The following is a 63,290-nucleotide window of genomic DNA, read 5'->3' on the forward strand; positions in this document are numbered from 1 at the left end:
CATTGCCTTCACCACTCAAGATGGCAGCCTGGACAGCAGCACCATAAGCAACGGCTTCATCTGGGTTAATACTCTTGCAAAGCTCCTTCCCATTAAAGAAATCTTGCAATAGCTGTTGCACCTTGGGAATCCTGGTGGAACCACCGACAAGAACAACATCATGTACAGTGCTCTTGTCCATCTTAGCATCCCTTAGACATTTCTCCACAGGCTCCATACATTTTCTGAAAAGATCCATATTAAGCTCCTCAAATCTGGCACGTGTAATGGTTGAGTAGAAATCAATACCCTCATACAGAGAATCAATTTCAATAGTTGTCTGAGCAGTAGAGGAAAGAGTCCTCTTTGCCCTCTCACAAGCAGTTCTCAGCCTCCTAAGAGCTCTTGGGTTTCCGCTGATGTCCTTCTTGTTCTTCCTCTTAAATTCCTGAACAAAGTGGTTCACCATTCTGTTGTCAAAATCCTCACCTCCAAGGTGGGTGTCTCCAGCCGTGGCCTTGACCTCAAAGATTCCTTCTTCAATTGTGAGCAATGACACATCAAATGTACCACCACCCAAATCAAAAATTAACACGTTCTTCTCACCAACACTAGTTGCCTTCTTATCAAGACCATAAGCAATGGCAGCAGCAGTGGGCTCATTGATGATACGCATGACATTAAGACCGGCAATAACACCAGCATCCTTTGTGGCCTGCCTCTGAGAGTCGTTGAAGTAGGCAGGAACAGTGACAACTGCATTCTTCACAGTTATGCCAAGATAAGCCTCAGCAATCTCACGCATTTTTATAAGGACCATGGAAGAGATCTCCTCTGCAGCAAATTGTTTCTCCTCACCCTTGTAATTGACAACAATCATTGGCTTATCACCAGGTCCTGGAATAACCTTGAAAGGCCAGAGCTTGATGTCACTTTGAACCGATGCATCAGTAAATCTCCTACCAATCAAACGCTTAGCATCTGCAAAATATTAATGCTGGTTAAGAAATAGAACTCCAAAATACAGCCAAACAAAAATAAGCTTATTATATATAGTCCGAGATTAACAGACAGAACCAATTACGAATGTTTAACATTATTAAATAGTTGCTCTTGGTGTGTTACACAACTAGAAAAATAACAACTGAAAACTAGGAGCAAATCTGCAAAAATCTTGCTCTACTTTGTTTCATCAAATTGAAGGAACTACATTGTACGTATTCTCATTTGATTCATCGAACCATACCAACTATATCAGAGATGCAATCCAATATATTAATAAAACAGGCATACTTTCAAGTTACAAAACGCAATTTATTACCCGCTACATTACCAAAATAGCTTACTTTAACATATATCCTTCTATGAGAGGCCAACAAACCGTGAATAATAAAAAGTCATAAAACAACTAAAATCAATTCCTTTTCCTTTCACTCATAGACAGTATAGGACTACATATCAGAGGCATAATTCACACCCCAAAGAGATCTGAAGGCCAGATCAAAATCTAGATCTCATCCTGAACGAGATCTAAACTTGCAGCCTTAGGAATTCGAATTCGAATCCAAATCCTTGGATTTGAATGCAAAAATCATCAAACCAAAATATAAACAACATATCATGATATTTCAAAAACTAAATATTAAAAAAAAAAAAAAAAAAAAAAAAGCAAATTCTTAGTCTTCCTTAAAGTCAAAAGATTAAAGAAACGTACCGAAGACGGTGTTAATGGGGTTCATGGCAACCTGATTCTTGGCAGCATCGCCAATCAAACGCTCTGTATCGGTAAAGGCAACATAAGACGGCGTCGTTCTGTTCCCTTGATCATTGGCTATGATTTCTACTCTATCATGTTGCCAAACGCCGACACACGAATAGGTTGTGCCTAGATCGATTCCGATCGCCGGTCCCTCTCCTTTTCCGGCCATTATCACAAATCAGAAAATGAGGAATTTATTTGAAAGAATGGAGGCTGAGAAATAAAAATAAGGCAAAGCAAAATTAGGGCTTCCCTGATATTGCCTAGACTGAGAGGCTAAGTAAAGAATCAGGGGTATGCTTATATAGGAGTTTTGGTTCTAGAATGTTCTCTACGGTGGCCCTAAAGTAATTTGTTGAAGTCTGTTTATTTGTCCAACTAGATTGGGGATGTGACAGAATGAATCTGAACCCTAGTCCTAGTTGATTTTAAATTCTCTTACATATTAGCGGGACATTGACCTTTTCTTTGTTGGGCCGAGCCGATTTCTGGCAGACTGAAATCGGTTTGAAATTGTTGAAGCTTTGGTCTAAGCCCGGCCCAATATATTACTCGAGCAAGTTAGTTTAAAAAAAATGAACATTTGTAAATCCAATACCCTTAAAAATTAGGTCTCATCATGATCATGTTCATGTTCATGTCATGTTGGGACGTCTAGATTCATAAACACCCTTTTTTAATTAATTTGATTCCGACTAAACTCAAATTCAACACTAAGACTGTAATTGACTCAAGTCGAGTTCTATTGAATTTGAATCCAAATTTTGCCAATTCAAAGTTGAGCTCGATTAGTTTATTGAACAAGTTCAATAGTTAGATTCAATCTCAATTCATTAAACTTATTGTATAAGTTTTTAATCTGAAACTCGAGTGGTTAATGAGATCGACTTGAATCTTTCGCTGCCTCACTCTGTTACTCAACACTTCTTTTAATTCTAAACGATGATTCATAAAACATGAAGTATAGGGTTTTGGAAATGGTTGAGGTTTGAAGGTAAAAACTTGTAAATATTTTTAAAAATTCATATGTATTCTTCACATAAATTAAAATAATGAGGCATACAAATGTTTTAGAAATTTTGTATTTGTCATTTATCAAATAATAAAAGAATTTTTTCCTCAAAAATCATATTTTATTTTTATTTTTAAACTGAATTGTCTTTTTGTTTTTTTTTTTTTCATTCAATCTTCTTCGAGAACTTTTTTTTTTTTTTTTAATGTCAAGTATCTTTGATTTTACACGTGAATTATAAATAAGTCACTTTCCTCAATATATTTAAAGGTGGATCTTAAACACTAAATTTTTTTTGTTAAGGAAACTGTAAACCGCATTAAGATTATGCTAAACACAATAATAATACTTAGAGTGACAGGACCCCAGAATATATGTGAGTCGTAACAACATGAGCCACACGATTCGCTTACCTCTTAATAAAAGAAGCAGAGCAGTTACCTCTGTATTTAGAAATTATTTCCAAGAATCAATATTGGATAACTACCATCAACATTAACCTCAATTTTACTCCATAGGAAAATGGATCCATTTTTATGGCAATTATATATAAGAAAAATAATAAAAAAACAAAATCCAGGTTCAACTTTAATTATCGAAATTAAGTTCCAGCTATTGAAAACCATCCCAGAGTCCTAGAAAACAAGTCATGACTCAAAACATTCAACAATCAAAAACGAACATGACAAAGTAAAATGAGCACATCACATGTCTTGTCCAAAACAGCAATTTTACCACTAAGCATGAAGTGATTGGTTGACATGCCTGAAAATGGAGACCTTGAAGACCGCATTTTCGTCATCAATCAACTCAAAGACACAAATATCTCCTACTTTCAGAGAATTTCCCCTCGCAAATTGACGCCATCCACCACAAAACAGGCCTCTGTTTGCGTTATAATGGCGATAGATATTTAAGTTCACATGCCACAAATTGTTTTCCACCTGCAACTTTGCTTCCACTGCCTTCTGTTGGATTTTGCTTACAAAGTTGTGCGGTACATGCTGCAAAAAGTTTAATAATCTTTAATACCATCAAAATACACCAAGCTATAACAATTAATTCAAAAAAACAAATAATATTTTGATTTTTAAAATGTATTTTTAGTGGTTTTAAGCGGAAAAATTTGTCAAAATAAGTATTTAATTTGCAATAATTGATATATTCAAAGGAGAGTTATGCACTATGAGTCCAACCCAGTATTACATAAAACGGGAAGCACCATGATACGCAGTACAAGTACAGAATGGGGTACAACACCTAGCAAATTTGCGATGTGAGATGCACTATATGGGTACACAGTATGATAAAAAATGAAGTGCCCATGTCTTATTATATAAACATGTGATTGTCTAGTTGTAAAATTGTGAAACGTTATACAAAGAGAAATCATAGTTTAATATATAATTTAAGTGTTTTTATGTTTTCCTTCTTTCAACTGTTTCTACAAGGGTGATATCGCATTTTTTTTATCTCTTTTCCATCTATTTTCTAACAAGTGATATTAGAGTATCTAAAGCTAACATGTGGTATCAAGGTCTAATTGGTGCAAAATTTGATAGTGCCCTAATAGGCAAAGAAAGATCCTAGAAGCCGAATTTTTATTGAAATCCAAAAAAAAAAAAAAAAAAAAAAAAAAATCTTTAAGAGGACCATCATGTCCAAAAACTTAGAAGTTCAAGGGACTGACATGTCATTAAACTGCATAAACTCTAAAGGACCGACATATGTCCAAAAACTGAAAATATATTTTCTAAAGGACCTGCATGTTCAAAAATTGTAAAACACTTCTTTGGAGGGACCAACATGTCAAAAAATGAAAAATTCAAGGGACTGCATGTCATTAGACTGTATAGAAAAACTGCATAAAAATATTTTCTATGGACCAACAAGTCATTAAACTATAAATTATTTTCCAAGAAGTTTTTTTTTTTTTTTTTTTTCATGAAGATTAAGAGAGCTGATGTTCTAAAACAAGAAGAAAATAGCTTCGAAGGTGCCTTATTTTAGAATGAAGAAATCATTGATTGGATCACAGTTGAAAGAAATATTGCAATTTAAGGGGGAGTGTTGGAAATAATAAATTGAAATATTAAAGTGTGATTAAATTTGGAGTTTTCCAAGTATTAAATGTGTGAGTATTTTATAAATTATCTATTTAAGTATATGATAGGCTAGAATTTATTGTTATCTTTCGGTTTCACATGTCTTATTATATAAATTAGTTATGAGCTTGTGCGATGCGTGTAGATCGTGAAATATTATTTTTAACAAAAAATTTTAGGAAGGATCTTAGGTACTTTTTCTTTGTTGTCATTTAAATGTCTCCTTAGGTAATTTGATTGAATGATGAAATGTAGAATCTAATTTCTATATATTTCAAATTTATGAAATATTTTTTATTATAGATTTGATTGACATGTAAATGAATTTTAAAATTTTTAATACAATAAAATTTATAATATTTTTAGTACAATGCAGGTTATAAAACATGGGTTCTATATTTGAAATCTTATAATTAAAATTAAGAATTAAAACATATGTGATAAGAAGAAAAGAAACTAAAATAAAAGCAAATATAAAGCATAAAGTTGTAAATGATGATTCTAAACAACAAAACTTTTATATTGAAAAGGAAAAACCATAGAAATTCCTTGATTGTAGATTGCGTTTTCAATTCCTCACTATTGCTTTTGATGTCATCAATACAATAGCTCAAGATTTTATTTAATTTCACTGTTTAATAGCAAGTACTTAACATATACATATGCAAAATCATAAAAATAAGATTAAAATGAAAAAAATAATGCTAAGTCATCACTTTAAATATCTAATTTTATGTCATGTCAGCTTCCATACTTCTGTTTTTATATATTTATATAGATAGATGTGTGATTATCTGCTTGTAAAATTGTGACCCATTATACAAAGAAAACCATAGTTTAATATATAATTTAAGTATTTTTATGTTTTTCTTCTTTCAACTATTTCTACAAGAGTGATATCATATTTTCTATCTAATGTTAAGGTATCACAGTTTTTACCTATTTTCTAACAAGTAATATCAGAGCTTCTAAAGCTAACATAAATGCATGAGAAGTAATATGATTGAAAGTATAATTCAAAACTTATATTCTATTAAATAGGATAATTATTTAACCATTTAATAAATTTAGAAACCTATGAGGGGCTTAGTAAGGGGATCCTCTTTCCCCCTACATGTACCTTATTTGTGCAGAGAGTCGTCTTTCTCTTCTTTTCTTTGATGTTGAAAGAAGGGGTTTAATTCATGGCGTCGGAGCGTAGCAGATGTCCTAGAACCTTTCACCTTTTATTTGTGGATGACTCACTTGTCTTTTTTCTAGAAAATGTTTTTGAAGCCTCCCGAATTAAGTCCATCCTTCATGAGTATGAAAAAGCCTCGGGTCAGTCAATGAATTTTGAGAAATCGAATATCTTTTTTAGCCCAATGTGAATTAGCCCAATGTGAATAATGAGCTGAAGCAAAATATCTCGAGTGTCATTGATGTTTATAATCCTCTATGTTGGAGGTAGCTATCTAGGATTGCCTTCTCTTGTTGGAAAAACTAAGAAGCAAATATTTGGATTTAGTAAAGATAGATTCAGGAAAATAGTTAATGGGTGAATAATAGATTATTGTCTGCAGCATGCAGGGAGGTTCTTCCTAAATTGGTGGCTCAGGATGTTCCTTCTTTTGTATGAGTGTTTTCCTTATCTATTTGTGATGAACTACTTAAGAGGTTATGAATAAGTTTCGATAGGATGGTAAGAGGGACGGGAGAAAGGTATTAATGGGCTCACTTGGAATTTGATGTGTAGTCTTAAAAAAGATAAAGGAATGGGGTTTAGGGACCTTTATTACTTTAATGTTGCTATGCTAGGTAAGCAAGGGTGGAGGTTACTAGTCTGACACTAACACTCTCTTTTATAGAATTTTAAAGCTAAATATTTCTCAGAGGGGGATTTTTTAAAGGCTTTTTTAAGAAGAAATCCGAGTTTCTTATAGAGGAGTGTGTTGTTTTCTAGTGAGGTGTTGAAGCAATTGGTTAGGTGGAGGGTAAGGAATGAAGAGAGCATTAAGGTTGCTAGTGATCCTTAGGTATCAAAACACAATTCTTTCTTTGTGTATGGTTGTGTATCTTTTATTGATCCTAATATGTATATCAACCTTCTTTTTGAAGTTGGGGGTAGAAAGTGGAATATTAATGAGTTTATGGAATCATTTAGTACGAGAGATATAACGACTATTATTGGGATACGCATTAATTCTTTTGATAGAGGGGACATGCTTATATGGAATTTTAATAAGAAAAGGAGTACATACACTGAAATTGGATATGTTATGCTAGTTTGAAGGTTATGGGAGGGAGCTTATAACATTAAATGGTAATATTTGGAGTAGAGTGTGTAATCTTGATCTACCTCCGAAAGTTATTGATATCAAGTGGCGTGCTAATTGAAATTTGCTTCCCACAAAGGAAAGACGCGGAGAGGATTAAATATTAATGGGAGATGTCTTTTTTGCAGCGAGATGGAGGATATTGATCATATCTTTGTCCATTGTGATAGGTCGATGGTGTATGGAGGTTAGGAGGTTTTGGTGCACCAAATGCTAATATTTCTTACTCAGATTTCTTTTTACAGGTATTTGATTCACGAGGGAAAGATGCTACTGAGTTTCTAGTTGTTATGGCCTGGAAAATTTGGTCTCTAACAAACCAAATGTTATCAGACCAACATTGGAGTTCAACTGCTGATATATATGCTATTGCAATGAAATATTTGACGGAATGGAGGTAAGTGGACTAGCCAATGGTGCCACTTCCACGTAAATTTAGGAGATACCTATTAATTCTTTTGACAGAGGAGACATGCTTATATGGAATTTTGATAAAAAAAAGGAGTATATAAGGTGAAATGGGATATTATGCTAGTTTGAAGGTTTTGGGGAGGGAGCCTATAAAATTAAATGGTAATACTTGGAGTAGAGTGAAATCTTGATCTTCCTCCGAAAGTTATTGATTTCATGTGGCGTGCTAGTCGAAATTTCCTTCCCACAAAGGAAAGACTTAATTGAAGAGGATTAAATATTGATGAAGATGTCTTTTTTATAGCAAGATGGAGGATATTGATCATATCTTAGTCTATTGTGATAGGTTGGTGGGTGCATGAAGGTTAGGAGGTTTTGGTGCACCAAATGCTAATATTTCTTATTCAGATTTCTTTTTGCAGGTATTTAATTCACGAGGGAAAGATGTCGCTGGTTTCTAGTTGTTATGGCCTGAAAAATTTGGTCCCTAAGAAACCAAATGTTATACGACCAACATTGGAGTTCAATTACTAATATATATGCTACTGCAACGAAATACTTGATGGAATGGGGGCAAGTGGACTAGCCCAACGGTGCCTCTTCCATGTCAACTTCTGTGCTTCAACGCCATGCATATGCACCTATGTCAGTTAGTCCACAAGATTTCAAATGGCTGTGTTTGGTTGTTGGCTCAGGTTTCCCAGCTTTAGAATTCATAGGTATGGCTTCGTTATAGAGACAACGATTGTCGATATCAGCGAACTATTTCGAGTTGCCAAGAAGACAATGATACTCTTGCAATAGTGGAAAGCTATAGCACTTCGCTCCTGTCTTCTTTATGCGTAAGAATTTTTACCTTTTAATGGGCGTCTTTTTTCAGATTGTTAAAACCTTGTTAATCTCTTAGGTCTCAAGCCGTAGACAATTTTGAATTTGGTTTAATTGTTCTCGATTGTACGAGAATATTAGAGTATAACCATGACATTAATATCAGGTGTGTTCCGAGACAAGTAAACATAGGTGCTCATACTCTTGCTAGAGCATCTATATAACATGTTCGTCTCCAAATTTGGGATAATATCCCATGCATCTTGTTTGTTTGAATTTTTTTCCATTGATTTAATGCATTATGATTTCATTTTAAAAAAATTAAAAACCTATTAAATATGCTAAATGACTAATTACTATCATTAGAAGATTTAAAAGTTTAAGATTATGAGGTATTTAATTAAAATTTTGACTCAAGTATTATATAAGAAACAACTCGCTCGATTCACTAATTTTGGTGTTTCAATGTGTGTGTATATATATTTATATATCACATTGGGGTACGACGTTTCAGAAACATGGTAGGAGGGGATAAGCCACATTTTAAGTAACACTAGTCCAACTAGTCGTGAGCCTGATATGATTGCTTCTGACAAAAAAATTTAACGAAGGATCTCAAGTGTTTTTTTTTTTTTTTATCATTTAAATAATCCCCTTGGATCATTTGATTGAATGATGAAAGAGGAAATCTAATTTGTGTCTCATTCTAAATTTATGAAATTTTTTTTTTTTTTTTATATTTGAATGGCATGTCACATGAATTTTAGAATTTTAAATACAACAACATTTATTGTATTTTTAATGCAATGGGTTCTACATTTGAAATCTTATAATTTAAATTAAAAATTAAAACACATGATAGGAAGAAAGGAAATCATGAGGATTTTAAACCTTTATATTGAAAAGGAAAAACCTTTAAAATAGAGCATGAGGATTTTAAACAACAAAACTTTTATATTGAAAAGGGAAAACTATAAAAATTCCTAGATTGTAAATTGCCTTTTCAATTCCTCACTATTGATTTTGATGTCATTAATAAAATTACTCAAGGTTTTATTTAACATCAATAGCAATTATTTAACATAATACATATGCATAATAATAAATAAAAAAAGATTAATTAAATTAAAAATGCAAAACAATACCAAGTTAAGTCATCACTTCAAATATTTATTTATATAGATAGATATAGATTTATATAGATTTATATAGAACTAACACTAGATTCTTACCGCATTGGAACGCCCTAGGACGCTTGCCGAAATGACCAGTTTGAAGAATGGATAAGGAGAGGAGAACTCTGTAATAGCTTCAACAGTAATGGGGGAATCTGAAGCTGGAGATTCTTGAGTATTCTCCCTGCTAGTACTATTCTCACCCACCGATTGCTCCTTGTTACCTGCAAAATTTCTGCAGAGTTAGTTCTGTTTTCTGAATCATTTATTTGCAGTAACAGATTGATTAAGTTTGGATTCACCTTCTTCAACATGTCTCGTAACAGTAACTTTCAATTCAATATTGTCGCGATTAATCAGTTCAAAGGCACAAACATCACCAACTTCCAGGTGATTTTCTTTTACAAATTTCCTCCAACCATTGCATAGTCTAGCTAATGGTATTCCATTCCACGCAAGATTGCAGTACTCGGCAGACCAATTTTTACCATCCGAAGTGCTCAGGGTGGCCACTCCGCGCTCCTGTTTGAAATATTTCTTGGCAAAGGTTGATGGTACAGCCTAGGCAAAAAATTAGAAGTTATATTAAAACACGAAATATGATTTTAACAGTCTAATAATGTAAAATTAACGTGTACCAATCTATTTCCAAGATATGTTGGCTGCACTGCAACAATGAAGTAAGGGTTTTCAGATTTAAAATTGATTTTTGCTTTCTGAAGTACATTAGCCTTTTCTTCAGCTCTCAGAGGCTGTTTTCTCGCCATAACCCCATCTTCCCTTTGTGGCCCAATAAACAAGCCTGCATTTCTCTTTTCAGCTGCAAATCAAGTCCTCTAGTTATATAAAAAGCAAAAAAACCCAAACAGGGATCTGCATTATTTTGTAAGGCAAAAATCACACACATATATATGTAGTACCTTTATCATTGCTTGTGGAATGATGAACTTTCATCTTCTTACTAGGCTGAGAGAAAGACAATGGAGATTTCTTTCTTGTTTTTTGAGATGTTGAAAGGTCATACAATATTTCGGCAGAGACATCAATGTGAGTTTCTTCTTCACTCTTTGGCACTTGAAGTTCTTTCTCAGGATTATTGTATGGATAGTCAATCTCTGAAGCACTCTTGTCAAGTATAATGACATTGAAATGGGAATTTTTCTTATCATATTGAAACACTAGCATGTACCCAGTGGCTAAAGCGTAGAAATCCGCAAATTCTTGCCATCCATTTTTAAACCAAATCTCATCATCAGATTTGATTAGCTCTATACTCCATTTTTTACCACTAGGCACCTCAAGAACTGTAGAACTTGGCAAATTATCTCCATACTTCCTTGCAAATTTCTTAGGAATGCTCTGGTACATATAAATACAATCAAGAAATTAAAAAAAAAAAAAAAAGCGTTTGCTAGAGATCAAACCGACAAATCAAGTTACCCTGTTACTGTAAATTTTAGAATTAGGAATTAACTTGCAATTCTTGAAAAAGGAACAGATTTTTCTGTTTGGTTAATGAGAAATCTAATATTGTTATATTTTAATAACTCAAATATATTGAAATGAAGTGATTCAAGCATTAATATACTCAAGAAACTTATTATATTATTAAAAAAGTTCATTTAAAAAAAAAAAAAATACGCACCATTTTCAAGCAACCAAACATGTCTCCAAGAGATACGGAACTATTAGTACGTAAGAAGAACAGATAAAAAAAAAAAAAAAAAAAAAAAAACACTTACAAGCTTCCCATCACGAACCGAATCTTCCAGAATTATCTTGAAAAAATGGGGTTTGTCTGCTTCAAACATCAAGCTTATGTTGTCTCTTTTCTGCAAAGAAGCCATTGTTGAAGAGTAAAATAATTTGGTTCTGTTGCTTTGGTTCTGCTGCAAATTAGTCACAGAGCAATAATTTGCCTCTATCAAGTAGTTAATTATTACAACAATGTAGTATTTGTATAATCTTCAATGTAATTACAAAAGAGAAAATTTTTTATTGCGAGAAATTGACAAAATTACCCCTTTTTTTATTTTGAGCAAAGTATAATTTCTTATTTTTCCTTTATTTCCATTAAAATTTTGTTAATATTAAAATTAATAATATTACCTTCTAAAATTAAATAGTTATTCATTCCTAGTAATATTTTGTTGGCTCCTATCTGTCTATAATCTATCCGTCCATCCATCTATCTACATAACTATCTATTTATAAGATATCTAAAAATGTAAATTGAATTATTATTCTTAGTTAATTTAGGAATACACAGATTACTTTTTGTATTTTAATTTTATTAGTTAAAAATAATTTTAATTTTATTGGTTGGAAAAAAAAATATCATTCCTTAAAATTGAAGTACCTTACTTGAATAGACTACTAATAAATAGAAATTTTATTTTATTTTAGTAATTTAATATTAAAAGTATTAATATTTTATTGTGACAATAAAAGATCTAATATTTAAACTCAATTAAGAGTCTTAACGTTAAAAATAAAAAAATATAATGATTTTTAATTTTACATATTAATTAATATACTAATTCATTTTAATATAATTATATAAACAATAAAGCTTTTACTTATAATATTTTGAGAATATACATAATATGTAGCGCATTAATTATACAAAAATATTAATAAAAACAAAGTAATATTTTTATAAAAGTTATGAATGTCATATAGTTTTTTTTTTTTGAACAGGCACATAAATATCTAATTAATATACTTCCTATTGTGCACCTAATATGCTTTCCATACAAAAAATTTTTGATTATACTTGTCTAAATGGAGTCCGTGATTCCTTTTACGAAACAAACTAATGTAAATATTTTAAAAAATAGTTCATACTTTATCTTTCTTTTTAGTATATAGTTAAAAATACGCTAGTTACCAACTTATCATAATTACTTTCCAAATCGTTCATTAATAAACATTACTTCCACCAGATATTATTACCATAATAACAAAAATTTTGGAGTTCCAAGTAACTTTGTTTAATTTGTAAAAATTTGAATTATCATATTAATTTTAATTTATTTGATATTTGAATTCAAATTTTAGTTTTCTTTCTTCATCAAGACAATTACCAAAACATGTCTGCAAAATCTGCAATTTTCAAGTACTTTTTTTTTCCAATTTTTACTAAATTTCAATTATTATATCCTACTATTTTTATCTATTTCATCTTTGAATTAAAATTTTAACGATTAATTAAGTTGAAAAATTAATTAGATATTACTAAATATGAATTTAATAATGATGATAAATTTGGTTAAGGTTTGAATCCAATAACCTTTAACTTTCGGTAATCATTTAATAGATATTCAAAAGTTGTACCTTGATTTGAAATTATATTTTGGTCCGGTTTAAAAATGCCGCATTTAGTTAATATATATAATTACAAAATCAATTTTTTGATATTAAAAACCATCCAAGCTTATAATAAATAAAAAATAAAAACAATAAAAAAGAACATGTCAAAATAAAATAACCACGTCCCCTGTTCAAGACAGAAATGTTACCACAAAACCAGAAATAATTACTGGACATTCCTAAAAATGGAGACCTTCATAACCACAGCTTGATTGTCAATCAGCTCAAACACACAAACATCTCCCACTTGCACAGAATTCTCTCTCGCAAATTGACACCATCCAGCAGATAACACGCCTCTGTGTTTCATTTTATTTGCATAGAGATTCAACTTCACATCCCACCGTCTATTTCCCACCTGCAATTTTGCTTTCTCTTTGCTTTGTTGCATCTCGCTTAAGAAATCGTGCGGTACATGCTGCAAAAAGCAAAATCTTGAGCACCATCAACGTTCACCAAGTCTTAAATGTATTTTTAATGGTTTTTAACGTGAAATATATTGAAAATGAGTAATCAATTTGCATTAATTGGTAATTTTCTTTCGGTACATTGTAGATCTTTGAGGGAGATAAGAGTCACTATATGCAGTATAATAATAACGCTAGACTCTTACCACATTGGCCCGTCCTAGATGGCTTGCTGTAATTACAGCTTTGAAGAATGGATGAATTGATGTGAACTCTTTAGCAGCTTTAATAGCAACACAAAGATTTGAACATGAAGGGTACTCTTGGATAAACTTCTCCCTGCTATTACTTTTTTCACCGACCGGTTGCTTCTTGTTTCCTGGAAAAGTTCTGCAGAGTTAATTCTTTTTTCTTTCTGAATAATTTATCTGCAGCAACAGATTGATTAAATTTGAGTTCACCTTGATCATGTCTAAAAATAGTAATTTTGAATGTAATTTTGGTTTGATTAATGAGTTCAAAGGCACAAACATCACCAACTTCCAAGTGATTTTCTTGTGCAAATTTCTTCCAACCATTAAGCAGTTTAGCTGATGTTCTTCCCTTGTGCACTATGTAGTAGAACTCCGCAGACCAAGTTTTACCCTCAAAAGTACTCAGGGCAGCCGCACCACGCTTCTGTTTGAAATATTTCCTGCTAAAGGCATTTGGTATAGCCTACGGAAAAAATAAAAAGCCAAAAAGTTAGATAAAATAATAGTCTAATACAGTAAAATGTTTACTGAATGTTTACCAGTTTCTTTCCAGGATGAACATATGATGGCTGCATTGCAATAATGAAGAAAGGATTTTCTGATTTAAAATTTATATTTGCTCTCTGAAGTGAATTCGCCTTTTCTTCAGCTGTCAATGATTGTTTTCTCACCATAACCCCATCTAATCTTTGTTCCTCATTTCCCTCTGTAGCTGCAAAATCAAGTGCTCTAATTTTTGTAAGAAGCAAAATATATATATATATATATATATATATATATATATATATATATATATATGTTGTTAGGGAAAAATTACATATATATACCTTTATCATTTCTTGTGGAATTGTCAACTTTCATCTTCTTATGAGGCTGAGAGAAAGGCAATGGAGATTTCTGTCTTGCTTTCCGGGAAGTTGAAAAGCCATCAAAGATTTCAGCAGATACATCAGTTTGAGTTTCTTCTGCACTCTTAGGCTCTTGAAATTCTTTCTCAAGATTATTGTATGGATAGTCAATCTCTGAAGCACTCTTGTCAAATATAATCACATTGAAATGGCAATTTTTCTTATCATATTGAAAAACCAAGAAAGATCCATGAGCTAAAGAGTAGTATTCCACGAATTCTTGCCACCCATTTTTGAACCAAACCTCACCATCACATTTGATTAGCTCAACTCTCCATTTTGCACCAGTAGGCACCTTAAGGAATATAGAACTCGGCAATTTATCTCCATACTTGATTGCAAATTTCTTAGGAATGCCCTGATAATACATGTAAATAAAATCAAGAAAAATATCCAAAATAAAAAATTTGCAAGGAATTAATTAAACCAGCAGCAAATTAAATCATTGATGAAGAATTATTCGAAAGAACCAAACATGTCGAAAGAGTGTTGGTACGTAAAGATAGACAAAAAAAGAAAAAAAAAAAAAAAAAAAAGAACACTTACAAGCTTCCCACCACGAATGGAATCTTGAAGAATTATCTTGAAAAAATGGGGTTTGTCTGCTTCAAGCATCAAATTTACATCCTCTCTTTTCGGCAAAGAAGCCATTGATGAAGAGTTATATTTACTTGATAAAGAGTTTATATGAGTACTGACTGTTGGTTCGCTGGCTTTTATTGGATCATGATATGAACTTGCATAATGAAAAGGCATAATTAAGTCAATAATTATTAGAGTTTTGGTTAACTCAATAGCCACAGCTTTGGTTCTGCTGCAATTTGTTGTACAGAGCAATAATCTGCATCTATCTATTCCTCATTAATTATTCCTACATAATCTGACAAGTCTCAAAAATAGCAAAGCTATTCAAATATTTCCTCCATCCTCAGTTCTGTAAATATATCTTAATGCTTTCATAATAGTGAAAAGCATAAAGTTGAAAAAGAAGATAAGTTTTCTAAAATGACAAACAAAATAGGAAAAAAAAAGAAAATTTAACGTTACACTTAAAAATGGTCAGAGGGAGTAGTTAATAATAAAAATATACCTTTGTCCATATATATATATATATATATATATATATATATTTCTAATTGTACTTAATAGTATATCATGTAACAACTTCCATGTTAAATGTTAAAAGGACTTGCCTACGTTGGTTATCATGGTCACCGACAATTGTGGAAAAATGTCAGAAGGCATTATTGATCAACTGTTGGAAATGCATTGCCACTTTCTGGTTTTGGTTACATGCAAAAAACAGAAATTATGAATATTGGCTTGTACCACTTCAGAAAAAGAAAAAAAAAAAAAAGAAAAAAAGAGGTGCAAGTCTCATTATATTACATCAGTGAAAATCAAATTGTAACTTCATTAATATTCACAATTATAAAATTATCTCTGCTAAACCATCCAAAACTACAAAAGACAGAAAGATTCCTCCTTTCCTTTCTGCACTTAAAACAGCAACATGAATGGTTAATGTACATGTCTAACAATCTTGACCTTTATCAGCATAGTTTCACCGTCAATCAGCTCAAATATGCAAACATTTCCCTCCTGTAGATAATTTTCCTTCGCAAATAACCACCATCCCGCAGACAACTTGCCTTGACAGTGAGGCTGATCATAGTTGATTACTTTCACTAACCATCGTTTGTTTTCCACCTCTAACGTTAGATTCCCTGTGAATTTTCGCTGCCTGCATTCTGCCATAAACTCAACAGGTACATACTGGACAAGGAAGAAATTTGAAAACCATTAGAAATCCTACTTTATCTAATTTCTTGTCAACACTGAAGACAATATAATTGAAATTAACTAGCCAGTGAATGCGCATTTGAATTATAGATTCTCGATTCGATTTATGGCCTGAATCTAACAAAATTGCGTGCAAGATTAACAAATAATTACATTATATCATTTCATTTGCACATTACAAGTACACTTAGTTCTAATGCTACTTAGCAGAGTTCATTCTTTTTTTTTTTCCCCCCTGAAATATCATTTCTCGAAAGTTATTCAAGGCCCTACCACACAGCGTTGGTCTAGATGGCCTGGTCGAATAATAGTTTTGAAGGATGGATTTTTCGAGATAATTTCTTTCTCGTGTCTCACTTTGCTCTTACCTGCATTATATAAAGTAAAAGCAGAGTCAGTTCTATATTTCTGAAGAATGTTGACCAATAGAAGTTAAAATTAATCAAAAAGCACAGATTTACATTTACCAAGAATTGAGTTCTTATTGTCATCTTTTACTTCTCGGAGAATGACAACCTTAAACGTAATTTCAAAGCGATTAATTAGTTCAAAGACACAAACATCACCAACTTCCAATTCATTATCTTGTGAGAATTCCCTCCAACCTTCAAAAATTTTTGATCCCAGCTTCCCATGTTTCGCGTACTTGGCAGACCAAACCCTTCCATTCACATCATTGAGAATAACATCTCCACGCCCAGTCTTTAAATATTTCCGAGCAAATGATGCTTTTATAGACTAGACAAACATTAAAAAACATATGAGATAGTTTAGAAGATCAAACAAGAAATGTGATTTTCATAATCTAGTAGAGTTTCAAATTTCAATTGAATGCTTACAACACGAGTTCCATTATGAACATATGATGGTCGCAATTCAACCATGAAATATGGTTTTGTAGATTTAAACTCAGCCTTAGCTCTTTGAAGAGCATTATTAACTTTTCGATTCATTGCCAAAGGTTCTGTCCTTGCAGAGACCTCATTAGCTTTTTGTTTTTCACCGGACATTCTTCTGGTGCATTTCTTTGCTGCAAATATTAAGAAACAAACAAGTAAACAATCAACAAAATTATATATTTCAAGCCCTTATATTTTCAATGCCCTTTTTGCATACCCTCAGGAAAGGAAATACTACGCAAAGTATAAATTTGTTTTACCTTCAAATTGTAGAGCGGAATTCTCTAACTTCATCTTCTTAGAAGGCCGATAAAATGGATTAGGTGATTCCTCTACATCCAAGACTTCAACAGAGTCATCAGTTTTGCTTTTCTCAACTTTTGGTTCTTTAAGTTCTTTCTCGATACTGTTTTCCTTATTATCAGTAAAAGCATCATCTTTTGATTTTGCAACCTTTGACTTTTGAAGTTCTTTCTCAAGATTATTTTCCTTGTCATGATCACCATCAGTAACACTAAATGGATAGTCAATTTCTAAAGCGCTCTTATCACATATGAATATATTGAAATGACAAGTCTTTTCATATTCAAAAACTAGAAAGTACCCATAAGCTATAGAGTAGTACTCAACAAATTCTTGCCAACCCTTTTGTAAACAAATCGTACCATCACAATTGACCATCTCTATTTGCCATGTTGCTCCACTAGGCACCTTAAAAACTAGTGGACTAGATAGACTATTTCCATACTCTTTCACAAACTTCCTCGGAAAGCCCTGGTGTAAAAAATTTTTGAGTGAGTCCTCCTAACAAGAAATTGTCCGAAATAAAAATAACCCAGACAGAGTCTACATCTATCTGCTATTTTCTTTTTTGGTTCATTATTCGAACTTGGGACCTCTTAATATTCTAAACTTTTACAACTACTAAAGACAATATATGCTAATTAAATTTAAATGAATACACATGTGGACAAGAGTGAACATTTTCATACCTACCTAATATGAAAACAATTAATTTAATAAAATTTTGAGGAATTGATTATAAGGATTTAATTGAACATTTTCATTCCTACTAAATATCGAAACAATTAATTTAATAAAATTTTGAGAAATTGATTACAAAGCTTTAATTTTCTCTTTCAAAAATGATACATCATTTTTTCCCTTCAAGTTTAACCATATAAACACAGCCATTTCTGCTGTGCCAAATAATTGTAGCAGGAAAGGGTCATGACTTCACGAACTTGAATCAAACTTCAATTACTTAACTAGAAATATGTGCAATAAAGGCGTTGGAGTAACATATAACAAATTAAAAAGAAAAATAAAAAAAAAACAAAACTTACGAGTTTCCCATCACGAATAGTATCGTCAAGAATTATCTTGAAAAAATGAGGCTTATTAACTTTAAACATCGAGCGTCCTGTGTCTCTATCATGGGAAGAAGCCATTATTGAACATTACCAGCTCTCCGTTGACTACAGATCCCTCTTGAGCATTGAGCACAACATTTTCGTTTATTTCATGGCAATCAGGTAGGCATGTGTTTACTATAGCTCCTGAAGCAACAGGTCGGGTACCTTCTAAGAGCGCCCTACCTGTTTCCAAACGCATTTATATATAAGATATCCAAACCCATCACAAAATCCATTTATAATTACCCTTGCATTACGCAAACCAGTTCCAAACCCAATTATCATCAACCATATACTACCGCAACCCATACAAATACCCTTTTAAAACAAAAAAAAAAAAAAACATAAGAAGACCATAAAATTCAACCTAAATCCATACAACACAATGAAACAAATATCTAAATGAAAAAATTACAGTTAGCAAAATCAATTAAAACACAACCAAACTAAAGTACAATATCTGCAGAATATATAGATAACACTAAGTTCCACGCAAAAATAGTAACAAAATTCTCATTTAGAGGATTCTTCATCATATCATTTATCATCATCAAGCATGGAAGATGATTACATTTCCTAATGCAATCTTTTTGGATACTAATAAACTTGAATTTCCACTAAAAGCTCTATCACCTCACTTAAGGAATCTAATTTCCAATAGTTCATTAATATTCTTGATCTTCATTTATGGTTATGGATTTTCATGAATGAAATTGCTCCTGCAGATTCTATCACTGCCCTTCTTTGACTATAAAAAACCTAAAATATTGAATGTTCCAGCATATTGTCATGACTTAGGAGCTATATGACACTCCCTCTATCCAGAAAAATAAGTCATTTTAAGGTAGTTATTTTGTCCACAAACATGAGTTGTTTTGAGAATATTAAAAGAATAATTAATAAAGTTTTTCCAATTTTACCTTTACTTGTATTGAATATCTGTACATCTCTAAAGGATAATTTAGTCAAATTAAGAAATATTTTATTATAATTTAAAGGATTAATTACTTCTTTAATCACCGTTCAACGCCCTTAAACTACTTATATTTGTGGGCGGAGGAAATATACCACGGTCAAATTGGCATCTTGATATTACACATATATAGCATTACCATACCTTGAAAAGGACTGGTAGAAAACCAATAGAATATATAACATACGTAAATTTTTTTTAATTCAACCACAATTTATAAAAAAATAAAAAAAATCTCTACTTGAATTCTTGAAAAGTGAGCACACATGGAAGAAACTGAAATCTCACTCATCTAGCAATTTACTATTCCCTAAACAGCAAAATCTCCATATAATATCGAATTCATGGAAAAAAAAATTCTAAACAAAATGCCGAAAATAACTTATATTAGAGAGAGAGAGAGAGAGAGAGAGAGAGAGAGAAACCATACTGCTCGTCTTCAACGCGAGCTTGAGGCAAGAGGAATAATAAACTTCAATCTAGGAATCACAGTCAACAGATCGGATAAGCCACAAAGTCGTGACGTCAGAATCAATTTTTGAATACAGGGCGAGAGCCAAAATAGGGAAATCAGCTTTGTTTGAAAAAACCTACATCAAAACGAGGTTTTTGATAACGCATTGCCTTTTTGTTTTTTGAAAAGGAATTTTTTCTTTTTTAATTGTCAAACAACTTTGCTAAATTACGAATCTGATAATGTTTTTTTCAAAGGAAATTACTATTTTGATAATTGATAATAACAAATAATCGGCTCTGTACTAAATTAATTAAGTTTAAAAGTTTAAATTGCACAATTAATTAGGTGTGTCAAAAATAAATACTCCAAATGATATTATTTCTTTTTTACCAAATAAATAAATTCACATAAGAACTTTATTACTTAATTTTTTGTTACCTTAACCTTAAAGAAGAACTTTTTATATTCTAAAAATTAAAAATTATGATAATATCATAAGCATTTTTGCAGTATGGTTAAATACTAATTTAATATTAAAACTATTGCGAATTAAACAATAATTTTTACATTTTCAATTATTTAATATATATTTAATTTTATAAATTAAAGTATTTAATAAAATGATTTTATCAATTGAATGATTAATAAGAATTAATTTATAAATTAAAATGTTTAATAGATTCAATAAAAATTTAAGTACTATTATGTGAAAACAACAAAATTCATCCTTTCAAACAAAAAACAACTATAACGTTCAAAGATAAATTTATATTTTTAGCCTTTTTTTTTTTTATTCAAAAGCCTGCAAAAACCACCTCCACCTCCCAGTCGCTGATGCTCTTGCGCAAAAACGATGCGCTTATTAATTTGGTGTGTGACGATTTTCCATATTTTGAAGGAATGTGTCACCCAACAAGTTTGGAAACTTTCACCTTCACGATTAATTACTACTGAGTATCAGGTCCTGAGCTTTATGGAATGGTTTGAAGTTGTTCTGCACAATTTTCAAGCAAAGCAGGTCGAGCTCTTTTCAATGCTGGCCTGGGCTATATGGCACTCTCGTAACCTGGTGAAGTTTCAGCAGAAGCGATTAGGAGGGGACGAGATAACTCAAATGGCTCTCACTTGCTTAGTTGATTTCCAACAAGCAAATGCTTCACAGGAATTGGGTAGTGTGGTAGGGACGGAGCAGCGCTGACATCTTCCGCCTAGGGGCTGGGTGAAACTGAATGTGGATGCGTCGGTGAGGACCCCCAGGGCTGTGGATTTGGCTTTGTAGTTTGAAATGAGCAAGGTGAGGTCATGGGTGCTGGTACTCCATTCTGTGGTCTGGTCCTTTCCCTTGAAGAGGCTGAAGCTGAGGCAGCGAATTTTGGGCTTTCTAAATTGCTGGAGATGAGTTTTTCCTCGGCATCTTTGCCTCTTCTTGTTCAGGGTCCTCTGAACTGACTCATCTTTAGCAAAAGAAAAAGCGAAGGAGGAATGATCTACGAATGCCGGGCATATCCTGGAGTACGATTCTGTCATTTTGGTTCGTCATATTACCTCTAAGCTATTCTCTAACTCTGAGTTTGGGACTCATTTATTGAATATTGATTCCATGGTTAGCTTCTATGCTAATTTCAAATGTGTTCATGTTAGTGGAGTTAATAACAGAGTAGCACATGAGCTCTTTAGACTAGCTTTTAGATCTCTTGATGATTCCATATGGTTTGAGGAGGTGCCTCATTCCATTGAGTCTTTTGTCCTTGGTATTAAACCTATTAAGCAACGCCATCGCTCATTGGTTCAAAATCAAACTTTATTAATAAATAATCCATTTTGATTCCGTATACAACTTTAATTTTGTACATATGGTAATCTTTTTTTTATTTTTTTAAATTAGAAAACAACCTTTTTTTATTAATAATTCAAGATAATATTCATATAAAATTCTCATAATAGAGAGTACTCTAAATTTAAACGAGTGTAATACATTTACATTGATTCAATAGACTATTAATTTAATTAATTTTTATTTTGTTTGGATGATGAATTATGAACGTTTAATGATATTTTTGCAGCAAAAATTTTATATGATAATTAAACAAATAAATTCCTCTTAACATCATTTTACTATTAAATACACATGTTATAATAGAACTTTACTATTTAGCCAATAATTAATTTTTAAGATAAATTATCTTCATAATTTTTTTTTAATGATTACTTGAAAACAAAAATACATAAATTATCTTTAACTACACCAAGAGTTGATATTTTTCACCTTAAACCCCATTAACAAACAATCAAGAATAGAGAAAGAAGTCAAACTAGTTGACATAAAACAAAAATTATAATCACAAACTAGCTATACACTTCTAAGTTTGAGTTTAGACATCTCTATAAAGTTAGGGTTTCATTTAGCTAAAAACATATTTACGAGAAAGAGCAATCACAAATTCTACGATAAGATTAATCTCAAACTTGTGAAAAAAGACAAAAAAATTCTGATAAGACTAATCTGAAACTTGTAAAAAAAAGACAAAAATAAAATAGAGACACTTTTAGTCACCCATTTAATTTTTATACGTAATGGGCTCAAATTTGCAAACATTCATACCTTTTGTAACGTACCCAACATCACCAACTGGTGTTTTTCTATCTGTATCTTTGTTATGTCTAAAAATGGTAACTTTCAATTTAGTTTTAGCAGCATTAACCAATTCAAAGACACAAACATCACCAACTTCCAATTCATTGTCTTCTGAGAACTTCCTCCAACCATTATCAATGCTTGCTTTTTTTCCTCTTCTTACGTGCCTAGCAGACCAAACTCTTCCATTCCCGTCTTCCAAGATGACCTTTCCTTGCATTTTCTCGAAATATTTCCTAGCAAACGTTGCTGATATTGTCTGCACAAACAATAAAATAAATGATTTTTAAAATCCAATAAGGTTATGCATAAATCTAGCATGTTATGTATGAACACTATATATAGTCTCTATAATAATGAAGTTATCTCCAGAACTATAAGATTGCAAGTTTAAATCTTAATCAGAGCCTAATTAGTGGAGTTGCAAAATTTGATGATACGAATGCTTACAATTTTAGATCTACCACGAACATATGATGGCTGCATTGCGACCATGAAAAAAGGATTTCTAGATTTAAACTTAGTCTTAGCTCTACGAAGAGCACTGGCTTTTCCTTTAGCTGTTAATGATTGTATCTTTGGAGGCACAACATTCTCCTTTTGGTTTTCACTAGACTTGCTTTCATGGCATTTCTTTTCTGCAAATACTAAGAAACAAAACAATTAATTAATAAGCTACAAAATTATATGAAAAAATTCAAGAAAGAAAATTTTGTGTGATACCTTCAGATTGTTCTTCAGAATTCTCCAACTTCACCTTCTTAGAAATATGAAGGAATGGTAATGGTGATTCCTCTTCAGTTTTTCCGATCTCTGGGTCTTTAAGTTCATTATCACCATTGGTAAAGCTAAATGGATAGTCAATCTCTGAAGCACTCTTATCAAATATGAGTACATAGAAACTATGACAAGTTTTCTCATATTCAAAAACAAGCAAGTGACCACAAGCTATAGAGTAGTATTCCACAAATTCTTGCCAACCCTTTTGTAAGCAAATTTCACCATCACATTTCATCAACTCTATTTGCCATGTTGCTCCACTTGGGACCTTAAGGACTACTTTATTTGGTAGATTATTTCCATACTCTCTCAAAAACTTCCTTGGAATTATCTGCTATATAAAACATTTCTTAGATATATATATATATATATATATATATATATATATATATATATATATATATATATATATATATATAATGCAAAATAATAATAAAAACAAAAACACATATATAATGCACATATAAACAAAAACACATATATAATGCACACACATATATATATATATATATATATATATATATATATATATATATAATGCAAAATAATAATAAAAACAAAAACACATATATAATGCACGACACATTGATGGAATTTTTGCCAGTAAGAGAGACAATCTGTTTATGTGAATGTTTATTTACCCATCAACCAAAAATATCAAACTAAAGTAACCGAATGGGCAGATACTTGCAGACTTGATCACGTGAATTAGGTCATGAGTTTGATCATCTGCAACTTACAGTCCCTCTGCCTATAAGGGCAAAGGGGGATTAGTAGAGTAGAGTTTACCGTAAACGTAAAACCGGACACCTAATATAGTATATAAAAAAATATATATTAACCTAAAGTTGTCTTTAGCATCCTAATTCCAACCTGATTAACCAAAAAACAATTACCCTAATCATGTTTCTTAAATTCAGTTGTCAGGTCATGCACCAACACTAGATATGCCTTGGTATTAATTGTTTAACAATAGTTGTTACTTAGGTCAAATAATTAATGAGTAAAAATTAAACAATAAAAATTTTAATTAAAAAAAACTTTATATTATGATCACAATTAAATATCTCTTAATTTTCTACCACAAGTTAATTGTAATTAATTACTGTAGCATAATACTAATGTAGTAACAATTAGGGAGAGTGAAAAGGGGAAAAAAAATCTTACGAGTTTCCCATCACGAATGGTATCATCAAGAATAATCTTGAAAAAGTGAGGCGTAATTGGCCTAAAGAAAGAGCGTTCGTTGTCTCTGTCGGAGCCAGAAGCCATCGATGAACAATAAAACCACCTTTTACCAAATTAATTTATATAAGAATTGAGCAAAATACCTTTTTGTATTATTACGTAACCGATTTTACTACTTGGGAAGGTTAAAAGAGCATGCAGGCTATTGCGGCTGGCAGTCTGCCATTACCGTAAAGGTTAAAGCTTGCGTTTAGCAGCGGCGCGGTGACGGTGGCGGTGGCGGCAGCGGCTTTGATCAACTTGTCCTTGAATTTCTAATTGGTCGTGATTCAATCGATCATGAGGATTTTAAGTAGGGGAGTAAAAAAAAAATATTGCGGTGTTCAACTTATGAGTTTTGCTCTATGTTAATTAGAACTCTCGACTTATTTATTTATTTTAACATAAAGATTTTTTGCGAAAAAAAACTAATGTGTAATTTTATTTATTTAAAAATTATATTTTCCAAAAAAGCTGCATTGTTACCATAAAACACATTCAATTTGTATTTTATTTCAATTAGACCAATATTCATAAAATTTTGATAGATTTTCGGCTAGAATTTTCAAATGATCACCAAAATAAGAATTTATTTTTGTAATTATTAGTATATTTTATTTCAAATGATCACCAAAAATTGGTCACAACCCTGGCAGGCAAATCTAAGAATGGAAAAAGAAGTCACAAGTTCTCTACATAATACAAAACTCCGAACCTGTAATAGCACTACAAGAATCTCCCAAAATGGTAAACAAGCTCATCAAACATTTCTGAAAATGGAGACTTTAAGCAACATAGTTTCAGAATTAATCAACTCAAAGCAACAAACATCTCCCTCTTGTAGAGAATTTTCCCTTGCAAATGAAATCCATCCCCCAGACATCTTCTGTCTTCTGCCATGTGATCTATCTCTGACTAATTTCACAGGCCACCTTCTGTTTTCAACTTGTAATGTCACATATTCTACCCTTTGCTTTGTACATTTAGCGACAACTGTTAAGGGTACATTCTGCAAATGATAAAGTATTATTAAAGTTCATCACCACCTATATAAATCAATTTCCTAAAACAGTTCTGCAAGATTAATACAAAAGCTTGCAAATTTAGTGTCTATACAAAAGCTTACCACCGTGGTACTTCGAAGATAGCATGGTTTCATGAGCACTTTAAAGAATGGATTCAGTGAAGTGAAATTCTTGGCAGCTTCAGTAGCTCCAGGCGACTCTGAACAAGAATTTCTTGGAATAAACTGTCTGCAACTTAAATTCTTTTCTTGTTTCAATTTCTTGCTGTTTCCTGCATGACAACAATTCAGAACAGAGTAAACATTCTGTTTCCATAGCCACATTGGACTAAATAGAAAATTATGGCTTTGTTTGGTATAGATAAATTCCATTAAATTTGTGAAATTCATTTGAAATTTCGAGTTTTCAGGTTTGGAATGAAAAATAAAATTTCATTTTTCACTCTCTTGAACTGAATTTACTGAATTCAACATGATTAAACAAAATTCTATCAAAGTACGTACAAGTACATCTATACCAAACAAAAGGTAAAGTAACTCACCAAGCGATGGGCTGCTACTTGATCTTTTGCTATCTCGCAAAATAACAACTTTGAATGTGATTTTAGTGCGAATAATCAGTTCAAAGACACAAATATCACCAACTTCCAGGTTATTTTCTTCACTGAATTCCCTCCAACCATTACCTAGTCTAGCTGTTGCTTTTCCATTGGACACACAGTAGTAATACTCAACAGACCAACTTTTACCATCTAAAGTACTCAGAGCAGCTTTGCCACGCTTCTGCTTGAAATAATTCCTGACAAAGTTTGCGGGTATAGCCTATGCAAAAATTAATAAACCAAAGAGTTAGATTAGAACATGAAACATCGTTTCTAATAGTCTAGAACAATAAATTTTTTATTGAATGTTTACCAACTTAGCTCCATAATGAACATATGATGGCTGCATTGCAATAATGAAGAAAGGATTTTCAGATTTAAAATTAGTGTTTGCTCTATGATGTGCAGTCGCCTTTTCTTTAGCTGTCAACGGTTGTCTTCTCACCACAACCCCATCTAACCTTTGTTTCTCACTAAACAAGCCTCCATTTACCTTTTTAGCTGCAAAATCAAGTCCTGTAGTTTTGTAAGAAGTGAATAAAAAAAAAAAGGTGATATATATTGTTTTGTTAGGCCAAATTTCACGTATTACCTTCACTATTTCTTGAGGGTTTTTCTGGCTTCATCTTCTTAGGAGGCTGAGAGCATGGCAATGGTGATTTCACTTTTCTTTTTCGGGACAGTGAAAAACCATCCAAGATTTCAACAGAGACATCAGTTTCAGTTTCTTCTTCAGTCTTTGGCTTTGGAAATTCTTTTTCAAGATTATTAGGCTCCTCAGTATCTCCATTAGAAACATCATATGGATAGTCAATCTCTGAAGCACTCTTATCAAATATAATTACATTGAAATGGCAATTTTTCTTATCATACTCAAAAACTACTAAAGATCCATGGGCTAAAGAATAATATTTCACAAATTCTTGCCACCCATTATCAAACCAAATCTCACCACTACATTTGTTTAGCCCTACTCTCCATTTCGCACCAGTAGGGACCTTCAAGACTGCTGGACTTGAAAGGTAATTTCCATAGCTTCTAATAAACTTTCTTGGAATAGCCTAATAGACAGAATCTTGAAGTTCAGCAATCTTTGCAAGAAAATTTATCCCAAAAAAAAAAAAAAAAAAAAAAAAATCTTCAAGAGATCAAATCTTGCGAATAAATTTATGTTGTCCATGTAGGAATCCATCTAATTCTTAATTTTACGAAAACATAGCAACACAAGATATGAAACTATAAGATAACATAAAAACATATAAAAAGAAAAGAAAAACTTACAAGCTTTCTATTATTATCATCAAGAATTATCTTGAAAAATTGGGGGTTATCTGCTTTAAACATCAAGCGTTCACTACCTTTCCCAGGGCAAGAATCCTTCATCTTGAACAAATTTCTTCTTGGTTGTTTCTTGTACAAGATGGGTAAAGATATATGATAAAGATAGCAGCTTTTATTTCGATGTTAGCTGTTTAGAATTTGAACAGACGAAGTTATCATAACCAAACCAATGTCTTAACAGATATAGAGTCCAGTTTTGAGTTCTTGAAGCATCCGTTAAATCAGTAACCACACCTTTCAACTAAGAAATCCAAAAAGAATCTTGATATTATTACTGCCCGCCGCAACGTTTAATTGATTGAATTACCTAAATATCCACAAACTTTGGTTCGACTATTGTGGCAAGAAATTTCGGTGAAACACATTTAATTGTAAAATATTTTTTAATTCGAACCCTTAATTGATAAAAAAGGAAAATATTATTGAAACATTAAAATAGAAAAATAGATAAATTTTGGACTTCAAATTTATAATTTTTTTTAAATTAAATAATTTAATTATACTTTATAATAACTTCAGCAAATCATTATATTGATTTTAAATATTAAATAAAAACACAAGAATAATGTAACTTAATGAACGACTTAGTAACCTAAATCATCAAATAAATTGTATGGTCATATTTAATATATAAACATATTAAAACCGTAATTATGACGATTTGAACCTAATTAAAATTAAAATATTACTCCATCACCTATTTAATATATAAATAGAAGACGAAGTGAATGATTAATTTTTTTAAGCATGTTGTAAATGTTATCATAAAACATATACAATTTTAAATATAATAAATTTTTATAATAGTAACATTTTAATTCTTAATGAAAAGTTCTGGAATTTAATTAATACTTCTTAATATATTAAAATATAAAATAATTATTAATACGAATTAAAAATAATAAATCATGCTAGTTTCTCCTATATATATCCCAAAGCTAAGAGAAGATGTTGATCATCTATGACCACATCAACAAATTTTAAAAAATTCAATTAAATTAAATTCTAAATTATGGCATATAAAATAAGAAGTTAAATAATTCATTTCAAGCAACTATAATTTATGTTTACTTTAAATGACTTTGTTATAACCTAATGTAATTAAATAGTTAATTAAAATAAAATGCAATGGGCTCTTAATACAAAATATGCAGTTAAAATACAGAGTGACAGCAATGAGTCATTAGTTTCCTTTAGTAATTACAATTGTGTCTTAAGCAGCACAACATTACAAAAAACAACCCTCCAAAGAAAAAAAAAAGATTGCAATGTGAAGAACAGATTAGTTAAAAATTTCTAGAAATGTGGACTTTGAACACCATAGTTCTACTGTCAATCAACTCAAAGGTGCAAACATCTCCAGCTTGTAGACAATTTTCCCTTGCAAATGTAAACCAACCAGCAGAGAAAAAACCTCTATCTGCATGGCTGAGCAATTTCACAGCCCAGCTTTTGTTTTTCACCTGCAATGTCACATTCTCTTTCATTTGCTTAGTATGTGCTTCCATAAACTCTAGCGGAACATGCTGCACAAAACAAATACAAATTTGTGATGCATTTTGTTTATGTTGAACGGACATGGAAATGAAGAAACCTGGAAAAGATACGGAGAAATAATATTTAAAATATAATTTTACACGAAAAATGGTAATTTATATAAGGAAACAGACACGTGGAAACGTTTCCGAAACTCAGAATCATCCATGGCTAGAACTCTTGCATATATTGTTCTGCTAAACTAGTGTGAACTTTGTTCAAAGGACCTTACCAAGGGAGACCTTATCAAATGGCATGACTGAATCACCTTTATAAATAATGGATTTCTTGAGGTACATCTGTTTTCACCTTCAATGGAAGGCCCTTTGCTTTTTTTGCATCTGTTTGCACTCTCTTTTTCTTTATGTTTCAATTTTCTTTTCTTACCTGAATTATATCAAACTAAAACCAAAGTAAGTTCTGTTTTCTGAACCATGTTCAAGTTAACCATTGGATTTAAACATTCAAGAAGGAAAACTGACCAGGTGATGGATAGCTGCTACTTGGGTCTTTGTTGTATCGAAAAATGACAACTTTAAATTTATCGGTTGCTGGATTAACCAGTTCAAACACACAGACATCACCCACTTCTAAATGATTATCGCGTGAGAATTTTATCCACCCACCAGAGAATAGGCCACCTGAAGTTCCATTCTCTCTTCTTTGGTAATTGATACACCAAGTCCTCCCATCCATATCATTTACAGTTGCATCACCACCCTCTTTCAAGTATTTTCTAGCAAACTTTGCTGAGATATGCTGCAACAGCATTTAAAATGAAGAAAAGAAATGGGGGAAAACAATTATTAAAAAGCCAAAAAGATGAGTTGAAAACTCGAAATGTTATTAACACATCTGAAATTTCAAGTGAATTAAAGCTAACCACTTTACGCCCTGCTTGAACATATGAAGGGTTCATGGCAACCATGAAAAATGGATTTTCAGATTTGAAAGCAGTTCTTGCTCTATGAAGCACAATAGCCTTTTCAATTTTTGTCAACAGTTGGTTTTTACCAGAATAGCATCCATGGCCTTTCTCTGCTGCAGAATTAAACCCTTAGGTTAAAAACAAAAACAACCATGAAAAAACAGAAACTGAGATTTTTCTTTCAAACCCACAAAATAGAATACACACCTTCAAATTTTCTAGTGGGATTCTCTAATTTCCTCTTTTTACAAGTCTTTGGTCTTGTGGGATTCTCTGGTGATTCCTCTTTTACTTTCCGGTTGGGCAAGAAATCTTCCAAGTTTTGACCAGAGAAATCATTTTGAGCTTCTTCAAGATTATTAATCCTCTCATTGTTACCATTGACTATATATGGATAGTCAATTTCTGAAGCACTTCTGTCGAGATTATTAATCCTCTCTGGTGATTCCTCTTTTACTTTCCGGTTGGGCAAGAAATCTTCCAAGTTTTGACCAGAGAAATCATTTTGAGCTTCTTCAAGATTATTAATCCTCTCATTGTCACCATTGACTATATATGGATAGTCAATTTCTGAAGCACTTCTGTCGAATATGATAACATTGAAATAGCAATTTTTCTTATCATATTCAAAAATAAGAAATGAGCCAAGTGTTAAGGCATAATAATCGGAAAAATCTTGCCACCCATATCCTAACCAAATCACACCATCACTCTTGATCAGCTGTACTTGCCATTTTGCACCACTAGGAACCTTAAGGACTACAGAACTTGGCAAGTAGTTTCCATATTTTTTCGCAAATCTCATAGGAATATCCTGATATATATACATAAAAGCATAAATCAAGTTACAAACATATAAACATAAAATAAAAAATTAAAGCCATTTATGTAAAATGTAGATCTAAAATTTTCATGCAAATCAGAAAAAAAAGGATTAAAAACCCAGAAATTTTATGCTATATATCTTAGAGGAACTCAATTATCGAAAGGAAGCAACAAACAATTAAAAAAAATACAGAGCCATTGATGAAAAGAATGAAGAACTATATTGAAAAAATGGCAAAAAAAAAAAAAAAAAAAAGAAGAGAAGAAGAGAGAGGACTTACAATCTTCTTATCACGAATAGCATGACCAAGAACTACCTTGAAAAAATGGGGTTTCGTTGGCTCAAAGGTATGGCCTATCTTGCGAGAAGAAGAAGAAGAAGCCATCCTAATCCTAAAGAGGGTTCTACTATGACATATGAGCCATCACTTCACAGGTTTATAAAACCATTTTCTGGTAGAAAGATAAAAACTCCATAAAGAAATAAAAAATTTTGAAACTTGAGGAGATAGTGTGAACTGTGATAGGATGAACAGTACGATTCAGTGACAATTAAGGCATGTTTCAGTACTTATATTGAATCAAGACTTCAGACATTATTAAACTCTGGTACGAAGAAACACAGTTTTATATGTCATTTTTAGGGAATCTCCAATAGCTTAAGGATTCGACACAACGGATAGAAAACTCTGGTGTAAAAGGAAAATGAAATTAGGTATGAAAAGAAAAATGAGAAATCAACTATGATAAAAGTGAAGTACATATACTCTGCTCTATCTGCCATTTCCAACAACATGGATTTAGTCAAAACAAAAAGGATTCCTAAAAGCAGTTTCCTGATTAGTGCAACTGCCCAAAAGCAGAAACAGCTTTTGCTATGCTTGAGAAGACAGAAAAAGAGAGATGGCCATTAAGTATGAAGTACTTACTGCTACAAAATAACAGAAAAATAATCAATAACCAATACGATTTATGATTTTAATATTTTATTTTTATTTTTTAATTTTTTAAGTATAAATTATTATTTAATTTGTGAGATTTGACCTAATCAATTATTCATAATATCCTTTTTAAAAATGAAATAATATATGTTTTTTTTTATTAAAAAAATGGGTTTTTCTGTGAAAAATAACTAAAAGATTTTCCATTAAATGGATAAAAAAAAGATGAAAATGCCCTCACTTATATGAAGTTATATCAATCTTAAATAAATACCATTATAACTCACCTTCTCTCTTCTTTTACCTTTTTTATTTTTTGAATAAAACATTAAATTGACCATTTAATCCTTTTGAATTCATCCATTTAATTTTTCACTAATATAAAATTTTACAATTGACTTGAAAAATTATTTAATCATATTATAAAATTAATTTTGTATTTAAATAGACACAAAAAGTTCAAAATTAATCCTTCCATTCCCTTTTTAGGTGTCCACTAAGGCTATTTACCAATACCAAGAAAGTCATTTATTTATTTTTATATGAACATTTGATGGAGTATTCATTCATCATACCTAAAATTAATTTCGGTATAATGAATTGGGAAACTAATTTCGAAATCTGATTCCAGATTTGCAAATTTTGATAATGAAAAAAATTTAAAATGCAACCTTCCAAAAAAATTTTAAAAAAAAAAAATCCCTGATTGCAACTTATTTGAGAGGTAAATGATAATGCATTAACCAGATGAGTAGAAATCATATAAATGTTCAGGGATTACATTCCAAATCTTAAAACAAGCATATTTATAGGAGACTCTACCAAGAGAATGAGCCTCTGAATTTGTTTGTCTGTAAATCCAAGCAACCGAAATGTTGTTGTGTCGATCTAAAAACGACTTGCAATCTTAAATAACAAGCTCGAATTCAGAAAAATCTGCTACATTAGAAAAATCTTGAACATACAAGAGGTTAATTAACATTTCTATTTTCTAACAATGGAGACTTTAAACAACGTGCTTTCGCTATTGATCAATTCAAAGATACAAACATTTCCCACTCGGATAGAATTTTCCTTAGCAAATGAAATCCATCCAGCAGACAACTTACTTTGACTTGGGTAGCTGAGTAGTTTGACAGGCCACCGTCTGTTTTCAATCTGTAAAATCACATCCTCTGTGGTTTGCTTTGTGTGTTCTATAACAAACTTCATTGGTATATTCTGCACAAAGAAACACAAATCCTCCATAAATACTGCAAACTCAAGTACTAATGGGCCAAAAAGCTCCAAGTTTTTTCTTGAAAAGCCTCCCATATAAATTTTTTGTTCTTAAATTTGCTTGTTTTCTTGAAATCTGTCATCATGAATGTTGTTCAAAGAGCCTTACCAAGGGACTACGTAAATTGCATGGCTGGATAACCACTTTAAAGAATGGATATCTTGAGCTATCATTTTGGAAGGAAGCCCATCTATTAAATTGCTGGCAGTTGGAAGTCTCTTCTTCGTGTTTCAACTTCTTGTTACCTGCACAAAATCGAGTAAGTTCTATTGCAATTCATCTCTCGATAAGATGAAAATAAAATTAACACTTGGATAGAACAAAACTGACCAAGTGATGGGTTGCTATTGGCATTTTTAGAATAGCGCAGAATGGTAACATTCATCGTAGTTGCTGCGGGATTAGTCAGTTCAAAGACACAAACATCACCAACTTCCAAATGATTTTCTCGGGAGAATTTGTTCCAACCGCTATAAACCAGTACTCTTGGTCTTCCTCTACTTGTTTCCACATGGTAACGAATAGACCACGTCCTCCCATCCATAACTTTGAGGGTACCATCACCATGCTTCTCATTCAAATGCCTCTTGGCAAAGCTTGATGAAATATGCTGAACAAGTGTTCAAAAAGGAGGAAGAATGGGAAAACAAATAATTAATAGAAAGAGTTAAAAGGCAAAGTTGAAAACATGAAAAATTGTAATGAATTAATCATAATCTACTAATCTTTGAAATTTCAAAGAATTAACATTTACCAATCTCTCTCCTTTATGAACATATGAAGACTGCATTGCAACCATGAAAAATGGATTTTTAGAATAGAAAACCATTCTTGCTTTCTGAAGCAAAACCTCTTTCTCATCATGTGCCAATTTTTGTGCCTTCAAAACCGCCTTTTTGAACTTCTTTCTTTTTCTAGGCTTCTCAGCATCGCCTCTCTTTGCTGCAGAAATTAAACACTTTAGTTTAGACATAAAAACAATCTTTTCACATGCATAAAAATTCAGTATGAATTCTACAAATCCCATACGTTCAAATTTTGTTGTGGGTTTCTCTATCTTCGTCTTCTTATGAGGACTGCCATTTTCAGCTTTCTCAAGATTATTAATCTCCTCATCATCTCCATTGTAGTTAACCGGATAGTCAATCTCTGTGGCACTCTTGTCAAGTATGAGCACATTGAAATGGCAATTGCTGTGTTGATCATATTCAAAAACTATAAAGTAACTATGGGCTAAAGAGTAATACTCAGCAAATTCTTGCCACCCATTTCTGAACCAAATCTCACCATCACATTTGAACAGCTCTACTTTCCATTTTGCACCGGTAGGGACATTAAGGACTACGGAACTTGGCAAATCATTTCCATACTTCCTTACAAATTCCTTAGGAATTTCCTGATATGTACAATAAAAAAGCATAAAACCAAATATCTATCAATAACAACAAGAATTATACTAATCAGAAAAGGGAAAAAAAAACCCAGAAAAATTCTGCTCTATATCTCGGTAAAATCTATAGCAACCAATTTTAAAAGCCTACTTCTGACATTTATGTATAACCATAAAATCAAAATTCTAAGTCATTTATATAAAATGGAGATTTTTCGAACCTATAATTATCCAAATAAGAATAAAAAAAGAAACTGGAAACAAATTATACAAATGAATAGAAACAAAAGAAAAAAGAAATAGAGCATACCCATGACATTATAACACAAGAAAAGAAAAGAAAAAAAAAAAAAAAAAAAAAAAAAAAAAAAAAAAAAAGATAGAGAAGAAGAGGAACTTACAAGCTTCCTATCACGAAGAGCATTATCAAGAACTACCTTGAAAAAGTGGGGTTTGTGAGTCTTAAACAATAAGTTTTGATTGTCTTTTCCCGAAGGAGGAGAAGCCATTAATAGTTCTATTGTGAACAGTTGATAATGATATGAACTGTAAATCAAGGATTGCAGTTTTCACTTGTTCAAGCTTTTCAGGGGAAGCGATCTAAAACCTAGGTTTCATTTCTTCAGTACATGCTGTGTTGAATTATGAGTAAACATGGCCGATGATGTTAGATATTTGTGTTTTTCAGTACGATGAAAGGATTTGTGGGAAGAGAATAACCAGTCTTTTCTAGGTTTAGGGTTTAGGAGTTACCGCGCAATTATAGGAAACAAACTGATTGGCCATATTTATTTTGGCCTGATGTGTGATCGGCATATTGCAAATCGACTTGTCGTTTGATCAAAATAAATTAAGGTGGGTTTAAAACGGTGGGGGAAAATCTTGGTGTTTTATTTTCCTCATTTGAAATAGGTCAGTTAAAACAATCTATGCCATATGTCATATGTTGCTTGGTTCAGCTACGTCTGGCTCTCATTTAGTTTAAAAAGAAAAAGTTTCTTTTCTCTTCTGTTTTTTTTTTTTTTAACAAAATATATCTTCTTAAATTACTATAATTTTGCAACAAAACTAAAATCTATGCAGAATGGATATATGATGAATATTAATTTTTATTGGCCGATAGAATATGAATATCATAAAATTCGACTCGAGCCCACTCGATAATGATCTCTTCCTAGAATTATGTCTCTCTTAGGATAGTAAAATTAGTCGACCATAAGTTTATAAATTTAATGGAATGACATCCGACATTGAGTTATTATATTCCTAATTAACCATTTAAGAAGCCAATGATAATTGCATGATTTAAGTTTTCATGATTGAATTTTAGCTCTTCTCTATAAGGCTGTAATTGAGTCAACCCACTCATAAGTCTTTGATGCTCCATTCAATAAAAGTTTGCTGAAGCTCATTTCATAGGCTCGCAAGTCTGTTTATAAGTGGCTTACTAACTAGCTAAATAATCCAACGTTAATTAAATTAATATCAAAATAAAATAGTTTTAGTTCAGTTAATATAGTCTCATTGGTTTAGTAAAATTTGAGTCCAAATTAGAGTTTGAATTTAACTCATTTACAGTTATCGAGTCAGTTTGAACTAATTTCGAATTTAATTATTTATAAATTAGTAGAGATCAAGCTCACAAAAAGTTCTGGAAGGCTTAATTTATTTATAGTCTTACCCCTTTATATTTAAAAAAATGTGTACCTAAGATAATTTAGTCTATTAGTTGGTGCACACTGAATCACTTGGTTGCAAGATGCAATGGTGGACATATTTGGATGGATAAAATTTATCAAATCCATGGATTTGCCAAATTCCTTTAGAGGTGAGATTTTCTCAATTGCATAGTTTTTATTCATAATGTAATTTAAATTAATTAATTTTATTTCAAAAATATGTTTAAAATCCGTAGATTTATGCTTTTCAAACAAAATGATGGAACGTAAAGATTTTTACATTTCATGGACTTTATAATTAAATCCAATTTCCTACCCTAATTTACAACTTGTTCTTTTCATTGCTATACTTGTGATAGTTATTATATGAAGAATGGAAGATAGAATTGAATCTGCAACGAAGCTAGATCAAATCCAAGAAGAAGCAAAGGGTTTCCAAGATGGGATTTTACATTTCGCAACGCCATCATGACACTATCATTCAAGTGAACCATTGAAACCAGATCTTGTTTAGTTGGGGGTGAGTGAACTCGGAAACTTGAAGTTTCCTGAGAGGTGATAAATTTTATCAGTGTCTATTTTCCTTTGGAAAAACTGACAATTGATATTGTAGACAAGGTGTCTGATATATGAATTTTTGAAGGCCTATTTAGTTTTGTTTTCTTGGTTTCAGGTGTCAAGCGTCAAGCCTATGGTTTCCTAGCTGAATTTCCTCAGCCTATGATGCCTATCAAAGAATATGGGTATACACTTTGGATCATGGCCCAGACAGGCCCAATATGTGTCCAACTCATTTGGGTTCAATTCTCCCTTACATGAAACCCATAAGTTGAACTCAAAAAATTATCCAGTAACAAAAATACTGAATAAGCAAAAAAACTTTTCTTTTTGTAATGATCATATTAGTGGCACGTTTGCAAGTGTTAAAAAATTATTTTGGAATCTAACTTAAGAATCTTCACACGGGATGAGCACGTGACCACACTATTGTCTGCTTCTTAATATATTTACAGCTTCTAAATATCTGCTCTTGATAAGGTTATTTAATCTTTTATGTAAATTCATTATCTTCTCTTGGAGAGAAAAGGTTATGTGGGGAAGTGAGGTGACAAGAAGTGAACACAATAATGGGGTGACAAAAGCTGCAAACAACCTTCCTTTCCAACTATATCTTTGTGTATATATATATATTTAGGCTTTTCATTCAGTATCCAAATAATGTAAAACTTAAAATTTTTCATGATCCGACTGTATTGTTTTTGCCAGATATTTATTTTATATTTTCAGACTAGTTATGAGAGGATTGAGAAAGCCTGTTAGCTTGGATAGATACTTTGCATGATTGTATTTAACTATGGTTAGGTGGATGTGGGTTCCAATTGACCTATAGTAGAAATAGCGTTGATTTGTAAATTTTACAGCATCGCCACTGAAAATCATGCCATGCACATGAACAGGGAATCTCAAAGGAGGAAAATGAAAACGGTGTCGTTCAGCTTAAAAAAAACAAAAACAAAAAGACTAGGTCTCCGTTAATGGATGGCCATGATTTATCCTACCATAAAACGATAAATAAATGAGAAGAAGACTTACTTTTTGCATGAAAATGAGTTAAAGATGATATTCTTCTGCGAAACATTGATTAGATAGGGGGGAATTAGATTCCGACACCACCAACCTTCAAAAAGCTATTTGGTTTGTTTTATTTTATGTTTTCTTATAAAAGTACATGTTATGGTTATGGTTATGGAGAGAGATATACTACTCGTTTATCTATGCTTTTATTTTATTTATACTTTGTATTTAGTTGCATGCATGATCTCTCCCTTATTAATTCTTAAAAAAAGAAAAATCATATGGGTTTCTCAAAGTATGAAAAATTATTTCTCGGTCACCATTTTATATAATAATTAATCATTATTTAAAAAAAGAGTATCACTTCTTATTATTACAACTTTTTTTACAGTAAAAAAGAAAATAATACACTTATTTAAATCAAATATCTACTAAATTAGCTCAATACATATATGAATGAGTATATATCGGTTAAAATCAACGATCAAATCAAATCAAATTGATTTAGTTTTATTTTTAATTTGACTATTTAAATTAGTTTATCTTGTTCGGTTTCTCACCTTTACGTAACTTTTATTTTCATCTTTCAGTTCGATATAGAAAATAAACTAAATGTACTTTAAAACTAAATTGAATTGAACTTGTTCAGTTTGATTTTATTTTTAGACCAATATCCATTATCCTTTTTTAAAAAATCCAAAAGGAAAAAATTACTCGAAATTTTGTTAGGCTATAATTATAAGGGGATATAAATTAAGCACGAGAAATGAATACAACTCGCTAGAGTCGAATTACGAAGCCGGATATATCTTATATATTTGGTATTATATATATATATATATATATATATATATATATATATATATATATATATATATATATATATATTTTTTTTTTTTTTTTTTTTTTTTTTTGGGGGGGGAGAGGGAGAAGAAGAAGAATAGTATGAATCTTTACTATTTTAGTCAATTTAAGATTGTAATGGAATCAAACCTTGACAGGAATTATTGTGGAAAATCTATACTTGCGGAGATAAATATTAATATAGTATTGTACATAAATTTTTACAATGAAATTATGTTTTTTTTCCAGTCTTCATCGTGAGGTGTTCAGATTTTTTGCGTTGTTTGACGGTCTATATAGCTTGACTATTTTCCGCTTCTTCAGGAAAGCAAATAAAGAGCTTGCCTTTAGGATTTTAAACAAAGGGGCTCGAATTCACTATATTGGTCATGGATTCTCAACCCTTTAGATATGCTTAAACACTATACTATCCTTGCAAGTTGAACGTATTGTTCAAAGTTAAGAAATGAAGAAAAAATTAGTCGTAAAAGATAACGAAAAGAAAAAGGAAGTTATGAAGAAAAAATTTCCACAACTTACATTATTTTAGAAATCAAATCAAATCAATGCAAAATGAAAAGAATGAAGCAACCAAATTGACTTGAAGCATGCATGTCCATTTATGTAGTTACATATTTCTTAATTTTCTTTGTTTGATGTTCAAGTGAAAACTATATATCAGAGACAGAAAATAAAAATGAAGAGCTAAATATCCAAAAAATGGCAAGCTTGAATTCAAATAAATTATATATATATATATATATATATATATATATATATATATATATATATATATATATATATATATATATATATATATATATATATATATATATATATATATATATATATATATATTATTAATTAGTTGGTGAATGCCATCTTTACATCTAATCAAATCGGATGCTAGAGACTTTACAACTATATATATTATTATCATTTGTGATTAACAATTAATTGATCAAAACGCGGAATTAGTGTATAATCAATCAAATTGAAATAAGAGTGCAAGTGGGCCAATTTGAGATTGGTCTCACTAGAAAAACACATGGGGACATAATCTGCTTAATATATGGGAAAAAGGGTATGTTCAAATCTTCATCCTAGAAGAATAAAAAGAAATGGAGTGTTTAATTTTTGCTTTATTACAAGTTTTATAATTAGTTAATTGAATGTTTAGGACATAATCCCCCACTTTTGGCTACATATATATGAGGTGTTCTGGCAAAAAGTAAACCCTAATTAGGTATTCGAGATTTGGAATTTTGTTAGTGCTTGCTTGTGGGAAATGGGCCGTGCACCTCAAAAGTGAAGATGGAATTGGAAAAATAGATAGGAATATTAATCAACTTTGTTTTAATTGAAGATATTTTCAAAATTGTGAGATTGGAGATCTCGAGTTCAAATGTCACTTAGAAATCAAGATTTAATTGATTAAATTTTAAAGAAATCACTTATTTAGAGAATGAAGTTGTTCTCTGTATCGTCAATTAAGATTTTATTTCTTAGGATTGGACTATAAATGAAATATTCTCTTTATTTGTGAATGTTTAATTGATTCTGATGCAAATAATTTACTTTTGATTGACTGATTAATAAATAAACTTAATACAATTAATGAAATTCATCTTTATCGATTAGAAAAGAAGAAGATACCATTGAAAAATATATATGCAAAAACTCCTCACATATGGTCCTACGAGGACCTAATGGATTTTACAAGAGAGAATATTCAGAGGAGCTTCCTTAGTAAAAGTAAATTTCATTCCTTCAAATTTTTCATATGGCCTTTTCGGCAAAATTAGTTGTTTTGGTAACTGTAAGTTGTTTTGATAGCATTTAGTTGTTGAGTTAGTTTTTATAAAATGTTAAGGTATTAACCTTTTATAAAACCTGCCACAACCTTTAAAATTAATTCAAATGTTATATTATCGAACACTATATATAAAAATATAATATTTAGTATTTTTGACTGATCAAAATGCTAAAAGCTACTTTTGAATAAACATGGTTGAAGGTTTCTAACTTAATCGCTATATGTGAATACACGAGAACAAACAACAAGACTATGACTATCTAATGAGTCTTTATAAGAAAGTGCCATGTACATACATAAATCATATAAGAATTACTATATGAGTCTTCAAAAGGAATGAGAAATGAAAATAAGTTAATGTTAACTTTTTGGGATTTGAACTTCCACCAAACTGATAGCGTGAGCCATACACAAGGGCAAATAAGTCGACCAAATATAAAAGCATACGCAAATTTACCAATCATTTACAGTTTCATGTTTTTTCTTAATTTCTAGCACAGTCAATGAGTTGTGTTACATGTCCCGACCCAGATACTGTCTATAAGGAATATTGTTATATGTTCCAAGACTCGTATAACTATCAGCTATTGTTCGTAGTTGATAACTTATTATTAATGACTATTTGTTTATAGTACAGCTAGTTGTTATTATGGGTCTATTCGGCAAAATTTGTTATTAATTATTTTAGTAACATTTAACTGTTTGAGTAGATTTTCATAAAACGCTAAAAAATTAATCTTATAAGAGTTGGGGTATGTTCGGCTTAATTAACTGTTTTGGTAGCTGTTAGCTATTTTAGTAGTATTTAACTGTTAATTATTTGAATAACTTTTCATGAAACGGTAAAAGTTAAATGTTATATAGGTTAACTTTTCATGAAACGGTAAACTTTAAACGTTATATAGGTTAACTTTTCACAAAACGTTATCTTAACTTTTAAAAACTAGTTCAAACGTTATATTACCGAACTTTATCTTAACCTTTTATAAAATGCAACCTCAACCTTTTAAAAATTAGTTCAAACCAAACGGTTGGCTGATAGCCTGATAGCCATGACAAAACATCTCCATACTTTCTTCAACCCCAACTAGAAATGGTGGATGAGGTAGAAGGCCAAAATCAAACTCTAAGTAAATACAATTGGTATATATCTAGGTGGTGTGTGGTACCAATCTAGTGATTGTGATACATGAATCATTTCAGTTAATTAAATGCCAAAATGAAGATTAATTAACATGTAATAATAAGAAATGTGCAGGCAATTAGACACTAATCAATAAAAGTGTGAATGCAATTTCTGAGAAGTATGATGTTATAATAGTCGCAGACAAGCATACATAGATCTCCTTTTTGAGGAAGAAGAAGAGACCAATGATAATAACAAAGACATTTTATTATATATATATATATATATAGATAGATAGATAGATAGATAGATATTTAATTTATCAGTAATATATAATTATAATCTGGGACAAATTCCTGTCTTCTTCTTTTGCAACCTTAATTACAAAAGTTCTTTTTGAAAATAAAAATATATAATTATAATTTGCAATTTTCAGGTAATTAACAAGCAATTCAATAAATCTATTACTTAATTCTATACACGCACACATATACATACATGCAATATTTTTTATTTTCAATTTATCATTAATTATGTATATATTTAATTTATTTCATAATTCATCATACTTTAAATTTCAATTTAAACATAATAAGTAATTTAAAAAAAAAAAAATTTGATGGAGGAGCGGTGGCCCTCACTTGTGGCCCCTTGGTTTCAATAATATAAACCTTACTATTGACAATTTCATTTTCTAAATTATTAGAAAAAATGTGACTATCAATGCTTTTACATGTATATGTTAAGCTTAGTCAATTCAGTTAACTGTTCTTTTTTTTTTTTTTTTAAGTAAATCAATTTAAGTTTTAAAGGCCTCAAAACTAAAATAGATTGGTTTCTTGTCGGTTCTGATTCCAAAGATTAGAACACGAACCTTTATAAATAATATCGGTTTCAATTCAAATTTTTTCTATACTAGTTCGAGTTCAAATCAAACGGATGACCATCTAATGTCTGCTTTAAATAAAATGTATAAAGTTTATTGGAAATGAATTTCAAAAATTCAAAAAGCTGGTATTTAATAATGAAATCTAAATAATTAATTTTAAATTTGAATACAACCATTAATTTCGAATTCGAATTCAATTGATATTATATAAAAAAAAAACATGTTTTTTGTTTTTTTTTTTTTAAGAATATTCAAGTGGAAAAAGAGGTTTTGAATTTGGTGCCATGTACATATGTAAAGGGCCATAGACCATAAATAATTGAATTGCAAGAATATCGCCCACGATGCAGGAGAAAAGCTAGTGTAAAACGACCCCATCCATTCATCATAATGCAACCAACCTATTCTGCCCTTCTATTATTAATTTATATTATTTTATCATTATAATCATGTTAAAAATGGAAATATTTGGTTAATAATATAATTAACTCTTCAATTAAAATGTATATTAATTTAATTTAATTAGAAGGCATGTGCCTTTCAGTTAGTTAAACTTTGCTGTCATATTAGACTTATAAATAAATTTCTCTAAACCAAAAACTTTATGATCAATAATTGTCGTTGTTTTGATCAAGCGGTCGAAAATAATTACTTTATGTTTAAATTTATGTACACGTTATCGGTAAACGAGTTTTGTATATTTTACCTGTGTAAGAAAAGAGGTAGAATGACTATAAAAAATAAAATTATTATTAAATTTAAATATATTAATATTTAAATGAATTTAAGACCAATATTAATAATAAAATTGTAAATAAAAAATTAGTAATTCAAAATTACTATATAATAAAAAAAATGTCACTATAATAATCAATCGTGAAGGAATAAAATCAAGTATATCTGATCATGGTACGCGGGAGCCTTTTTTAGCGGAAATATCCCTTCCACCAACGAGAGCAGGACTAAGGAGGGTACATTCTTGGGATCAACGGCTGAAATTTATCGTATCAAATCGAATTTTTTGCACCTAACCTTCGAAATGAATTAATCTTGGCCTCATATTTTCTTGTGGGACCCTCTCAGAGATTGCGAGTGGTGAAATCAACTTTTAATTTTATTTTTAATTTTAATTTTTCACCGACCCAGACAGTGATTGATACATACATCATCTTCGTACACACACACTCACAAAATGTATTGAGATAGGGGTTGTCGGACCCACTGGCATCTGACGTGGCACGCGGGAAAACTAGCTGATCCTTTCCCGACCGTAAGCATCTGATGATGACTAATCTTTCCGCTCCACATCCGGCGGCTTGGCCACCACCACCAGTCTACCCCCACCAGGAACCTTCCTATAATAATTTTCTTAGCCTTAACAGCGAAAGGTTCCTAAATTGTTACGTTATATGATTCCTTTTGGTTAATTAAACTTAGACTTTGAATATCAATAAGTCAATAAGAATAACCTAATTGAAAGTAAAAACTTCTCTTAAAAAAAAAAAAAGTAAGTAAAAATTTTGTTTTGCTTTTGGTTAATTTGACAATATTTGTTTTTCAAAATTTTATTTAATAAATTAGTCAAGTTTAAAATAATTGCATAAAATTTAATTCATTTAGATTTATACTTAGTCATTTATAAACATATCAATCCATATTTTTACTTATAAGTATGAATGTATATATACTTATTCAAAGTTTTATTTTTTTTTTTTTTTATACTTGCACGAGATATATCAAGGCCTGTGACCAATTTAACTATCTACAGTAAACATGACTTAAGTCATGGTGATCAATTCCGCAAGTATTCTTTACCACTGAGCTATCTTCATTCAGGTTTCTATTTATTTAAAATTGTCTATTGAACAAAATATAAAAATAATAATTTTCAATTTTATAGTTTTATATTAATAACCAAGTAATTTATAATTTAATAGATTTTTTCCTTTTTTTTTAAAGGTATTTTCTGCAAGTTTTTTTGGGGTATTGCTAAATTGCTATCCGTTTTACTTTATTTTTTAATTTTTCATCTTTGATATTTTCACAAAGGATGATTTGAAGTTGAAGCTATTGGGTATAAGAGAAAAGAAAAGGCTAGTTGAAGGTACATGAAATCACAATTTGGTTTTGAATTTGCTAATTAGTGAAAGTGATTGGCTAACACACACTCATTTTGTCAAATTAATAATTAATTAGTTCAATAATTTGTCGTTCTAATTAGCGACTAATAAGGAGCATATTATTTTTGTTGATTAATTAGGCTTCAATTGTTCTTATCGTTTACACTTATACACTATTGATGATAAATACTTGTTTGTTCTAAAAAAAATTAAAATTCATTAATATTATTATAACTCAAAACTCATTGGTATGAAATGATCAAATTAATTTCAATATTTATTATTAAAACCCTTTAAATACTAAAGAAAAATTGAAACTTTCTCCTTAATATTTTTTTTAAAGCCAAGCCAAAGTATATATAGAGAAAGTTGAAACTTTCTTTGAGCTCCAATTTATTTAACTTGCTTTACAAATTTCTGAAAATTTGCATTATTTTAAAATAATAATTTTAATGATTAAAAAATTAAATGTCTTTTGCCGTCATATTTAATCTATTCTATCGAAAAATGTGATGCACTCTACAATACCAAAGCACATTTTTTTAAATTCAAATTATTTTCTTTATAATAAATTGGGACTTACTCCTAGTAATATTGTGATATAAATTTTTTTAATTAAAAATTTCAAACTAAATTTAATGTAATTAACATCTTTCTTTAAAAAAATGTAATTCATTAATAATAATATCAAGAATTGTAAATAATTATATAATCAGATATAAACTTTACCGTTAGTAATTAATAAAGTTCGTTGATCTCTTAACAAAGTAAAAGAATTCATATTTTTTTTAATAATGAAAATAAAATTAAAAAAAAGATAATATTAAATCTTTCCGCTTGGAGTTGATCTTGATAAAAGATATAAACTTTATAGCAATACATAGTCCGTTAATTGATTTGAATATTAAAATAATAACTCTTCTAGATTTTCTATAACTGGATTGTTTTTTTCAAGAATTTGCAACATATGAGGAATATAGAAGGGACAGACCGCACTACCAGACTTCATTGATCGAAGATCCATATCTACAAATCAAGATCTAAAGTCTTTAATTAAATAAAATCAAATATTATAATTTTATTTAGTAATAAACATTCACAAAGAAGGGACTATCCTCACAAAGAATGGATAAAAAGACTCAAAATATGGAGACAAATCAACAATAACAAAAATAAAAATAAAAAAGACAAATTTATTATAGGAAAAATATATTTGAGTTTATTAAAGCAAAAGAAAGCGAAAAGAGAGTAAAAAATAAGAGGTAGGAGCCGCTGTCTATAAATAACGACAGCCCTAAACTAAAAGTAGGGTTAGAAGACTAGAGAGAAGAGAGAAAAAATGAAAGCCTTATTTTTTGATGTAATTTAAATCTAGTTAAATATGTTGAAAAGTGGTTTTTTTCGGTAAGTTATTCAATTTAATATATTAATTAAATAAATATGAGTACATAAATGACTAACTTGTACATCAAATTTTCATCAAGGTTCATTTTTTAATAAAACATGAAGCCCTTGTTTGGTTGGGGCTAAGTGAACTCCGGGAAATAATGAATTTAGTCTTTGGTTCCCGAAAGTACACGAAATTACTTTTCCTCCTCAACCCAAGGTAATGCACTTCATGACTTTTAAAATTTTGACAATCTCCATTTTGCCCCTATTTAGTGCTACTGTTGCAATAATTAAAAGCTTATGGAAATTTGGTATTTTTGGCTTAAGATTACTTTTTGCAACAACTCAAATCAATTTGACCTCTTAACAGCACTCAGAAATTAACTTCATTAATTAATTTACTAAAATATTCCACAAACACAACATTTTTCTAATTACGATAATATTTTTATTGATTATTATGTAAAAAGAATTATATATGAATTATAAAGTAAGTCAAATGATGTCAAATATATATAAAATGTGCTTCATAGTTTTTTTTTCAATGAATTATTTTAATTATTATACTTAAATTAGTTTTTTTTTTCAATGAATTATTTCAATTATTATACTTAAATTCATAATAGGAGTATTATCGTCATTTCACATGTAAAATTTAATTAACATAGTTTTATTTTCTAGAAATTCAATATATCAACCAAACAATATTCACACTGTACTTCCCAGGAAATAACTTCCTTAACTTCACTTCCTGGGAAGTGAACTTTCCAGGAAGTAGGTGAATTTGAACCAAACGAGGCCATAGACATTAAGCTCGTAGATAAAACTTGCCTACATATGGTATACATAGTAGTCTCATATACTAAATCAATCCATGAAGGGTTTTTTAAAATATTTTTACTGTTTTTATCATTTTCTCCTCAGTGACTAGTTAGAAACATTCTTGTTACAAACAAAAATATTTTTGTTTGGTTTTCTATACACCGAGAATAGATAAATCTTTCGCTAAACTCATAACGGTTATAGAGCAAATATGTCAATTGGGCTAATTTCGTTTATAAATAACTAGTGTTAGAATCCGCACGATGCGCAGAGCAATATTAAAGGATGAAACAATTTTTTGTAACTTCGACAAAAACACAATACGAAAATTAGACGGTTGACACGAACACGACACATTTAATCCATTTAATATCACAAACAGGTTAAGTGGGTCATACGATCCATATACAACTTGACCTATATACGACTCACTTAACTTGCTTATAGTATTTTTAACTTTTAACCTATTTAACTCCAATCATATTTAAAAATAAATTTTTACACGTAAAGTGCATAATTTCTTCAAGATTCATAATTAAAATAAAAAAAGTAATACAACAATAAAATTTAAATAAGTTTTAGTTGGAGGATTTATATTTAACACTAAAATTACCTCTTTACTCTAAAATAAACGGGTCACTCGCTTAACCAGCGTGTTAACTCGCGAAAGAACGCGTTTATATTCGTGTCATAAATGGGTGACTTATTTATGACACGAATTCATTTAAACTCAACACTAACCCATTTGGTTTGATTTAAATTCAGTTATTTTAAACTAAATTAATATTTTTGAATTCTGAATTTAAGAATAAATCCGATTAATTATATGTGGTATTATACCAAAATAAAAAATCAAACAGTTTTTTATGTATAAATTAATCGGTAATCTAATTTTTAAAATAACTATCTAAATCCAATCAAAATGATTCGTGGAGTAATGCTGGCTCACTCCTAGTATCATTCTCACCATCTTCTTTTATCACTTAATTCTCAAATTGCATCAATTACCTACATTTCTTTTTAGTACATCTTCCTGCCTCAACAAGTAGTAAGTTGATTTATATCCCTCGAGTATTCCGTACCATATCAAACCCTAATTTCCCTTCTTCCCTATTAGATTAACTTTGTTGGTTACACCTTCATACCTTATTTAACGCAACATTTGAATAATAAATAAAATAATTAGTCACACATGTTTATGCAAAAAATGTCTATCTTAGATCGTATGTCAAAAGAATATTTTGGGAGAATATATCATCCTTAAAATATATAGTAACTTGAATTTTCTAACCATAATAATCCATTTCTTTTCAGACATTATTCCATACATAAACACTATTAGGATTTGGATGAGTACAATCTTTATATATATATTGTACACGGTAGGTGATGAATCTGCACTGTGAAGAGCCTCAAAAAGGGCATATAAAGCTTTTTCATTTCAATAATCTACGTAAAAGAATAACCCCATATCATATTTTATATATATATATATATATATATATAGAATTAAGTAATATATATTTAATTTCCATGCAAACAAAAAAAAAAAAATACAAAAATCCTCCAGGAGACAGGCCCAAGAAACAAAGGTACATTCGATAGTGACACTCCCACCCATGACTTACCCCACCAAGACCCACTTTTTATTTTTCTTTTTAATTATCATTTTGATTAACTAATTATATTAAATGATAACTTAGGGTTATTTCTCTCTCTATACATGCATGGCCACTAATCACTCTTTTGATAGGCACAGTAAAACAGTAGTATAAAAAGAAGCTTCAATGTTAAGAAAAACTTGATAAAAATAAAAAATGGTTTCATTTCATTCCTTTCAAACCCTAAAATTTAATAAAACAAAAAGAGATAGAGAGAGACCAAAGAACAAGATAAAATGAACAAACACATACACTTACACAGACTCTCCTTTATCTTTCCATCTCCCACCTCTTTCTTTCTCTGCAACTCTTTCTTCTTGATGTGATTCTCCACCATATCTCTCAAAGCAAATAAAATTAAAAAGAAGAAAAGAAAAAACCCATCAACCTTTACAAAAGAAAAGAGAGGATTAAAGCTTAACCACCATGGTCTTCTCATCCATTCCAGTCTATCTAGATCCACCCAACTGGCAGCAGGTTAATTTTCTTTTCTTTTTTTCCTTTTTCCTTTCGTTTCTTTTATTTTTCTCTCTATTTTCTTTCTTCTTGCAACGTATAGCTTCCTCCCTAAAAAAGCCAAGAAAAAGATAAATAATATTCCTATAAATCCTCCTTTTATTATATCTTCTCTTGAATATACTGTGTATTTGATCATTATTAATTTTTTTTTCCTTTTTTTTTTGTGCAATTTTTGCAGCATAATCAGCAGTCAGCAGTTAGCAGTGAAAGCCATCAGCTTCCACTACCGGCTCCGCCACCTGGGTGTGGCGGCGGCGGCGTTAGTGGAAGCGCGGCTTCAATCAGGCCAGGGTCCATGTCAGAAAGAGCAAGACTAGCAAAGATTCCACAACCAGAAGCAGCACTTAAATGTCCAAGATGTGAATCAACAAATACAAAATTTTGTTACTTCAATAATTATAGTCTTTCTCAGCCTCGCCATTTTTGCAAGACTTGCAGGCGTTACTGGACAAGAGGAGGTGCACTAAGAAACGTACCAGTTGGAGGCGGATGTAGAAGAAACAAAAGAAGTAAAGGAAATAACAATAATAATAGATCAAAATCTCCAACGAAAGCAGGTTCTGCCTCAAGTAATGGACTTATTACTAATACTTGCACTACAGATAATATTACAGGGCATATCATCGCTCCGCCACCACATTTGCCAATCTTGCCGCCTTTACATCATCTAAACAACTATAATTCCACAGATATCGGGTTAAATTTTGGCGGAATTCAACCTCCGGTGGCTGCAACAGCCGGTGGTGGAATGGAATTTCATCAGCTTGGTAGTACTAGCTCAGCTAGTGGTGCCGGTGGTGGCAGTGGCGGTGGTGTTGGTGGTGGTTGTGGGTCTTTTTTATCCAATGGAATTGTTGATCAATGGAGATTACAACAAGTGCAGCAATTTCCTTTTATGGCAAATTTAGGAGCATCAAATGGGTTGTACCAATTTGAGAATGAAGGTATTAATTATGCTGGTCAAGGGCGGTCGAAGCCATTAGAGAGTGGCGTTAATGATCTCGCCGCGGTTAAAATGGAAGAAATGAATTTATCGAAGAACTTTTTGGGTATTTCAGGAAATGATCATCAGTATTGGAGTGGAAATAATGCATGGACTGATCTTTCTGGTTTCACTTCCTCTTCTACAAGCCATCTCTTGTGAAGAAGAAGATGATTTTCCAAACTTTTAATTCCCACCAAATTAATTTTTAGTGTTTTCTGTTTCACTGAATTAGAATTATTACAGGGTTTCTACTAAAACAAAAATCATCACTCATCAAAGAAGACCTAATTAACCATGCAAATTCTTCAAAACCTGATCGAGAAGATGATGATCCATGTACGAGAAGAATCGATTCGATCAAGAACTTGTCTCTCTTGTTCTTTCTCCAAGATCTACTAAAGGATCATCGAAATTAGAGAAATGGTAGGCACATCTAGTCTTGAAATTTTATTTGCTTGTTATTTTTTGGTTTCATTCTCCTGTATTTTCCATGGGTATGTTCACAGAAGTATTAGAGTTCTATATATATTGTTTCATATATATATATTGATCAAATTAATGCACTGTACTAATTAAGTGATTTTCCTAGAGAGATGGGAAATTTTCTTTCTTTACAAACTTCTAGCTTCTTGTTTGCAATCAATTAGTACTAATTAATCAAATCATCCTCTCATAGCCAATCATTTAAGGAGAATTATATGCTGTGCTATAGATGTCTGCATTAATCTAAACTCATATAAATTAATTCAACTATAGATCATTAAAATTAATTTAAGAAAGGGAATTAAATTACTAGCTCACGCAATATGGTGGAACCCTAATTAAGAAAGATTAGCACTATGTATATGCTAGAAAGCAAGTTAATTCCTTTTCTTTTTCTTTTCGTTTTGTGTGTTTTGTACTGTTGTCTCTGTATAAATTTGATCTTTATGGTGATGATGAGATAATTACTTAATTTTGAGATAATTTTTGGTAATTATATCATCATCACCATCAAACTTGAACAAAGTCATTCCCACTCTTTCAATCATGGACTGAGGAAGATTTCAAATTCCCATATATGTTTCTTGGTTTCATGTCTTTAGGAATTTTTACATGTGGGTTAGTTCTTCTTTTTCCACCCATTCAAGAAATCAAGAAAAGCAAATGGAAAAAAAAAAAAAAAAAAAACCGTTGAACACATCTATGTTTGTGCTCTTTCTTTGAGACAAGAGATGGAAAAAGAGAGTTAAAACCGGCTTTGGAAGCATAATTATGGAAGTACTTATTTGTTTGTTTTGGTTGGGGACTAAAATTTAATGATTATACAATTATAGGAGATTGACCACATTTCAGAAGTACTTATTTGTATTATATGCCAGTTTCAATCTCAGACACAGAGTGTGTGTGTGTGTGTGTGTGTGTGTGTATATATATATATATATATATATATATATATATATGCATGGAGAAGAAGCTAAAGTAAGTCCAAAATTCCACTCAAATCCATGCAAAGAAACTCCTAGTAATAGTATGTGATTCTCGAATTTTGTTTTGCAAGATATAACGTAAGACTATGTCTTTGCTTCTACACATGTTCGAAAGTTCTACACACAAGAATGCACAAAAAGAACAGAAAAAAGAGAAAGAAAACCTAAACTAAATCATGAATAGAAAACAATTATCTAAAACTTTATTTCTAAAGAAAAATTCTTTTTATTAATTAAGATTATATGATGTCATTATAGTGTTAATCTTTTTGGGTTAATACTTTATAAGAGAATGGAATCTGGGTGTTTGGATCTGCTTTTTCAGTAACCAAGAACTGTTTTACCAACAAGGAATAAAGCTATCCCTAAACTGTCAAAAAAGCAAAATCCTCTATCTCTCTCTCTCCCTTTATATGTGAGAGAGTGAAACAGTGACTGAGGATATGGCTTTTTTGGTCGGTTGGTTTGTAAGGTAACATACAAAACATAGTCAGTTGATAAGATAGTGATCCCAAATTTGGTTTGATAGATTGAAAGAACAAAAACAAAGAAAATGGGCATCTAAAGATTTATAAGAGAAAGAAGAAGAAGAAGAAGAGTTCAGAAATCCAAGCAAATGGGATAATGTTTTTTTTTTTATCAAAACCACCCTTCGGATATTAATTATACTAATAAGATCGTATTTACTATTATATAAAATATTTTTTTAATCATACAATAGCTTCTGAAAATGTTTTTATCAATAAGATATATATATATATATATATATTTTTGGATTTTCAATTAGCAATCTCATCCCTATAAAACTAATCTAATTTTAAGTTGTTCACTATCTTTTCATAAGTATTTTTTCCACGAAGGAAACTCTTGATAAATGAGATGTTTTATTGAAACTTTTTTTTTTTTTTTGTTGCATTTGATTATAAATAGTGTATCACTCTAGAAAGTATATATGGACACCTCATAAAATCGAATGTATACATATCAAACACTGACACTTCCTGGACACAGTTGAATACTCTTAAAAAAATGTCTAAATATTTCTTTTATTTTCTAATTTCAGATATAAGAACAGCCAGGATACTTCTTGGACACTTTATAAATTTTCATAAAGTTATCAAATAAAATTTATGAACTAAAATTTGAAATTGGGATCTTAAATGTACATTATATAATTATTTATCCTTCAAATTAAAAATTACAAGACATATAAAAGAAGAAAAAACTAAATTATTATTTATTGCAAATATTATCAAATTCAAAAGCTACTTGATAACTTTGATTTAAGACTCAACTCAAGAACTGATTTACAAGGCTAAAAATATTGGTACATTATTTCTATAATTTATTTAGTGTTGAAGTAAAAAAAAAAAAATTAGAGATTCTTTATTTTATGTTCTTGACTTATTATGGATAATTGTTTATTTATTTAAATCTCTAAATATAAATTATGAGATTAACTATTTATTAGGTAATGATTTTGTTATATATTTATATATTTAATTTTTAAATTAATAAAAACTTTTCCAATACACCCACGGTCAGCCTGAAAATATTACATAAACACATGAGAAAACAATACAATCCCATCAAGAAAACCTCATATATAAATGTGTCATCACTAGTTGTTACGATTTATTTTTCTTTTCACGAATATATTTCCACTCGTGTATTATATGACAAATAGGATATGTAATTTGTTCTTATAATTTATTTTTACAATGTATTCTTTTTTCTTTTTTTTTTTTTTTAGTATTGATTGGCACATGTAAATAGTAATAGTATAGGCGTGAGTATGTTAACTCTGTTTCGATGGCAGCTTTCGCTTTTGAGATGTCATTACTGTTATTACTATCTCTCTCTCTCTCTCTTTCTTTCTTTCTTTCTTTCTTTCTTTCTCTTTTTCGCTCTCTGAGTCTGAGATTCCAATCTATGCTCTTCTTGTTTCAGTCCTCACGTTCTCCCACATGTGCTCAATCATGTATTGTGTTTATTAGATTCTTCCTCATTTCTATATGCCTCTTTCAGGAAACCATAACTAGCTACCAATTATCTTACATTTCTTTTCAAACTATAATATCATTCATCTCTCTCTTCAAATATACCACCACACATTTCTTTTATTACAAAAATAAAGACCATCCAAACCTCTCTATCTATCTATATATAGAATATCTATTCGACAAAATTAAAACTGTTTTAGTATCGTTTAATTGTTTAGGTCTGTTCGATAAAATTAGTTATTTTAATAGCTGATAGTTGTTTTAGTAGTGTTTAGTTAACTGTTTGAGTAATTTTTCATAAAACGATAAAAGCTAAACGTTACATGAGTTTATTTTTCACAAAACGCTACTTTAACTTCTAAAAGCTAATTCAAACTCACACTATGTTATAAAACATTATAAAAAGTAGTGTTTCAAAATGCTAAAACTACATAAAAAGTTGTTGTCGAACACCGCGGAGTAGCTAATAATTATTTGAGTAGTTTTTCATAAAACGCTAAAAGTTAAACGTTATAAGAATTAATCTTTTAGAAAACGCTAATTTAACCTCTAAAAACTAATTCAAACGTTATGTTACGCAACACAAAAAAAAAAAGTAAGCTACTCCAAGTCAATTTTTTTTTAATTCGAAAGAATTTCATTTCGTATACACATTCTTAAACGCATTATTTTCAGTAAGATAGGTTAACTGATCAGCATAAAAATTCGTCTTCTGTGATATGAGAGAAACCCACTTCAAAATATCCTTCTTATACTACCACATTTCCTTAAAATGACTCTAATATTGTTAAATATTTATTTGAAATTACCAACTTGGTCAGAACGTGAAGAACACCTTTCAGGGAGGGACCTAAGCCAAGACAACCCTAAAGTAAGATCTCGAATCTTCTATCACTGTGTCATTTCGATGCTTGGCCCTATCTATAATTCCATTCATCAACATCTTTTGGCTCACCTCTGCCCTTATATCACTATAAATAATTTCTCAAATTATTTTATTTAATTAATACACCACTTAAAATTTCAATTTTACAATTAACACCCCTAAAATAATTATCTTATATTTTAAATTGGTATTAAAATTAAGGAAAAAAATAATAAGTTAACTTACTATATCCAAATCATTATATGTTCTTAATTTTCGCAATTAATTCCAGAAGTATCTTCTTTTTCTTTTCTTTTTTCGAATGATGATAAAGATGGACCTGCTCAATGATCTTATAAATATATGAAGACCTTAAGGTCCCATGTCTTAGAAGAGCTATGGCGGAAATATATAATTAATTAAATAATTTCTTTTACTATATCATAATATAAATCTCCCAATCAATGAGGGCAGGTCACTGTACATACACTTTTATGTCCTTTTGACTGAGGAGAAGAAAGTTATATGAAAGGAAAGGTTCATAGCTCAAGTTCATTTCAAGATTAAATTAATTAATTAATTAATTAATTAATAAATATATATTTATTCATATTGCATTTGTAGTATAAAGTTTTCTTCTTGATTTGTCCACACCCTCTTTTATATCTTAACTTCTTCTCATTCATATTAACTTGTGGTTAACAAGTGCTTTTTGATTATTAATTAATTATTATAATTGGTCTTTATTGCATTATATAATTTATTTATTTGCCTTTTGGACCAAAAAAGTTGCAATTTGGTGATTTGATTATAAAAATGTATGTTCTTCTATTACATCATCCACTAAATAGAAAATTAGTGGAATTTTGCGTAATGAAGCACTAATTAATTATCATTCAATGTTAATTATCATCCAATAAGCAAGCAAAATACCCATGTTTTCATATTTGGAAGTGATGGAGAGTTGGAAAATTTGCTTGACCAAAAGAAAGACTCTATCTTTTGTAAAAGTGAGTCTTATTTTTGTTGTTTAGTCATTGTTCAAAGCTTGTTCTTATTAGGACCAATTTAAGTTGTTTAGGACAATTTCTTCGATATTTCTTTCTTTGTACGATTAGAAAGTCCTCCTAATGAAAATATATGTATTAAGACCAAGGATTGATTTACCCAAATCCGATCTGTCATTATACCTACGAACCGAACTAATAAAAATATAAATTTTTATTGAGATGGATGTACTTCTGACGATATGCTGACGAAAAAAAATTTTATTTTCATTGGTTTGTTCCATAGGTGAGGTATGTATTTTCTTTAAGACCGTACGTTAATAGCTTAGTAGTTTTATTCCAACAAGTTTTATATAGACCATTTGGATTTTTAGCTTATAGAAGTACAAGATCATTAAGATATATATGAAAAATTCTTGCATATATACTGTGTGGACCGTTATACAGTTATGGACCTAGACACCTCGCGGTTAACATAAATCTTGGGTATGAAAGGGTGTTACGAAATTTTGTGTTTTTACACACATGTAAATATACACGTGTAAATAAAATCCTCTCTTTTGTGTTTTTATGTTGAAATTTTGGGTATGAAAGGGTGTTATGAAGACTAGAAAAGTTAGTTTCAATTGGGAAGTGTTGAGTTTTTTTTTTTTTTTTTTTTTTTTTTTTTTTCCAAATTTATTGATTAGGATTCAATACTTGATTAAATCATGACTTCTTTTTATTTATGAATCTTTTAATTTTTATGTGAATCATTTATTTTTTTTATTGGATTGAAAATGTAAACTTAAACCGATGTACAAAAATCTACTCATAATATCATTTAAAATTTTTTAAAAAATAATTATTCATATAAAAAAATCAAATAAATGAAGATTAATGTTGATTAAATTATAAAAATTATTTCTTTTGTTTTCCTCCTTTTGGCCTTATCATGTCTCTATTTTGGTTTCCATTTTCTTTTCTTTTTTTTTTATTAAAAAAAAAAAAAGAAAACTACAATCATCGTTTTCATGATTGTAGGCGGTGTTGAACCAAAAATTGTCCTGATTGAAAAACGACATCAAGCTAAAAAGCTCTTTTAAAAAAAATAATATAAATATATATATATATATATATATAAATAATATAAATGTTTTAATTAAGGTTGTTTACTTTATTACCTCATGTAATGGCTAATGATTTGATAGCCACAAAATTAAAAAGTGAAGATTTGACTGTCTTTTCTTTTCTAAAAGGCCGCAATTTTTTGGTTCATCCATTTATGTTACATAAACCAAAATCTTAAAGGTAAAAGAAAAACCTGAGATGGAGCCAAAAAGAAATGGCTACTCTTCATATTAAAACTTTCCATTTCATCATTTTTCTTATCTTAACTTGTTTTGTTTTATATGTTAATGTCCTGCCTAGGGTTGAAAAATAAATTTATTTTTAACTCAACAGAAATTATGATCAGTACAGTTCGATTTAACTCAATTTATTTATAACTCAATTCCTACGCTACAAAATAAATACTCGAAACTAAATATATTAAGTGAATCACATGCCACAAATATTCTTAAATCTCTTTTATCATTATTGTCCCCATTTCATAACTAGAGATAGCTAAAAGATATATGTGATTAGGCAACAATTGCAAAAATTTTCTACTATTGCAATACATAATTCAATAAAAAGTAAAATGGCCCATTCCTATCTTATTACAAGGACATACCTACTTTTCAATCAACACCACTATATATTCAAAAATACTCAAACAACGTTTCTTTCCCCTAAGCTTGATTTGCATATGTTTAATGTCTATCTTAATCCTTAAGTAAAATATCTTGCCTTTACAAAAAGATTAGATAAATTAGTTTGATGCATGATGCTAAGCAAGACATCTCTAACTCTAACTCTTTGCAATATACTATGATGTTTTAAATTAATGACCTACAAATTTTGACCAATTAAGATTAATTACACCAATAGAATGAGAACTTAGTGGTTTTAATTAGTGAAATAATTTGAGACCATAAGTTAATTGTTTTGTCCCCAAAAAGCAATAGAGTGAATGATTTGTTGTGAAAGGTGTAGGGATCATAGAGGTCCATAATTTATGATGTAACATTAAATTGTTTGTTATGTGCATCCAACATGTGGCACCTACTTAATTATTTCAATCTTTTTTACATTCTGTTCATCCCCTCCTCACTCAATACCTTTAATTCTTAAAGTAGATTGGACCATTCCTTTGGTTTAAAGGAAAAAAAAAACAAAAAAAAAAAAAAAACATTGTTTTGTCTCATTAATCTTAGCCCAAGAGATTTTGATTACCAAAATTGGTGGTACCAAACACTATTCTCTCACTATTATTGTCTTTACTCTTTACTTATGGGCTAAGACTTTAATGGGCATTTTTTTTTTTTGAGGGATCAATGTTACAAATTTATAATTATTATTATAAATTCATACTTTTCAATTTTTCATTCTAAATAAGACTAAACAATATAAATTTTGAATTTTGAATTATCTATAATGTTAAAAATAAATTTTAAAAGCAAATGATGTATAGTCGAAATGATTAGAACTAAGGTTTTGGAAATCAAACTTCTATCTTCTCATCATTTAACTTGTGATTTCTTCTTTTTATTGTCCGGATTGCCTTTTAATGGATTTATAATATAATTTTTAATACTAATATTTAAAATTATTGCATAAATCTACTTAAATTCTCATAAAAAAATATTTTTGATAAATGTAGATGTAGTGGAATGGATGATGAGCTATGATAAATCATGGATTGGTCCCACATGCATATATACATAAACAATTATTTAGAAGTTAATATTTCATAGGAAAATTGAATATGTGGTCCAACAATTAATCATCTTTGACAGCAAAAGTCACTGCTTCTATGGTAAAGAGAGGTCCTATCTTCCTTTTAGGCCTCGCATTTCTTTCGTAAAAGTAAAGTTACACCGTAACGCAGTTGGTAATATAGATTGAATAAGTAGGAAAAGTTTTCGGATTCACTCTTAACTATAATAAAGTAAAAGGGAAGGAATATATTTTTTCCTGTGCTTCACTCCTATGTGTCAAAGAAAGACTTGCACATGAAAGCCAATCACATCAATCCATTAATTCCATAGAATAAGTGATAATAATGCAAAACATCATCTTCCTCAATGTCAACCCTAAATTTAAATAAAAAAGAATCTGTGATACCATTTGACTATCTCTAATCATTTATGAGATTTTCTGGCTCAATTGGTTCTTTCCTAACATTCCTACAAACCTAAGGAAAAAATTGGCTTGATTTCATGAAAGTGACAAGCTATTTCTGGCCATTGAGCCTCTAATAAGTTAAGAAAATTATGACATTGTAAATAATGAATTGACGTAGAATTTCAACTTCTCATTTTACAGAATTATATTAGAGCTTTTCTTGTGTTTGCAGAGAAAATATATTGAAGACGCCGCCACCACCACCATCAAGCTCTAGTAGTACAACTAGTTCTACACCAAATCCAAACATAAAAAAATAATTGAGAATTTATTAAAAATTATATCATCATGTTTTAAGTTGCCAAGTTGGATTGAGTTGAGGAAGGAAATAAGTTCTGAAATTTGGTGACTTTACAAGTCAAATTTTCTATACACCTTAGTTTAGTTATTTATAATAGCCCCGTCACTAATTAGGCATTAGTAGTCGCTAGTAGTTTAGTAGCTAATGGCTGATAGTCGAAAATTGTTGTATATATACATTGCCGTCTTAGCTCAGCTGGTAGAGCGCATGGCTTTTAACCATGTGGTCGTGGGTTCAATTCCCACAGATGGCGCCAATTATATAATATTCTGATTTAAAAGTACACATAGATAGATTTTGTCAAGCTAAGTTTCGATTAGTTTACGAGCAGTTGCAATTTACATTATTCGGATTATATGCACATTTTCCTAATCGTTAGTCTCTGATTAATGTTGAATAATTGTAGTGTACGTACATTGCCGTCTTAGCTCAGCCGGTAGAGCGCATGGCTTTTAATCATGTGGTCGTGGGTTCGATTCCCACAGACGGCGCAACTTACATTACTTTATTTTGATAAAATTATAGGTGATAATTTACATTATTTTCTATTTTTAATATGTTATGTAGAAAATTTTCATAATAATATTTAATATTAATTTATCATTTTTGGTAACTATAAATAATTGGATCTCAAGAAAATATTAGTTTGAAGAAAAATATTATTAGTAATAATTTTTTTAAGATTAAAATAGTTTAAATATATAATAAAATGGAATCAATTAACAGCTTACAAGAAAAATTTCAGAATAAAGTTTTTTTCAATTGCGAATTGATTTATACTCTATTATCTATTAATGAATTATTGGTCAAAATCTTAGATTCACAAACTTTTTTTTAATATAGCTTAAAGTTTTAGAATGCATTTACATTTTTTCTAGAAAAAAAAAAAAAAAAAAAGAGAGTAAAGAATACATTTACATGTCATTCTCTTTAAATGTTCAATTGTTTCCAAAGAATGTGTAACCCATATTTATTTTACAACCCACCAGTCAAAAGTCTATATTAGAGTAACCAGCTAACCATGCGCTGCCATATGCAGCGTGGTAGAGTTTTCCTATCCGGCCCAATAATTGTATAACTTGTAAATACCCAGTGAGGCCCGCAGCCCATCGTAATGGGCCCCAATCCAAATATCTTAGTCAATGTTCTTTCTTTCAAGGAATGTAATAAAATATTTTATAAATTTTAATTTAAAATTACTTCATAAATAGTTATTTAGGCATAACTTAAAAATTAAATCAAATTAAAATTCATTTACATAAACAAATGGAAATTTTTAACTTGAACTCTTTACTGAAAATAATACTTCTATTATTCAATGCTTAAAATTTAGCTCTTAATTTTTCAATATTTAAAATTTTAATTGTGTTTATCTCATAATATTATTTGTAACATATTTTCATGTTTTAGGTTTGTGTTATGTTATTTGTAATTAATTGTATCCTTTTCTTGTATTCTATTTTTATTTCCCTTGGGTGGTATGTATATACAAATAATATTGATCGATTTGTCCTTATTGATTATACTAGATTAAGTAGATTTGAGAGTATATAAAAAATGAATTCTATATTAAAATATATATAAAAAATAAAAAAAATTTAGAAATAAATAAATATTAGATATACCAAAAACTTTCATTCACAATTCCAATTTTGTAATTGTTTGGAACTCTTCAAAGAACTACAAAAGAACATATTCAAAAAGAAATAATAATAATAAACTACTATATGCGCAGATAATTAAATCGAACAAGAATAAAATTAAAGATGAAAGAGCAAATGCAAATGCTCATTCTCTTGCAAGAGCTTCGTCTCTCCATGCTAGCTGTCAAGTTTACGACCAAATTCCGAACTCCAAGGCTCCCAGACCGAATTAAATTTGGAAGAGAATATGAGCAAGAGAAGCAACAAGAGCAGTAAACCCAGTAATTGGCTCTCCAAAAATGGCAGAAAGAATAAGCTTCATAACTAGTATTGCCATTTTCCATCCATTTCTTGAGCTCTTTCTCTTCTGCTCCACTATTTCTGTACTACTACTGCTAGAAACTGTGCTTTGCAGTGCCAAATCATTTTCTTTACTTACTTCATCACTTTCTTTGTTATCACCATTAAAATAGCTATTTTGCCAATTCTCATAAACCATTTCCTTCAGACAAGCTACGTGAAAGCAATAGGTCTCAGTCTCACAGCTAAAGACATAACACAAGCCCTTGGGACCTTTTCTTGAATTGATCCTGAAATGGCATTTTCGGCATTTTAGTGAACTCTTTTTCTTGAGTTGTAATTTCACACCTTCGCGATCTAAGGTTTCTGGGAGCTTAGCGCAATGAGGGTGCATGTCATATTTTTCACAAGAACATTGATACACGTACCCTTTTATATCCAATCCACAAACATCACAATCTCTTCCTTCATCGGGTGTTATTTGAGATTTGTCGTAAAACTCAAAACGACAATCGTTGAAAAAATGGAGGTAAGTAGGAGATGTTGGAATTGCACATTCTCTATGGATTGAAAACCTGTTGCAAGTTTCACACTGGTAGCATATGCCAAAACCAAGCTCTTTGCACCCATCGCAGAAATAAGGTGCTGGAGGACGTTTTAGTTTAAGTGGATGTTGGTGGCCAGAATATTGTATTTCAAGAACAGATGACATGTCGCTTTAATTCCTGCAAGCAAATGAAAACGGAAATAAATAAACCTTGATGTTTTAAAATGGAAGAAAAGCTATATATATAGTAACGAGTAATATAAAGGCTTTGAGAAGGTTTTGAAATGTGAGAAATAGGGCTGAATTGGTAACAAGAATGAACTTATTTACAGACTTTGTTTAAGCAAACAGACAAAGGAGAGGCAGTTAATTAGAATATCATTTGAAAAGACCCAAAGTTTCATTAAATTCTTTATTTCTTTTTCTTTTTCTTTTCTTTTCTTTTCTTTTTTTTTTTTTTTTTTTTTTTTTTTTTGGTAAATAGACAAGAAAGTTTCTTAGAGAATCATGACCAATTACTTCCTAGAAGGAACACTTGGTTCTTGGTCAACAAGTTATTAACTGATAAAGTGATTACTCTATGTAAGTGATTACTTTATGTCTTTTGAATGGAGACAAAATTATTCTTGAATCCAATTTTCAATATATATTCCAAAAATGTTAATCATGTGGTGGTCTGATTAGTCTTCTCACTTATGACTTGCAATTATTTTTACTAATTTAGTTAGCCAAGGAGAGAGGTACTCCTGTTGTAACATGGTCTATATTAGCCATTGTTTATATGGAGGGTTTTTGAGTGTAATAAGGTATGGCAAATGAATATAAATTTGAATTTTCGAATTATAAAATATGTATGTTGAGTTTATAAGCTTATTTATGAATTAAACCAATGAAAAATAAGTTTAAAAGATTTATATTAATTCATGTGAAACTAGGAAAATTTCCCTAGCCTTGTGCTATAGGTTTGAAGTATTTGTAATATTCTTATATTATTTTGTGTTAGTTGAAGATGTCCATTTCATGTTAATTTCAAGTTGAGTTCTATTTTATTGCCTGCCTGTAACTTATAATTTCTTATCCCTTGTTTTTTTCTGAATTGCAAATTAATTCTTTGTATATGTATAATATAACATGTATAGAAAGTTTCAGTTAAACTTTATATATGTAACATGATATTTTGAAAATTTTAATAATGTAGCAATTATGTTAGATTACGCGCTTCCGTACACCATTCTTTAAAAACTTGTTATTTGGGACATAAGTAACTAATTAGGTGGTGCCCACACGCTAAGCATCAGCATCCACTCCTTATTGTTGAACTATAGACATAAATATTATATCTTTCTGACAAAAAAACAAAAAAAAAAAAAAAAGAAGAAAAGAATACATCTACATGTCATTCTCTTTAAATGTTCAATTGTTTCAAAAGAATGTGTAACCCATATTTATTTTACAACCCACCAGTCAAAGTCCATATTAGAGTAACCAACTAACCATGCGCTGCCATATGCAGCGTGGTAGAATTTTCCTATCCGGCCCAATAATTGCAAAACTTGTAAATACCCAGTGAGGCTTGCGGCCCATCGTAATGGGCCCCATTCCAAATATCTTAGTCAATGTTCTTTCTTTCAAGGAATGTAATAAAATATTTTATAAATTTTTATTTAAAATTACTTGATAAATAGTTATTTAGGCATAACTTAAAAATTAAATCAAATTAAAATTCATTTACATTAATAAATGGAAATTTTTAACTTGAACTCTTTACTGAAAACAATACTTCTATCATTTAATGCTTAAAATTTAGCTCTTAATTTTTCAATATTTAAAATTTTAATTGTGTTCATATCATAATATTATTTGTAACATATTTTCATGTTTTAG

General features: G+C 30.3%; 7 protein-coding genes and 2 non-coding genes across 9 annotated transcripts in view; 3 read left to right on the forward strand and 6 right to left on the reverse strand.

Annotated features, from left to right (window-relative positions):
• LOC149495849 (heat shock cognate 70 kDa protein 2-like) overlaps positions 1-2,026 on the reverse strand; it is a 2,420-nt gene extending 394 nt beyond the window's left edge. Inside the window, exons 1-2 of the mRNA XM_089723271.1 lie at positions 1,694-2,026; positions 7-960 (exon numbers count right to left, since the gene is read on the reverse strand). Of these exons, the coding sequence (XP_089579397.1) occupies positions 7-960; positions 1,694-1,907 (1,168 nt within the window). The 5' untranslated portion in view covers positions 1,908-2,026. The remainder of the gene's footprint in view (positions 1-6; positions 961-1,693) is intronic.
• A 7,533-nt stretch (positions 2,027-9,559) lies between these two features.
• On the reverse strand, positions 9,560-15,176 carry LOC105649492 (putative B3 domain-containing protein Os03g0621600). Its single transcript, XM_089723272.1, has 11 exons — positions 15,072-15,176; positions 14,445-14,883; positions 14,157-14,344; positions 13,825-14,080; positions 13,570-13,742; positions 13,127-13,374; positions 11,327-11,549; positions 10,505-10,943; positions 10,223-10,404; positions 9,887-10,145; positions 9,560-9,808 (listed from the first exon to the last, which is right to left on the reverse strand). Exons 1-11 carry the CDS (start codon positions 15,174-15,176, stop codon positions 9,630-9,632), a joined length of 2,691 nt encoding a protein of 896 aa, XP_089579398.1. The 3' UTR covers positions 9,560-9,629.
• A 743-nt stretch (positions 15,177-15,919) lies between these two features.
• LOC105649486 (B3 domain-containing transcription factor VRN1) lies at positions 15,920-19,094 on the reverse strand. Its single transcript, XM_020684342.2, has 6 exons — positions 18,574-19,094; positions 17,488-18,001; positions 17,168-17,358; positions 16,796-17,066; positions 16,602-16,696; positions 15,920-16,301 (listed from the first exon to the last, which is right to left on the reverse strand). Exons 1-6 carry the CDS (start codon positions 18,676-18,678, stop codon positions 16,047-16,049), a joined length of 1,431 nt encoding a protein of 476 aa, XP_020540001.1. The 5' UTR covers positions 18,679-19,094; the 3' UTR covers positions 15,920-16,046.
• A 3,527-nt stretch (positions 19,095-22,621) lies between these two features.
• LOC110010985 (B3 domain-containing transcription factor VRN1) lies at positions 22,622-25,028 on the reverse strand. Its single transcript, XM_037637281.2, has 4 exons — positions 24,655-25,028; positions 23,431-23,818; positions 23,158-23,354; positions 22,622-22,966 (listed from the first exon to the last, which is right to left on the reverse strand). Exons 1-4 carry the CDS (start codon positions 24,757-24,759, stop codon positions 22,631-22,633), a joined length of 1,026 nt encoding a protein of 341 aa, XP_037493209.1. The 5' UTR covers positions 24,760-25,028; the 3' UTR covers positions 22,622-22,630.
• A 316-nt stretch (positions 25,029-25,344) lies between these two features.
• On the reverse strand, positions 25,345-35,305 carry LOC105649476 (uncharacterized). The gene is made up of 18 exons (XM_037637261.2): positions 34,982-35,305; positions 34,220-34,586; positions 33,945-34,132; positions 33,521-33,800; positions 33,299-33,435; positions 32,908-33,132; positions 31,252-31,392; positions 30,353-30,959; positions 30,101-30,258; positions 29,700-29,976; positions 29,450-29,604; positions 28,974-29,207; positions 27,622-27,804; positions 26,933-27,401; positions 26,654-26,856; positions 26,281-26,560; positions 25,841-26,010; positions 25,345-25,723 (listed from the first exon to the last, which is right to left on the reverse strand). Exons 1-18 carry the CDS (start codon positions 35,087-35,089, stop codon positions 25,475-25,477), a joined length of 4,431 nt encoding a protein of 1,476 aa, XP_037493189.2. The 5' UTR covers positions 35,090-35,305; the 3' UTR covers positions 25,345-25,474.
• A 13,455-nt stretch (positions 35,306-48,760) lies between these two features.
• OBP3 (OBF-binding protein 3) lies at positions 48,761-50,299 on the forward strand. Its single transcript, XM_012233961.4, has 2 exons — positions 48,761-48,977; positions 49,198-50,299. The coding sequence occupies exons 1-2, from the start codon at positions 48,927-48,929 to the stop codon at positions 50,161-50,163; spliced, it is 1,017 nt and encodes a 338-aa protein (XP_012089351.1). The 5' UTR covers positions 48,761-48,926; the 3' UTR covers positions 50,164-50,299.
• Positions 50,300-59,096: 8,797 nt separating this feature from the next.
• TRNAK-UUU (transfer RNA lysine (anticodon UUU)) lies at positions 59,097-59,169 on the forward strand. Its single transcript has one exon. It is a non-coding gene; the product is annotated as a tRNA-Lys (tRNA).
• Positions 59,170-59,334: 165 nt separating this feature from the next.
• On the forward strand, positions 59,335-59,407 carry TRNAK-UUU (transfer RNA lysine (anticodon UUU)). Its single transcript has one exon. It is a non-coding gene; the product is annotated as a tRNA-Lys (tRNA).
• A 1,129-nt stretch (positions 59,408-60,536) lies between these two features.
• Positions 60,537-61,745, reverse strand: LOC105647744 (uncharacterized). The gene has a single exon (XM_012233947.4). It carries the CDS (start codon positions 61,569-61,571, stop codon positions 60,789-60,791), a length of 783 nt encoding a protein of 260 aa, XP_012089337.1. The 5' UTR covers positions 61,572-61,745; the 3' UTR covers positions 60,537-60,788.
• Between the last annotated feature and the right edge of the window lie 1,545 nt (positions 61,746-63,290).

Source organism: Jatropha curcas, chromosome 6, assembly GCF_041381405.1.
Source record: "Jatropha curcas cultivar XTBG-Jc1 chromosome 6, XTBG_Jcur_1.0, whole genome shotgun sequence".
NCBI classification, from domain to species: Eukaryota; Viridiplantae; Streptophyta; class Magnoliopsida; order Malpighiales; family Euphorbiaceae; genus Jatropha; species Jatropha curcas.

Bases quoted from the DNA above. Each gene is read 5' to 3' on its own strand.
- LOC105649492 (XM_089723272.1), bottom strand. From the start codon at position 15,176: ATGGCTTCTTTGCCGAAAAGAGAGGATGTAAATTTGATGCTTGAAGCA. The intron at 13,743-13,824 runs GTGAACTCAAAT...GAACTTTTCCAG, and splicing joins TATTTTTAGACATGATCAAG to GAAACAAGAAGCAACCGGTC. The intron at 10,405-10,504 runs GTACTACATATA...CTTGATTTGCAG, and splicing joins TTCCACAAGCAATGATAAAG to CTGAAAAGAGAAATGCAGGC.
- LOC105649486 (XM_020684342.2), bottom strand. From the start codon at position 18,678: ATGGCTTCTTCCCATGATAGAGACACAGGACGCTCGATGTTTAAAGTT. The intron at 17,359-17,487 runs GTAAAACAAATT...TAATATTTGCAG, and splicing joins TTCCGCTCTACAATTTGAAG to CAAAGAAATGCACCAGAAGA. The intron at 17,067-17,167 runs GTAAGCATTCAA...ATGTTTGTCTAG, and splicing joins TTCATAATGGAACTCGTGTT to TCTATAAAAGCATCATTTGC.
- LOC110010985 (XM_037637281.2), bottom strand. From the start codon at position 24,759: ATGGCTTCTGGCTCCGACAGAGACAACGAACGCTCTTTCTTTAGGCCA. The intron at 23,355-23,430 runs GTATCACACAAA...TTTGTTTCTTAG, and splicing joins TTCTGAAGAACAATCTGAAG to TATTTGCAGAAAAGAAATGC. The intron at 22,967-23,157 runs GTAAGCATTCGT...TTGTTTGTGCAG, and splicing joins TTCGTGGTAGATCTAAAATT to ACAATATCAGCAACGTTTGC.
- LOC105649476 (XM_037637261.2), bottom strand. From the start codon at position 35,089: ATGGCTTCTCCTCCTTCGGGAAAAGACAATCAAAACTTATTGTTTAAG. The intron at 33,133-33,298 runs GTAAGGCTCTTT...TTCTTTGTGCAG, and splicing joins GCAATTTACGTAGTCCCTTG to AATATACCAATGAAGTTTGT. The intron at 29,977-30,100 runs GTTAGCTTTAAT...ATGCTGTTGCAG, and splicing joins TTCAAGCAGGGCGTAAAGTG to CATATCTCAGCAAAGTTTGC.
- OBP3 (XM_012233961.4), top strand. From the start codon at position 48,927: ATGGTCTTCTCATCCATTCCAGTCTATCTAGATCCACCCAACTGGCAG. The intron at 48,978-49,197 runs GTTAATTTTCTT...CAATTTTTGCAG, and splicing joins ATCCACCCAACTGGCAGCAG to CATAATCAGCAGTCAGCAGT.
- LOC105647744 (XM_012233947.4), bottom strand. From the start codon at position 61,571: ATGTCATCTGTTCTTGAAATACAATATTCTGGCCACCAACATCCACTT.